We start from the raw sequence: 72,089 nt of genomic DNA on the forward strand, positions 1-72,089 counted from the left end.
GATGAGCGGGTTCGGTTCCTCGGAATCCGAACCCCCCCGAACTTCAGCCTTTTTACACGGGTCCGAGGCAGACTCGGATCTTCCCGCCTTGCTCGGCTAACCCGAGCGCGCCCGAACGTCATCATCCCGCTGTCGGATTCTCGCGAGGCTCGTATTCTATCGCGAGACTCGGATTCTATATAAGGAGCCGCGCGTCGCCGCCATTTTCACACGTGCATTGAGATTGATAGGGAGAGGACGTGGCTGGCGTCCTCTCCGTTAGAATAGATAGAGACACTTGAGTTGATTACTTAGTAATTTTGGGGAGCATTAGGAGTACTCAGAGTGCAGAGTTTTGCTGATAGTTAGTTACTAGTGACTGACCACTTTATTATTTAATATAATCCGTTCTCTGCCTGAAAAAAAACGATACACAGTCACATACCATATCTGTGCTCAGCCTCAGTGTGCTGCATGATAATATCATCTATGTATATCTGACTGTGCTGAGTGCTCACTGCTCACACAGCTGAATTGTGGGGGAGACTGGGGTGCAGTTATAGCAGGAGTACAGTGCACACTTTTGCTGCCAGTGTGACTGACCAGTGACCACCAGTATATTGTCTGCCTGAAAAAGTTAAACACTCATGTGGTGTTTTTTTTTTTTTATTCTATAAACGCATTCTGCTGACAGTGTCCAGCAGGTCCGTCATTCATTATATTATATAAATATTTACCTGCAGTAGTGTTATATTTTTTTTGTTCATCTCTATCATCTTTATCATCTCTATATTAGCAGACGCAGTACGGTAGTCCACGGCTGTGGCTACCTCTGTGTCGTCAGTGCTCGTCCATAATTGTATACCTACCTGTGGTGGGGTTTTTTTCTTCTATCTTCTTCATACTAGTAGTTTAGGAGTCTGCTGACAGTGTCCAGCAGGTCCGTCATTATATTATATATACCTGCAGTAGTGATATATATATATTTTTTATATCATTATCATCTCTATACTAGCAGACGCAGTACGGTAGTCCACGGCTGTAGCTACCTCTGTGTCGTCAGTGCTCGTCCATAATTGTATACCTACCTGTGGTGGGGTTTTTTTTTCTATCTTCTTCATACTAGTAGTTTAGGAGTCTGCTGACAGTGTCCAGCAGGTCCGTCATTATATTATATATACCTGCAGTAGTGATATATATATATATTTTATATCATTATCATCTCTATATTAGCAGACGCAGTACGGTAGTCCACGGCAGTGGCTACCTCTGTGTCGTCAGTGCTCGTCCATAATTGTATACCTACCTGTGGTGGGTTTTTTTTTTCTATCTTCTTCATACTAGTAGTTTAGGAGTCTGCTGACAGTGTCCAGCAGGTCCGTCATTATATTATATATACCTGCAGTAGTGATATATATATATTTTTTATATCATTATCATCTCTATACTAGCAGACGCAGTACGGTAGTCCACGGCTGTAGCTACCTCTGTGTCGTCAGTGCTCGTCCATAATTGTATACCTACCTGTGGTGGGTTTTTTTTTTTCTATCTTCTTCATACTAGTAGTTTAGGAGTCTGCTGACAGTGTCCAGCAGGTCCGTCATTATATTATATATACCTGCAGTAGTGATATATATATATTTTTTATATCATTATCATCTCTATATTAGCAGACGCAGTACGGTAGTCCACGGCTGTGGCTACCTCTGTGTCGTCAGTGCTCATCCATAATTGTATACCTACCTGTGGTGGGGTTTTTTTTTCTATCTTCTTCATACTAGTAGTTTAGGAGTCTGCTGACAGTGTCCAGCAGGTCCGTCATTATATTATATATACCTGCAGTAGTGATATATATATATATATATATATTTTATATCATTATCATCTCTATACTAGCAGACGCAGTACGGTAGTCCACGGCTGTGGCTACCTCTGTGTCGTCAGTGCTCATCCATAATTGTATACCTACCTGTGGTGGGTTTTTTTTTCTATCTTCTTCATAACTAGTAGTTTAGGAGTCTGCTGACAGTGTCCAGCAGGTCCGTCATTATATTATATATACCTGCAGTAGTGATATATATATATTTTTTATATCATTATCATCTCTATATTAGCAGACGCAGTACGGTAGTCCACGGCTGTGGCTACCTCTGTGTCGTCGGTGCTCGTCCATAATTGTATACCTACCTGTGGTGGGTTTTTTGTTCTATCTTCTTCATACTAGTAGTTTAGGAGTCTGCTGACAGTGTCCAGCAGGTCCGTCATTATATTATATATACCTGCAGTAGTGATATATATATATTTTTTATATCATTATCATCTCTATACTAGCAGACGCAGTACGGTAGTCCACGGCTGTAGCTACCTCTGTGTCGTCAGTCACTCGTCATCCATAAGTATACTAGTATCCATCCATCTCCATTGTTTACCTGAGGTGCCTTTTAGTTGTGCCTATTAAAATATGGAGAACAAAAATGTTGAGGTTCCAAAAATAGGGAAAGATCAAGATCCACTTCCACCTCGTGCTGAAGCTGCTGCCACTAGTCATGGCCGAGACGATGAAATTCCATCAACGTCGTCTGCCAAGGCCGATGCCCAATGTCATAGTACAGAGCATGTAAAATCCAAAACACAAAATATCAGTAAAAAAAGGACTCAAAAATCTAAAATAAAATCGTCGGAGGAGAAGCGTAAACTTGCCAATATGCCATTTACCACACGGAGTGGCAAAGAACGGCTGAGGCCCTGGCCTATGTTCATGGCTAGTGGTTCAGCTTCACATGAGGATGGAAGCACTCAGCCTCTCGCTAGAAAAATGAAAAGACTTAAGCTGGCAAAAGCACAGCAAAGAACTGTGCGTTCTTCGAAATTACAAATCCACAAGGAGAGTCCAATTGTGTCGGTTGCGATGCCTGACCTTCCCAACACTGGACGTGAAGAGCATGCGCCTTCCACCATTTGCACACCCCCTGCAAGTGCTGGAAGGAGCACCCGCAGTCCAGTTCCTGATAGTCAGATTGAAGATGTCAGTGTTGAAGTACACCAGGATGTGGAGGATATGGGTGTTGCTGGCGCTGGGGAGGAAATTGACAAGGAGGATTCTGATGGTGAGGTGGTTTGTTTAAGTCAGGCACCCGGGGAGACACCTGTTGTCCGTGGGAGGAATATGGCCATTGACATGCCTGGTGAAAATACCAAAAAAATCAGCTCTTCGGTGTGGAAGTATTTCAATAGAAATGCGGACAACAGGTGTCAAGCCGTGTGTTGCCTTTGTCAAGCTGTAATAAGTAGGGGTAAGGAAGTTAACCACCTTGGAACATCCTCCCTTATACGTCACCTGCAGCGCATTCATCATAAGTCAGTGACAAGTTCAAAAACTTTGGGCGACAGCGGAAGCAGTCCACTGACCAGTAAATCCCTTCCTCTTGTAACCAAGCTCACGCAAACCACCCCACCAACTCCCTCAGTGTCAATTTCCTCCTTCCCCATGAATGCCAATAGTCCTGCAGGCCATGTCACTGGCAATTCTGACGAGTCCTCTCCTGCCTGGGATTCCTCCGATGCATCCTTGAGTGTAACGCCTACTGCTGCTGGCGCTGCTGTTGTTGCTGCTGGGAGTCGATGGTCATCCCAGAGGGGAAGTCGTAAGACCACTTTTACTACTTCCACCAAGCAATTGACTGTCCAACAGTCCTTTGCGAGGAAGATGAAATATCACAGCAGTCATCCTGCTGCAAAGCGGATAACTGAGGCCTTGGCATCCTGGGCGGTGAGAAACGTGGTTCCGGTATCCATCATTACTGCAGAGCCAACTATAGACTTGATTGAGGTACTGTGTCCCCGGTACCAAATACCATCTAGGTTCCATTTCTCTAGGCAGGCGATACCGAAAATGTACACAGACCTCAGAAAAAGACTCACCAGTGTCCTAAAAAATGCAGTTGTACCCAATGTCCACTTAACCACGGACATGTGGACAAGTGGAGCAGGGCAGACTCAGGACTATATGACTGTGACAGCCCACTGGGTAGATGTATTGACTCCCGCCGCAAGAACAGCAGCGGCGGCACCAGTAGCAGCATCTCGCAAACGCCAACTCTTTCCTAGGCAGGCTACGCTTTGTATCACCGCTTTCCAGAATACGCACACAGCTAAAAACCTCTTACGGCAACTGAGGAAGATCATCGCAGAATGGCTTACCCCAATTGGACTCTCCTGTGGATTTGTGGCATCGGACAACGCCAGCAATATTGTGTGTGCATTAAATATGGGCAAATTCCAGCACGTCCCATGTTTTGCACATACCTTGAATTTGGTGGTGCAGAATTATTTAAAAAACGAGAGGGGCGTGCAAGAGATGCTGTCGGTGGCCAGAAGAATTGCGGGACACTTTCGGCGTACAGGCACCACGTACAGAAGACTGGAGCACCACCAAAAACGCCTGAACCTGCCCTGCCATCATCTGAAGCAAGAAGTGGTAACGAGGTGGAATTCAACCCTCTATATGCTTCAGAGGTTGGAGGAGCAGCAAAAGGCCATTCAAGCCTATACAACTGACCACGATATAGGAGGTGGAATGCACCTGTCTCAAGCGCAGTGGAGAATGATTTCAACGTTGTGCAAGGTTCTGCAACCTTTTGAACTTGCCACACGTGAAGTCAGTTCAGAGACTGCCAGCCTGAGTCAGGTCATTCCCCTCATCAGGCTTTTGCAGAAGAAGCTGGAGACATTGAAGGAGGAGCTAACACTGAGCGATTCCGCTAGGCATGTGGGACTTGTGGATGGAGCCCTTAATTCGCTTAACAAGGATTCACGGGTGGTCAATCTGTTGAAATCAGAGCACTACATTTTGGCCACCGTGCTCGATCCTAGATTTAAAACCTACGTTGTATCTCTCTTTCCGGCAGACACAAGTCTGCAGGGGTTCAAAGAACTGCTGGTGAGAAAATTGTCAAGTCAAGCGGAACGCGACCTGTCAACATCTCCTCCTTCACATTCTCCCGCAACTGGGGGTGCGAGGAAAAGGCTCAGAATTCCGAGCCCACCCGCTGGCGGTGATGCAGGGCAGTCTGGAGCGACTGCTGATGCTGACATCTGGTCCGGACTGAAGGACCTGACAATGATTACGGACATGTCGTCTACTGTCACTGCATATGATTCTCTCACCATTGAAAGAATGGTGGAGGATTATATGAGTGACCACATCCAAGTAGGCACGTCAGACAGTCCGTACGTATACTGGCAGGAAAAAGAGGCAATTTGGAGGCCCTTGCACAAACTGGCTTTATTCTACCTAAGTTGCCCTCCCACAAGTGTGTACTCCGAAAGAGTGTTTAGTGCCGCCGCTCACCTTGTCAGCAATCGGCGTACGAGGTTACTTCCAGAAAATGTGGAGAAGATGATGTTCATTAAAATGAATTATAATCAATTCCTCCATGGAGACATTCACCAGCAGCAATTGCCTCCACAAAGTACACAGGGAGCTGTGATGGTGGATTCCAGTGGGGACGAATTGATAATCTGTGAGGAGGGGGATGTACACGGTGATGAATCGGAGGATGATGATGAGGTGGACATCTTGCCTCTGTAGAGCCAGTTTGTGCAAGGAGAGATTAATTGCTTCTTTTTTGGTGGGGGTCCAAACCAACCCGTCATTTCAGTCACAGTCGTGTGGCAGACCCTGTCACTGAAATGATGGGTTGGTTAAAGTGTGCATGTCCTGTTTATACAACATAAGGGTGGGTGGGAGGGCCCAAGGACAAATCCATCTTGCACCTCTTTTTTCTTTCATTTTTCTTTGCGTCATGTGCTGTTTGGGGAGTGTTTTTTGGAAGGGCCATCCTGCGTGACACTGCAGTGCCACTCCTAGATGGGCCAGGTGTTTGTGTCGGCCACTAGGGTTCGCTTATCTTAGTCACACAGCTACCTCATTGCGCCTCTTTTTTTTCTTCTTTGCGTCATGTGCTGTTTGGGGAGTATTTTTTGGAAGGGCCATCCTGCGTGACACTGCAGTGCCACTCCTAGATGGGCCAGGTGTTTGTGTCGGCCACTAGGGTCACTTATCTTAGTCACACAGCTACCTCATTGCGCCTCTTTTTTTTCTTCTTTGCGTCATGTGCTATTTGGGGAGTATTTTTTGGAAGGGCCATCCGGCCTGACACTGCAGTGCCACTCCTAGATGGGCCAGGTGTTTGTGTCGGCCACTAGGGTCGCTTAGCTTAGTCACACAGCTACCTCATTGCGCCTCTTTTTTTCTTTGCGTCATGTGCTGTTTGGGGAGTGTTTTTTGGAAGGGCCATCCTGCGTGACACTGCAGTGCCACTCCTATATGGGCCAGGTGTTTGTGTCGGCCACTTGGGTCGCTGAGCTTAGTCATCCAGCGACCTCGGTGCAAATTTTAGGACTAAAAATAATATTGTGAGGTGTTCAGAATAGACTGAAAATGAGTGGAAATTATGGTTATTGAGGTTAATAATACTTTGGGATCAAAATGACCCCCAAATTCTATGATTTAAGCTGTTTTTTAGGGTTTTTTGAAAAAAACACCCGAATCCAAAACACACCCGAATCCGACAAAAAAAATTCGGTGAGGTTTTGCCAAAACGCGTTCGAACCCAAAACACGGCCACGGAACCGAACCCAAAACCAAAACACAAAACCCGAAAAATTTCCGGTGCACATCTCTAGTTTATATGTCATCCTTAGGTTCAGTTACGTGGTGAGGGACAGGATTTGTTTCTGTTTGCCCACATATTTTTATGATTGTCAGCCACAAGCACTGGTTTTTCCTATTACATCGACCATAATCAATTTGAATTGGTCCTGGACCACCAACCCAGGGCACCCCTGCAAGTGTCCCAAGGCACCCCAGGGTGCCACGGCACACAGTTTGAGTACCTCTGTACTAATACAAAGGAGGGCACACAGGAAACTGCTGCTGAGTCTGATATATATATATATATATATATATATATATATATCCCACCCTCGGGCCTCAGTGTCCCACAGTTTGGGGGGGGAGGCAGTTGGGAGGCTCCTGTCAGACACTGCTCTGAGGTAAATAGGCACTGTGCTCATGCGCACTGCATCTATGCACGGGAGACAGAGGGACTGGGGGCATGCCAGCAGCTCACAGCGCGATTGCCATGCCCCCACAGTGACGGAAAACGGGGGCATGGCTCGGGATCGCAGAACTCCTGTGAAGCCCCGCCCTTTTCTATAGGCCATGCCCCCTTCGGGGAGTCCCTTTTTACCATCTCCCTAGTTTTCCCATTGCAAATGCCTTCTGCTGAGAATTGCTAGAAGTTGAAATAAGCAATTGAGGTTGGTAATTTTGATGTGGAAAGCAGCAAATAAAATGAAAAGCTAAAATGAAAAGCTTAGCAGACTTTTTCTATCCATCATAAAATAGAGCAGGATGCATGTTTTTATGAAAAACTTAGCCATGATTGTTTTTCGAAACAGAACTTAAGTATACAACAGGTTCAGTACATATTTTAAAACATAATTATTTTCAGTTGTTACATTTACACAGTGTTATGGACTATTGAGTTACTTCAGGCTTACAGTATATCTTAATTCTTAGCTTATTCACATGTGTTTTAAATAACATGATTTATATTTTCTGAGAACATTTTCTTCCTTATTGGGTGTGAAAACATGGCAAATGATTTTCATAGTGATTATCCCTACTGTGCACTGTGTAATTCCTTCCAATTTATATTAAATATTAACATATTTTGATGCTAACCAGATTTAGGCATTATTTTTAAAGCCATGAGTTTAGCTCATGTTACAACTGCATATTTCATTAAAAATCAAATGTTTGTTTTACAGGTTCACAGCCAGGATATAATTTAGCCTTTTGATGTTGAGTAAGATAATGATTTTCTTTAACTACTGCTTCATTGCAGGAGTTCAGCTCCTATCTTTTTCAAACAGAGAGTCTAGATATCCCATTACATGTCCTAGTCACAGTCCCTACAAATGTTCTACTGCTTTTTAAGCTGCAAAGCCATTCAATATTTAAACAAGTATAATCAATCAAACTTAATTGATCTGCAACTGCTAAAGATCTTAAGCTAGGTACGCACTGACAGATTTTTTTTGGTCTGCCTGACAATCAGACCATTTTTCAGGAAATTGTGGGCATCAATAGCTGAGCTACACGCTTAAGGACCCTACAGACACAGCGATCCGCCGCCGAGCTGCCCGACTGCCGATACGGCAGACGGGTGACCCGGCGGCAGAGGGGCAGTGACGGGGGGAGTGAAGTTTCTTCACTCCCCCCGTCACCCAGCTCCATACAAGTGCAGGCAAATATGGACGATATCGTCCATATTGCCCTGCATGCACAGCCGACGGGGCACCAGCGATGAACGAGCGCGGGGCTCGCAACGTTCATCGCTGGTGACTCCACACTCGAAGATATGAACGTTATCTCGTTCAATAATGAACGAGATTGTTCATATCTTTGAAGATTGCCGGCCAGTGTGTAGGGCCTATTAAAGATTTTTTTTTCAGTTACCAATTTTCTGCCACATCACACTGCATTTGCATATGTCCGCTCACAAGGAGGATGATGTAGTGAGAGGAAAACACAGGAAATATTGGCAGATTATTGAAAACGCACACGAACTGCTCAGTATCTGGAGATTGTGGCAGATATTTTTGGGCTGGGCCGATTGATCGGAAAATCGATCGTTTGGGTGTGTGCAAGATTTTTCCGAATTATCGGCGAAACACCAACACGATTGTTCGTACACGCTATACAATAAATCAGGCCGATGTCCCAATTATTGACATATCGGCCCAATAATTGTATAGTGTGAACCTAGCTTTAGGGCCTAATTCAGACCTGATCGCAAGAGCAAATTAGTTAACTAATAAGCAAAACCATGTGCACTGTAGGGAGGGGGCAGATATAACATGTGCAGAGAGAGTGAGATTTGGGTGGGTTATATTGCTTCTGTGCAGGTTAAATACTGGCTGCTTTATTTTTACACTGCAATTAAGATTTCAGTTTGAACACACCCCACCCAAATCTAACTCTCTCTGCACATGTTATATCTACCTCACCTGCAATGCACATGGTTTTGCTTATTAGCTAACAATACAGGGTGGAGGGGAAAGAAAAAAAGAGAAAAGGATCTGTCTTCGGTGCACTAGAATATAAAATGTAACTTTTAATTATTATATATAAAATAGATGATACATTATACTTTAACGTGTCCTGCTAATAAAGTAGTATGCAAAATATAATACTCACAAATAACATATTTATTAGGTAACAACTTTGCTGCTGCGATCAGGTCTGAATTAGGCCCTTAATCCCAAGAAAATGTACTGAAAAATTAGACATTAGGCATGTACTGAATTAATTTGAACATATGGGAGTGAGTTAGAATTTGGAGAGGCTGATAACATTTTTGTATACCTGTCTTTCAAGAATCTTGATCAGATTAATTATCACATTAAGGGCCTAATGCAGCAGCAGTTTACGCAGCAGCTTACGCAGACTGAAGCCCAGTGAAGTGTGCGCACATGCAGCAGTCGCACTGCACGTGCGCGCATAGTAAGATGCAACGGCATCTCACTTGTGCAATCACCTCTGCCTGATTGACAGGCAGCGGCGGTCGTGGGGCGATGTGGGGCTGCGGTGGCATTTGGTGGGGGAGCAGTCAGGACAATGCAGGTGTGTCCGGACCGTTTGTGGGGCAGGCTGCGGTGGCTGCATAATGTCACATGCAGCCGATGCAACCGTAAACATGGCGGGTAGCTCTCTGCCTTCACAGCTAGGCTGTGTAGGCAGAGAGCTACTCGTCAGGTGCAATGCTTTTGCATGTCTGTGGGCGGGGCTGAATCCGGAATGTGGGGCAGACTTGCCTGTGCTGGGTGTCCTCCCGCATTCCAAAGATTTTGATCGTAGATGTGTGTTTTTTCGCACAGCTACAATCAGGTCTGAATTAGGCCCTAAATAAGCGATGAAAAGTATAAAGTGGAGAGAGATAAAGTACCAGCTAATCAGCTCCTAATTGTCATATTACAGACTGTGGCCCAGATTTATCAAGCATTGGAGAGTGATAAATTGCACGGTGATAAAGTACCAACCAATAAGCCCCTAACTATCATTTTTCAAACCCTGTCTATAACATGGCAGTTAGGATCTGATTGGCTGGTACTTTATCACTCTGCAATTTATCAATCTCCAAGACTTAGGGCAGCATTTCCCAACCCCGGTCCTCAAGGCACACTAACAGTACAAGTTTTTGAGATATCGAGGCTTCAGCACAGGTGAATTAATTAGTGCCTCAGTTATTTTGATTTAACCATCTGTGCTGAAGCCTGGATATCACTAAAACCTGCACTGCTGGTGTGGCTTGAGGACCGTGGTTGGGAATGCCTGGCTTAGGGGGATATTTAATAAACATAATTGTCTAAAAAAATGAGGAAAATTTGATATTTATGTTTTCTGGAGATGGAGATAAGTTTGTCTTTTCTCCAGTGGCAGTTGACACGCAGTCCAAAATTCGAATAGAGGAGCCACACCAACTGTCAACTCAAAAAAGCTGCCAAACATTACTGGCCAGGACTCACTGGCAGTTGGCATGGCTCCCCTATTTGAATTTTGGACTGCGCGCCAACTGCCTCTGGAGAAGAGACAAGCTTATCTTCATCTCCAAAAAACATACAGTGCATCCAGAAAGTATTCACAGTGCTTCACTTTTTCCACATTTTGTTATGTTACAGCCTTATTCCAAAATGGAATAAATTCATTTTTCCCTCAAAATTCTACACTCTCCCATAATAACAACGTGAAAAAAGTTTTTTTGAGATTTTTGCAAATATATATATATATATAAAATAAAAAACTAAGAAATCACATGTACATAAGTATTCACAGCTTTTCCCTTGAAGCTCAAAATTGAGCTCAGGTGCATCCTGTTTCCACTGACCATCCTTGAGATGTTCCTACAGCTTAATTGGAGTCCACCTGTGGTAAATTCAGTTGATTGGACATGATTTGGAAAGGCACACACCTATCTATATAAGGTCCCACACTTGACAGTGCATGTCTGAGCACAAACCAAGCATGAAGTCTATAAGCTTGCGAGCTGGGCCTTCCTACCTCTATGACTATTTATTACCGAGTATTGTTTTATCATTATGTCCAATTGTAAAGCACAATGGAATTTGCTGTGCTATGTAAGAAACTGTTAATAAATAAATAATTATAAATGAAGTCAAAAGGAATTGTCTGTGGACTTCCGAGACAGGATTGTCTCGAGGCACAAATCTGGGGAAGTGTACAGAAAAATATCTGCTGCTTTGAAGGTCCCAATGAACACAGTGGCCTCCATCATCCATAAATGGAAGAAGTTTGTAACCACCAGGGCTCTTCCTCGAGCTGGCTGGCCGTCTAAACTGAGCGATCGGGGAGAAGGGCCCTAGTCAGGGAGGTGACAAAGTACCCGATGGTCAATCTGTCAAAGCTGCAACATTCCTCTGTGAAGAGAGGAGAGCCTTCCAGAAGGAAAACCATATCTGCAGGAATCTGCCAATCAGGCCTCTATGGTAGAGTGGCCAGACAAAAGCCACCCCTTAGTAACAAGCATGTGGCAGCCCACCTGCAGTTTGCCAAAATGTGCCTGAAGGACTCTCAGACCATGAGAAACAAAATTCTATGGTCTGATGAGACAAAGAGAACTCTTTGGCGTGAATGCCAAGCGTCATGTTTGGAGGAAACCAGGCACCGCTCACAACCCGGCCAATTCCATCCCTACAGTGAAGCATGGTGGTAGCAGTATCATGCTGTGGGGATGTTTTTCAGTGGCAGGAACTGGGAGACTACTCAGGATAGAGGGAAAGATGAATGCAGCAATGTACAGAGACATCCTGGAAGAAAACCTGCTCCAGATCGCTCTTAATGTCAGACTGGGGCGACAGTTCATCTTTCAGCAGGACAACGACCCTAAGTATACAGCCAAGATATCAAAGGTGTGGCTTCAGGACAACTCTGTGAATGTCCTTGAGTAGCCAAGCCAGAGCCCAGACTTGAATCTGATTGAACATCTCTGGAGAGATCTGAAAATGTCTGTGCACCTACGCTTCCCATACAACCTGATAGAGCTTGAGAGGTGCTGCAAAGAGGAATGGGTGACACTGGCTAAAGATAGGTGTGCCAAGCTTGTGGCATCATATTCAAAAAGAGTTGTAATTGCTGACAAAGGTGCATCAACAAAGTATTGAGCAAAGGCTGTGAATACTTATGTACATGTGATTTTTTTTATTTTTAATAAATTTGCAAAAATAAAATAAAATGTCATGTTGTAATTATGGGGAATTGTGAGGGTAATTCCAAGTTGATCGCAGCAGGAATTTTGTTAGCAGTTGGGCAAAACCATGTGCACTGCAGGGGAGGCAGATTTAACATGTGCAGAGAGAGTTAGAGTTGGGTGTGGTGTGTTCAATCTGCAATCTAATTTGCAGTGTAAAAATAAAGCAGCCAGTATTTACACTGCACAGAAACAAAATAACCCACCGAAATCTAACTCTTTCTGCACATGTTATATCTGCCTCCCCTGCAGTGCACATGGTTTTGCCACACTGCTAACAAAACTCCTGCTGCGATCAACTTGGAATTACCCCCTGTGTGTAGAATTTTGAGGGAACAATTAATTTATTCCAGTTTGGAATAAGGCTGTAACATAACAAAATGTGGAAAAAGTGAAGCACTATGAATACGTTCCGGATGCACTGTATTTATTAAACTTTTTTTTCTATAAATTAGGGGGGTAGCGAATTAGTGCCAATCCATTTTCAGCGGGTGAAAATTGCCGGATGGTCATGATTGTGGTATCCTATTACAGGCCCTTTTCATCGGCCGAAAACGGTCCCACGATCACGTAAAATCACATTATTGCGGCTCCGGGCTGCCCAATTATCACCATAGGCGTGCGCAGACACTGACAGGCGGGTGCCGCTTGTGATACAATTATCCATGGTCTTTGACCAGGGCCGGTGCTAGGGTGTTCAGCGCCCCCCTGCAAACTATAAATTTGTGAACTCCCATACTTTACAGAGGGGCGGCACGCAACGAAAAAGGGTGTGTGGTCTGACAAGGATGTGACAATAGTAGTGCCACCTATACACATAATCCACCCCCCAACCAACACACACACACACACACACACACACACACACACACACACACACACACACACTTTCTCTCACTCTCTCTTTCCCTCCATTTACCTAAATCTGTCTAGCCGGAGAAGGAGCAGCATCCTCAGAGCCGGCCCTAACCAATATGATGCCCTAGGCAAGATTTTGGCTGGTGCTCCCTAGCACCACTGCTGGTTCCGCCTCTGACCTTGCACCTCTTTCCCTGCACCACCATCCCTCATCCATAACAGTCCTTATTTTGGTGTTTGTATCCCCTATATTTTAAATAGGAACAGTTCGCACATTTGGCACACAGCCCAAAAAGGGGTGTGTTTTTGCTGGCAAGGGGCATGGCCACACAATAGTAACCCCAATTCCAATTACGCCACACTGTACTGCAACTTTATTCACATTTGATCATGCGATAGTGTCCATAATTCATATTTCATCCCACAGTACTATCACTTTACCTTATAAACATTACTCCTCACAGTAGAGCCCCTTATTCACATTACATCACACTGAATTGATCCTTATTCACATTACAGTACACCCTATTGCTCTTTATTCACATTAGACGACACAGTAGTGCCCTTTCTATACGCAATGCAACATAGTAGAGCACCTTATACACATAATGCCACACAGTAATGCCCCTTACACATATGAGACACATTATTAATGTCCTTATAAACATAATGTGCCTTACACATTATGACAACCTTTATTAATGCCCTTTTACACATAATGTCCTTTACACATATGCTGCACATTATTAATGCCCTTATACACATAATGACACACATACAGTAGTACCCTGTTACACATATGCCGCACATTATTAATGCCCTTATACACATAATGACACACATAGTGCCCCTTACACATATGTTGCACATTATTAATGCATTTTTACATGACACACATAATGCTCCTTACATATTCCGAACACTACTGCACAACCAACCCACTCACATGCACACAGCACTCACACTGCCACTAACATTGCGACCTCTTCCTCTGCTTGGATACAGATGTGTCCTCATAAATCTTGCCTCAATGCTAACGTCGGGCACATTTTTTTTAATGAAAATTCATCTTATTTGCTTTGCTATGTGGCTAGGATGCAAAAGCAGCTTATGCTGATTAAAATGATATGCAGCACGCCTATGTACTGTGTGAGACTGTGGCTGTATCTGCATATGAATTGCTACACACAGAATATAGGCATGCCGCATATAATTTTAATCAGCAGAAGCTGCTGATGCCCCTAGGCATATCAAATGCCCTAGGCAATTGCCTAGTTTGTCTATGCCTATGGCTGGCTCTGAGCATCCTGTCCCTCTTCAACATAGCAGCCTGGTCCCTGTAGCTCCGCCTCTCGAACCCATGTAACTCCGCCCCTCCATCCATATTAGCCCCACCCCTTTTATCATCCACAAGAACACTGATTGCTCTGCTGCTTTGACAGGGAGAGGGGGGACAGACCTGTGTCTGTAGTAGTGTGACAAGAGCAGCGGCAGCCGGCAGCAGCAGCAGGGGAACTCAGCACAGGGATGCAGAGTAGGAAGAGCGCCTCTACACCTTGGCGCTTACCTGCACTGCATCCCTTTGCTGAGCGGACAGCGCCGGGCCTGTCTTTGACCACGGATAATTGAATACCCCCATAGGGCTTTGGATTTAATAGAGTAATATAAATACAGTACATGCAAAAGAGGCCTCAGGTTGCATGTAAAGTGGCTGCTCTTTTAAATCCAGCACTCAAACCAGTTTATTATTAGACAAAGACTAATCATTAGAGCAGGGATGGGGAACCTTTGGCCCTCCAGCTGTTACTGTACTACACACATCAGCATGCCTTGCTACAGTTTTGCTATTTGGCCATGCTAAAACTTTTGCAGGGCATACTGAGATGTGTTGTTCAACAACAGCTGGAGGGACGAAGGTTTCTTATCCCTGCATTAGAGTATGCAGGGCGATCTGGTATCTAGGTTAACACTAGAGATGTGCGGTGGGCACTCTTCGTGTTTTGTGTTTTGGTTTTGGTTCTAATTCCCCGCTAGTATTTTGGATTGGTTTTGCCAAAACCACCCTTTCGAGTTTTGGTTTTGGTTTTGGATCTGGATGATTTGTGAAAAAAACATAAAAACAGCTAAAATCACAGAATTAGAGGGTAATTTTAATTCTACGGTATTATTAACCTCAATAACATTCATTTCCACTCATTTCCAGTCTATTGTGAACACCTCACACCTGACAATAATGTTTTTAGGCCAAAAGGTTGCACCGAGGTAGATGGATAACTAAGCTAAGCGACACAAGTGGGTGGCACAAACACCTGGCCCATCTAGGAGTGGTACTGCAGTGGCAGAAAGGATGGCACTTAAAAAAACTAGTCCCCAAACAGCACATGCTGCAAAGAAGAAAAAGAGGTGCAAGATGGAATTGTCTTTGGGCCCTCCCATCCACCCTTATGTTGTATAAACAGGACATGCACACTTTAACAAACCAATCACTTCAGAGTCTACCACATGACCGTGGCTGAAATGACTGGTTTGTTTGGGCCTCCACCAAAAAAGAAGCAACCAATCTTTCCTTGCACAAACTGGCTCTACAGAGGCAAGATGTCGACCTCATCCTCATCCTTCGATTACTCACCCCTTTCACTGTGTACATCCTCCTCCTCACAGAGTATTAATTCATCCCCACTGGAATACACCATAACAGGTACCTGTGTATTTTCTGGAGGCAATTGCTGGTCAATGTCTTCCCGGAGGAATTTATAATTCATTTTGATGAACATCATCTTCTCCACATTTTGTGGAAGTAACCTCCTACACCGATCGCTGACAAGGTTACCGGCTGCACTAAACACTATTTTCAAGTACACACTGGAAGGGGGCAACTTAGGTAAAATAAAGCCAGTTTGTGCAAGAGCATCCAAATTGCCTCCTTTTCCTTCCAGTATTCGTACGACGTCTGACATGCTTACTTGGATTCTGTCACTCATATAATCGTCCACCATTCTTTCAACGGTGACAGAATCATATGCAGTGACAGACATGTCAGTAATCATTCAGCATGGACCAGATGTCAGCACTCGCTCCTGACTGCCCTGCATCACCTCCAGCAGGTGAGCTAGGAAATCTTATCCTATTCCACGTAGCCCCAGTTGCAGGAGAAAATGAAGGAGGAGCTGTTGACGGGTCACATTCCGCTTGAGTTGACAATTTTCTTACCAGCAGGTCTTTGAACCTCTGAAAACTTATGTTTGCTGGAAAAAGATATACAACGTAGGCTTTAAACCTAGGATCGACCACAGTAGCCAAAATGTAGTGCTCTGGTTTCAACAGATTAACCACCCTTGAATCCTGGCAAAGTGAATGAAGGGATCCATCCACAAGTCCCACATACTTTGCGGAATCGCTCTGTCTTAGCTCCTCCTTTATTTTCTCCAGCTGCTTCTGCAAAAGCCTGATGAGGGGAATGACCTGACTCAAGCTAGCAGTGTCTGAACTGACTTCACATGTGGCAAGTTCGAAGGGTTGGAGAACGTCGCACAAGACGGAAATCATTCTCCACTGCGCTTGAGTCAGGTGTATTCCCCCTCCTTTGCCTATATCGAAGGTAGATGTATAGGCTTGAATGGCCTTTTGCTGCTCCTCCATCCTCTGAAGCATATAGAGTGTTGAATTCCACCTCATTACCACTTCTTGCTTCAGGTGATGGCAGGGCAGGTTCAGGAGTGTTTGATTGTGCTCGAGTCTTCGGCACGCGGTGGCTGAATGCCGAAAGTAGCCCGGAATTTTTCGGGCTACCAACAGTATCTCCTGCACTCCCCTGTAATTTAAAAAAAAATTCTGCACCACCAAATTAATTGTATGTGCAAAACATGGGACTTGCTGGAATTTGCCCAGATGTAATGCATGCACAATATTGGCATTGTCCGATATCACAAATCCCTAGGAGAGTCTAATTGGGGTAAGCCATTGTGCAATGATGTCCCTCAGTTTTCGTAAGAGGTTGTCAGCAGTGTGCCTCTGGAAAGCGGTGATACATAGCAAAGCCTGCCTAGGAACGAGTTGGCATTTGCGAGATGCTGCTACTAGTGTCGCTGCTGTTTTTGTTGCAGGAGGCCATACATCTACCCAGTGGGCTGTCACAGTCATATAGTCCTTAGTGTGCCCTGTTCCACTTGTCCACATGTCCGTGGTTAAGTGGACAGTGGGTTCATTTGCATTTCTTAGGACACTGAGGACACTATTTCTGACGTCTCTGAACATTCTCGGTATCGCCTGCCTAGTGAAGTGGAACCTAGATGGGATTTGATACCGGGGACACAGTACCTCAAACAATTCTCTTAAGTCTCACTGAACTAATGGTGGATACCAACATAGCTGTCAAGGCCTCAGTTATCCGCTTTGCAGCAGGATGACTGCTGTAATATTTCATCTTCCACACAAAGGACTGTTGGATAGCCAATTGCTTAGTTGAAGTAGTACAAGTGGTCTTCCGTCTTCCCCTCTGGGATGAAAATCAACTCCCAGCAGCAACAACAGCAGCGGCAGTAACAGCAGGTGTACCACTCAAGGATCCTCCAGAGGAATCCCGATTAGGAGAGGACCCCTCAGTCTTGCCGGTGACCTGGCCTGCAGGACTACTGGTGTTCCTGACTGAGGAGGAAATTCGGTACAAGAGGAAGAAGGGATTTAGGTGTCAGTGGACTTCTTACGCTCTTACCCAAAGTTTCACAACTTGACACTGACTTCTGATGAATGCGCAGCAGGTGACCTATAAGGGAGGATGTTCCTAGGTGGTTAACATCCTTACCCCTACTTATTACAGATTGACAGAGACAACACACGGCTTGACACCTGTTGTCCGGATTTGTGGAGAAATAATTCCACACTAAAGAGGTGGCTTTTTTTGGTATTTTGCCAATGCATCACAATGGGTTTCTTCATCCCATGGACAATAGGTGTCTCCCCTGGTGCCTGATTAAAACAAACCACATCACCTTCAGAATCTTCATCGTAGACTTCCTCCTCAATGCCAGCAACACCCATATCCTCACCCTGGTATACTTCAACAGTGACATCTTCAATTTGAATATCAGAAACTGGACTGTGAGTGCTCTATCCAGCACTTGCAGGGGGCGTGCAAATGGTGGTAGGTGCCACCTCTTCCCATCCAGTGTTGGGAAGTTCAGGCATCGCAACCGCCAACATACTTGGACTCTCCTTGGGGATTTGTTGTCAAGTCTGTAATTGTGTCTGTTCCCGGAATAGGCACTAATGGGTCAGTGGTGGCATGGTGGAGGAAACGAGGAGGCTGTAGAAGATTCCTGCATATGTGCGCAATTATATTTATTCAGCACACAGGGATATGAACAGTCACTGAAGCACAATACAATAGTGATGGTATGAGCAAAGAAGCTGATGGAGATATAACATCAGTCACAAGTGATTATCTGTAAACCAGTGAAATTAATAACCATGATGACCGGCCTGGAAGCCAATAGCAACAGTATCAAATATGCAGATGGTAGTAATGCAACTGATGACAGTGAACACAGGCAAAAGTAACTCCGGAGATTGGTCTGGAAACCAACAGCATTAGATTCACACAGTCTGTATATATGCACAAATCCACAAAGCCAAGCAAGGCCAAAGCAGGATACAGATTGTAATTGCAAGCTGGTTGTTTTAAGTGCCAGATGGAATAGCACAGTGCTGAATGCAGATAACAACACACAGGTGAGAATGGTAAGTAGCACCTGGAGAGAGTCTCTTACTGCATGCAGTGGTGGAAGCTGACTGTGGAAGGAGTTGTAGCAAAACTGGATGGCTAGAGCCTGTAGTTCTACACTGGAGCAAGGAAATCACTGGAGACAGAAAACTTGAGCCCGGAGATGCTGTACACTGGATGTGATGCGTTGTTCAAGGCAATGAGACTGAGCCAATGTTCTGGATTTATATCCCCTGGTCAGCAGGCATTTGATGCTTGAATCATGTGTGCAGAAACAGCGCAGCATTGGGTGTTACAGGTCAGTTGACTGCAAGTGTCATGGCAGCGCCCATGCTGCACAGATGGTGGTACGCACTACATGGACTTTAGGGGTACACATTGACAATGGGCACTGCACCTGCCGACAGAGCATTTATGCAGCCGCAGACTGGGGCCGTGACCTTAGGAGGCCTGCACACCAGCGCGCTGGTGAGATGCCACTGAACGCTGATTCCTGACATTTGTGATAACATCTTAGAACGCACAGTTCTTTGCTGTGCTTTTTCTAACTTAACTCTTATCATTTTTCTAGCAGGAGGATGAGGGCTTTTATCGTCATGTGAAGCTGAACCACTAGTTATGAACATAGGCCATGGCCATAGCCGCTCCTTGCCACTCTGTGCTGTAAATGGCATATTGGCAAGTTTACGTTTCTCCTCAGACCATTTAAATTTTTTGGGAGGGTCTTTTTACTGAACTTTGGCTTTTTGGATTTTACATGACCTCTACTATCACATTGGGCATCGGCCTTGGCAGACGACGTTGATGGGATTTCATCATCTATGTAATGACTAGTGCCAGCAGCTTCATCACTAGGAGGAAGTGGTTCTTGATCTTTCCCTATTTTATCCTCCAAATTTTTGTTCTCCACTATTTTTCTACAGTTTTATAACAATATGCAGCACAGGAGAGCGTACCTCTACACCACACAGGGCAAACCCTGTGACAATTATTTGGATTAAATATTATTAACCCCTTTATTTGGTGTAAATTACATACAGCACAGGACAGCACCACTGAACTTATATGGCAGCACCACTGGACTGTATTTATACGGAATTATAAGAATTTATATGGCAGGATCACTGAAATTATGTGGCAGGATCACTGGAATTATAAGGCAGGATCACTGGATTTATATGGCAGGATCACTGGATTTATACGGCAGTACCGCTGGACTTATAAGGCAGTATCAATGGACATATATGGCAGGATCACTGGACTTATGCAGCAGAATCACTGGATTTATACGGCAGTACCCCTGGAATTATACAGCAGGATCGCTGGATTTATGCGGCAGTACCGATGGACATATATGGCAGTACCGCTGGACATATACGGCAGTATAAATGGACATATACAGCAGTATCACTGGACATATATGGCAGGTTCACTGGACTGGACTTAGACACCAGTACCACTGTAATTAAACGGCAGGATCACTGGATTTATACACCATTACCACTGGAATTATACGGTAGGATCACTGGACTTCTACGCTAGTACCACTGGAATTATACGGCAGGATCACTGGAATTAAATGGCAGGATCACTGGAGTTATACGGCAAGATCACTGCAATTATACGGCAGGATCACTGAAATTATATGGCAGGATCACTGGACTTATACACAAGTACCACTGGAATTATTTGGTAGGATCAAAGGATTTATACGCCAGTACCACTGGAATTATACGGCAGTATTACTGGAATTATACGGCAGGATCACTGGATTTATACGCCAGTACCACTGGAATTATACAGCAGGATCACCGAATTTATATGGCAGGATCACTGGATTTAAACAGCAGTACCACTGGACATATACGGAAGTATCACTTGACATATACGGCAGGATCACTGTACTTATACGGCAGGATCACTGGATTTATACGGCAGTACCGCTGTACATATACGGCAGTATCAATGAACATCTAAGGCAGGATCACTGGATTTATACAGCAGTACTGCTGTACATATACAGCAGTACCGCTTGATATATACGGCAGTATCAAGAGACATATACAGCAGTATCACTGGACATATTCAGCAGTATCACTGGACTGGACTTATACGCCAGTACCACTGTAATTATATGGCAGGATCACTGGATTTATACATTAGTAACACTGGAATTATATGGCAAGATCACTAAAATGATACAGCAGGATAACTGGAATTATATAGCAGGATCACTAGAATTATACGACAGGATCACCGGAATTATGCGGAAGGATCCCTGTACTTATACGCCAGTACCACTGGAATTATACGGCAGTATCACTGGAATTATACGGCAGGATCACTGGACTTATACAACAGTACCACTGGAATTATACGGCAGGATCACTGGATTTATACAGCAGTACTGCTGTACAAATACGGCAGTACCGCTGGATATATACGGCAGTATCAAGAGACATATACAGCAGTATCACTGGACATATTCAGCAGTATCACTGGACTGGACTTATACGCCAGTACCAGACTTATACGTCAGTAACACTGGAATTATATGGCAAGATCACTAAAATGATACAGCAGGATAACTGGAATTATATGGCAGGATCACTGGAATTATACGGCAGGATCACTGGAATTATGCGGAAGGATCCCTGTACTTATACGCCAGTACCACTGGAATTATACGGCAGTATTACTGGAATTATACGGCAGGATCACTGGATTTATACAACAGTACCACTGGAATTATACGGCAGGATCACTGGATTTATACAGCAGTACTGCTGTACAAATACGGCAGTACCGCTGGATATATACGGCAGTATCAAGAGACATATACAGCAGTATCACTGGACATATTCGGCAGTATCAATGGATTGGATTTATACGCCAGTACCACTGTAATTATATGGCAGGATCACTGGACTTATACGTCAGTAACACTGAAATTATAAGGCAAGATCACTAAAATGATTAAGCAGGATCACTGGAATTATATGGCAGGATCACTGGAATTACACGGCAGGATCACTGGAATTATACGGCAGGATCACTGTACTTATACGCCAGTACCACTGTATTTATAAGCCAGTATCACTGGAATTATATGGCAGGATCACTGGAATTATACGGCAGGATCACTGGACTTCTACGGCAGGATCACTGCAATTATACAGCAGGTTCACTGTACTTTTTTTGTAAATTCTGTTTATTAGATTTTCAATAAAGAAAAAGTACATACAATCCAGAAAAAGATATCAATATCACAAATGACTAGAGGTAATACCTCAGAAGGTCCCACACAATGAGATAGGTCAATCAGGCTTTCAACTGTTACATACATTGGGCCATCAGTGTGGTCATTAGAAATGTATACCTTTACATAAGTGATATCTAAAATACTTCTTGAACACATAAACAGGGAGGTGGGGGGAAACCAAAACACAGACACAGGTAAGATAGGGAGGGAAGAAATAGGAAGGTACGAGAGAGAGGGCAAGCATCACTGATTGTCAACAAACATAAGTGGTAAAGCAACCGCTGGGGGGTGGTTTACGTGGAGGTGAGGGAGATATTTTTATGGAGAGAGTACTCGGTACGGTCAAATAGTGTAAATATGGAGTTTTGGGTTTCTGGGTCAAGAGAGAGTATGAATAAGACCCATTTCTTGTGGAATGTGACCGCTCCAGTGATGACATTAGACAAAGCAGATCTCCTGTCGAAATACATGAGTTGCAACATCTTTTGTTGTACTTTGGAGAGCGATGGGGAGGTGCGTTTTAACCAATGCGTTAGAATTATTTTCTTTGCAACTGTAACTATAACTGTCAGTAACGGGGTAAAGGCATATCTATTCAGGCCAAGATTCCAGCTTGTAAAGTCCGCCAGTAAGCAGGCTAGGGGGTCGAGAATTTGAAAATGCGCTTAATATAATTAAGAAGTTTGTACCAGAAGCGGCGTATATGCAGGCAATCCCACATACAGTGAAGAAAGGAAGCGGTGGCACAATGGCATTTAATACATTCAGCAGAATTAGTCTGGTTAAAATGAGCATATTGTGCTGGTGAGATGTAAGCCCTGTGGAGTGTTCTAATATGAACCTCCTGTAAATAAGATGATTGGAGCGTCTTCAAGGCCTGAATAAAGTGATTAGTCATTTGATCTGGTTGCATGGAATAATTCAGATCTATATCCCAAGACCTTCTGACACCTTCCCATCGCTTCTCCGAGCTATTTGTAGTAAGGAGAGAGTACAATAAACTAATGCGGTACCCTTTCTGTGCGCTGGGCACCATCACCGGCCTCAATGGATCAGTGAGCGGAGAGGAGGTTCGTGAGGAGGTAGACCAGCTAAGAGAAGAAAGGTAATGTCTCATTTGGAGGTACATAAAGAAATGGGTGTGTGGAAGCTCATAGGAGGCTACGAGGTCAGCAAACTGAACAAAATTACCGCCCGGGTAAAAGATCTTGGTAGAGTCGGACAGTCTCCTATCCCTCCAGAGCCGGAACAGGGCATTAGAAATAGAAGGTGGGAAAGTTGGGTTACCCCATAATGGAATAGAAGCGGCATATAACGGGTTCCTATTCAACCGTTTGTTGACCCCTCGCCATGACAGAAATATGTCCTTAAATAAAATATGTGTCTTTACCTGAGGGGGAATATGCCGCTTAATCAAAATCACCACCCCCCGGGCTCTGGAGGAATAAGGGCTGGAGGCCACCACTGACCAACCCAACATAGCTAGCTTGGTCACTTCCGAGGGGATCAGATGAGTTTCCTGTAAGAAAGCAATGTCTACATTCTGCTTATTAAGATAAAGAAGTACCTTTCTCCTCTTAGCCAGTGAATTGAATCCTCCCACGTTCCACGTCCCTATTTTTACGTCAGACATAGTGCAGCGGGTGAAACAGAAATGCCACTCATCTCTCTAGGAGTACTCGATGTGACGGAAACAAAAAGGGGGAGGGGGGGGGGGAAGGAGACAAACGCACATAAAACATAAAAACAGACGTGAGACACCACAGATATATAGGGGCTATTAGGAATCGTTCTAGTAACATATATCATGTGAGCAATATGCAGAAGACATAATAGACCCTGTGCTTCCGGGATAAAGTGAACAATAACCTAAGGGAGAGGTAAGTATTAGCGATACTATGCAGGCGCATGGGAGAGGGAGGGGCCTCTCTGACCCCACGAACTAGAGAACAATTAACGTAAGGTGAGTACTACCACCAGCTCGTTAATGCCGAGATATAGTGGGTGCAACAGCTGCCGGAGCAGTAATCATGGTGACAGAAAAACATAAATTGAGCAGTTCAGCAATGAGTTCCATACGGACAATACATTATGGTAACATGCAGTGAGAACCAACCAGGATATCATATATGTTAATATGGCAAAGCAACATAGACAACAAAATATAACACGGAATAACTGTATGAAACTAAGTGAAGCCATAAACTCTTTACGGGAGTGACTAGAAAACACTCATCTGTGCTAAGGGCAATAGAGAGGTTTATGGGAAATAATCAGATGGGTAGGGACACAGGGTCACTGATGTCAGTTGCATTATCCTGAAGGAGTTCACGGAGATAGTCCTCAGCATCTCTAGGCGCCATCGTAAATCCGTAAACGGGCTGGGTAAAGCAAGCTGAATTTGCGGCCCTCAGTGACTAGTTTCGAACATATCAGAGAGAAAGCCTTACGAGCCCTAGTCAGTTCCACGGAGTAGTCCTGGAATATGTACAATTTATTTCCCTCCCACTGTAGGTCTTTGACACGTCGGGATGCTGACCAAAACGCCATTTTGTGTAGGTAGTTTAGACATCTAAATAGCATGACATGCGGCCTCGGTTTCGAAGGAGTCGGGGCAGGACCCACTCTGTGTGCCCGTTAAATCACTAAGTCCCGGCATTCTTGAGTAATTCCTAACAATTCAGGTAGCGTGTTTCTGACAAAGTGAGCAATCGCCGGCCCTTTAATGGATTCAGGTAAACCGACCAGCGGATATTATTACGTCTCGAACGATTTTCGATATCGTCTAACTTGTTCCATATCTGGTAGTTATCAGATGTTAATTCTTTAACACTGTGACGCATATCAGCAACTTCATGCAAAGTAGCCCCCAGTTGATTCTCGGCCTGGGTCACTCTGTGTGTAAGAGCTTTCAATTGGGAAGAAATATCTGTGACTGCCTGAGAGAGGAGCGGTGCCATGGTGGACCGTATTGCTTCCACCACATCCCCATAGGTAACAGGAGAATCAGGAGAACGGCATACCTTATGTGGGGGTCTGACAGTTCAGCGGCCGTCTTTTTGGAAGCAGGGGCTGCAGCGTCCGAGCCTCGCTCCGGCGCCATATTCCCCTCAGAGCAGCGTTTCTCCTGATGCAGTGCGGGCTGTCCCGGCTGAGCGGCAGAGGTCACATAGCGATCCATCATAAAGCACACGGATCGCAGTGCTGTGCTGGCGGTGTTGGAGGCTGTGAACAGCCGTTAAAAGGTGTCGTTCGCGGGTGGGAAGCGGAGCTCCGGTGTTAGCCTGCTAACCCATGCGAACCCGGAACCGGAAGTCAGGTTCACTGTACTTATACGCTAGTACCACTGGAATTATATGGAAGGCTCACTGGATTTACATGGCAGTAAAGCTGGACATATACAGCAGTACCGCTGGACATATACGGCAGTACCACTGGACTGGATTTATATGCCAGTACCACTGTAATTATATGGCATGATCACTGGATTTATACATCAGTAACACTAGAATTATACAGCAAGATCACTAAAATGATACAGCAAGATCATTGGAATTATATGGCAGGATCACTGGAAATATACGGCAGGATCACTGGAATTATGCGGAAGGATCCCTGTACTTATACGCCAGTACCACTGGAATTATACGACAGTATCACTGGAATTATACGTCAGGATCACTGGACTTATACACCAGTACCACTGGAATTATATGGCAGTACTGCGGCACATATACGGCAGTACCGCTGGATATATAAGGCAGTATCAAGAGACATATACAGCAGTATCACTGGACATATTCGGCAGTATCACTGGACTAGACTTATATGCCAGTACCACTGTAATTATATGGCAGGATCACTGGAGTTATACGTCATTACCACTGGAATTATATGGCAAGATCACTAAAATGATAAAGCAGGATCACTGGAATTATATGGCAGGATCAATGGAATTATACGGCAGGATCACTGGAATTATACGGCAGGATCACTGCAATTATACAGCAGGATCACTGTACTTATACGCTAGTACCACTGGAATTATACGGCAGGATCACTGGATTTACACGGCAGTAAAGCTGGACATATACAGCAGTACCGCTCGACATATACGACAGTATCAGTCAACATATACAGCAGTATCACTGGACATATTCGGCAGTATCACTAGACTGAATTTATATGCCAGTACCACTGTAATTATATGGCAGGATCACTGGACTTATACGTCAGTAACACTGGAATTATATGGCAAGATCACTAAAATGATAAAGCAGGATCACTGGAATTATATGGCAGGATCACTGGAATTACACGGCAGGATCACTGGAATTATACGGCAGGATCACTGTACTTATATGCCAGTACCACTGGAATTATACGGCAGGATCACTGGAATTACATGGCAGGATCACTGCAATTATACAGCAGGATCACTGTACTTATATGCTAGTACCACTGGAATTATACGGCAGGATCACTGCATTTACACGGCAGTAAAGCTGGACATATAAGGCAGTATCAATCAACATATACAGCAGTATCACTGGACATATACAGTATGGCAGTATCACTGGACTGGACTTATACACCAGTACCACTGTAATTATACGGCAGGATCACTGGAATTATACAGCAGGATCAGTGGAATTATACGGCAGAATCACTGGAATTATACGGCAGGCTCACTGGAATTATACAGCAGGATCACTGGATTTATACAGCAGGATCACTGGATTTTTAAGGCAGGATCACTACAATTATACGGCAGGATCACTGGAATTATACGGCAGTACCGCTGGACATATACGGTAGTACCGCTGGACATATACGGCAGTATCAATGGACATGATTTATATGCCAGTACCACTGTAATCATACGGCAGAATCACTGGAATTATACGGCAGGATCACTGGATTTATATGGCAGGATCACTGCAATTATACATCAGGATCACTGGAATTATACAGCTGGATCACTGGATTTATACGCCAGTATCACTGGATTTATACTGCAATATAACTGGATTTATATGGCATGATCATTAGAATTATACGGCAGATCACTGTAAATATATGGCAGGATCACTGGAATTATACGGCAGGATCACTGGATTTATACGTCAGTACCACTGGAATTATACAGCAGGATCACTGGAATTTTATGGCAGTATCACTGGAATTATACGGCAGGATCACTGGATTTATACGGCAGTATCACTGGATTTATACGCCAGTACCACTGGAATTATACGGCAGGATCACTGGATTTATAAGGGAGTACCGCTGGACATATATGGCAGTGTCGCTGAATATATACGGCAGTAACAATGGACACATACGGCAGTATAACTGGACATATACAGCAGTATCACTGGACTGGACTTATACGCCAGTACCACTGTAATTATACGGCAGGATCACTGATATTATACACCAGTACCACTGGAATTATATGGCAGGATCACTGGATTTATACGGCAGGATCACTAGAATTCTACGGCAGGATCACTGGATTTATACGCCAGTACCACTGGAATTATACGGCAGGATCACATGGAATTATATGGCAGGATTACTGTAATTATACGTCAGGATCACTGGAATTAAACGGCAGGATCGCTGGAATTATACGGCAGGATCACTAGATTTATACGACAGGATCAATGGATTTATACACCAGTACCACTGGAATTATACAGCAGGATCACTGTATTTATACGCCAGTACCACTAAATTTATACGGCAAGATGACTGGATTTATATGGCAGGGTCACTAGAATTATACGGCAGATCACTGTAATTATATGGCAGGATCACTGGATTTATACATCAGTACCACTGGAATTATACGGCAGGATCACTGGAATTACATGGCAGGATCACTTGATTTATATGGAAGGATCACTGGAATTATACGGCAGTATCACTGGATTTATACACCAGTACCACTGGAATTATACGGCAGGATTACTGGATTTATAAGGCAGTACCGCTGGACATATACTGCAGGATCACTGCAATTATATGGCAGTCTCACTGTAATTATATGGCAGGATCACTGGACTTATACGGCAGGATCACTGGATTTATACGGCAGGATCACTGGAATTATACCGCAGGATCACTGGAATTATACGGTGGGTTTACTGGAATTATACTACAGGATCACTGGATTTATACGGCAGGATCACTGGATTTCTACGGCAGTACCACTTGACATATACTGTAGTAACAATGGGCATATACGCCAAGATCAGTGGACATATACCGCTGTACCACTGGACATATAGGGCAGCACATGGACACCACCACTGGAATGATGCAGGACAACAGAGCACCACTGCAATGGACTGGACTTATACAGCAGCACTGGACATATGGCAGCAGAAAACACGACCACTGTGACTGGACTGATGCAGCACAACACAGCACCAGTGGACTGGACTTATACAGCAGCACTGGACACATGGCAGCAGAGGACACAACCACTGTGACTGGACAGATGCAGCACAAGACACGGACACTGAGGACGGAGACATGTCCTATCTCTACACTCTCCAATGCCGGAGTGAAAGTGGCGGTGACCCGCAGCTCCTTATATGGAATCCAAAACCCCACGAGAATCCGACAGCGAGATGATGATGTTTTGCCTCGTTCTGGTTTCCGAATCAGGCAGGAAAACTAGAGCCTGACTCGGATCCGGGCTCGGTTGGTGAAGTTTTTTGGGGGGGCGGGCGAGGCGTGCATTCGCACGGGGCACCCGCCGCGGCTCTTGCTGGCTCAGTTTGTGCTCCCCTTCCTCCCCGTTATTACTACTTCACTCGGGGGGTGGAGTTTCATGCAATGACACATTTGCATTGTGATGTCACGATGCAGATGTGTCATTAACTGAAAGTCCTCCCTGTGTGGAGTACTGATGATGGGGAGGAGGGGGAGCCAGGACATGGCGGGCAAGCCAGGAGGAGGGAGGGGCAGGCAGGCTCAGTCCGAAGTATAACATACTCTTTCTCTTTTCTCTCTCTAGCTCTCTTTCTTTGTAGAAGGGGACTCTGCCTGCTATAATGTGTAAAATGGGGACTCTTGCCCACCGTAATGTGTAAAATGGGGACTCTTGCCTGCAGTAATGTGCAAAATGGGGACTCTTGCCTGCCGTAATGTGTAAAATGGGGACTCTTGCCTGCAGTAATGTGTAAAATGGGGACTCTTGTCTGCCGTAATGTGTAAAATGGGGACTCTTGCCTGTCGTAATGTGTAAAATGGGGATTTAATGTATCAAGGGCATTGCAGTGTGTGGCATAATATGGTGCAGAGGGCATTACTGTATTGGGTTTAATATGGTAGAATTTCTTTTTTTTCCTGTGGTGGCCGTGATCTGTTGGTGCAGGGTCAAAAACTGGGGTGTACGGTAGTCTTTTCAGACGAGGCCACACCCATCCTAACAAGGCACTTGCTCCAGACTGCCCTGCATCACCGCCAGCGGGTGGGCTCAGAATTCTTAGCCTTTTCCTCGCAGCCCCAGTTGCGGGAGAATGTGAAGGAGGAGCTGTTGACGGGTCACGTTCCACTTGACTTAACAAGTGTCTCACCAGCAGGTCTTTGAACATGTGCAGACTTGTGTCTGCCAGAAAGAGAGATACAACGTAGGCTTTAAACCTAGGATTGAGCACGGTGGCCAAAATGTAGTGCTCTGATTACAACAGATTGACCACCCGTAAATCCTGGTTAAGCGAATTAAGGGCTCCATCCACAAGTCCCACATGTCTAGCGGAATCGCTCTGTTTTAGCTCCTCCTTCAATCTCTCCAGCTGCTACTGCAAAAGCCTGATGAGGGGAATGACCTGACTCAGGCTGGCAGTGTCTGAACTGACTTCACGTGTGGCAAGTTCAAAGGGTTGCAGAACCTTGCACAACGTTGAAATCATTCTCCACTGCGCTTGAGTCAGGTGCATTCCCCCTCCTTTGCCTATATCATAGGCAGATGTATAGGTTTGAATGGCCTTTTGCTGCTCCTCCATCCTCTGAAGCATATAGATGGTTGAATCCCACCTCGTTACCACCTCTTGCTTCAGATGATGGCAGGGCAGGTTCAGGAGTGTTTGCTGATGCTACAGTCTTTGGCACGCAGTGGCTGAATGCCAAAAGTGGCCCCAATTCTTCGGGCCACCGACAGCAGCTCTTGCATGCCCTTGTCGTTTTTAAAAAAAATTCTGCACCACCAAATTCAATGTATGTGCAAAACATGGGACATGCTGGAATTTGCCCACATGTAATGCACGCACAATATTTGTGGCATTGTCTGATGTCACAAATCACCAGGAGAGTCCAATTGGGGTAAGCCATTCTGCGATGATGTTCCTCAGTTTCCGTAAGAGGTTGTCAGCCGTGTGCCTCTTATGGAAAGCGGTGATACAAAGCGTAGCCTGCCTAGGAACGAGTTGGCATTTGCGATATGCTGCTACTGGTGCCACCGCTGCTGTTCTTGCTGCGGGAGGCAATACATTTACCCAGTGGGCTGTCTCAGTCATATAGTCCTGAGTCGGCCCTGCTCCACTTGTCCACATGTCCGTGGTTAAGTGGACATTTTTGTACAACTGCATTTTTTAGGACACTGGTGACACTTTTTCTGACGTCTGTGTACATTCTCTGTATCGCCTGCCTAGAGAAGTGGAACCTAGATGGTATTTGGTACCGGGGACACAGTACCTCAAGCAATTCTCCAATTCCCTGTGAATTATTGGTGGATACCGGACACACGTTTAACACCAACACAGCTGCAAAGTCCTGAGTAATCCGCTTTGCAGCAGGATGACTGCTGTGATATTTCATCTTCCTCGAAAAGGACTGTTGGACAGTCAATTGCAAACTGGAAGTAGTACAAGTGGTGATCGACTCCCAGCAGCAACAACAGCAGTGCCAGCAGCAGTAGGCGTTACACTTAAGGATCCATCGGAGGAATTCCAGTTAGGAGAGGACTCTTCAGACTTGCCAGTGACATGGCCTGCAGGACTATTGGCGTTCCTGTCTAAGGAGGAAATTGACACTGAGGGAGTTGGTGGTGTGGTTTGCAGGAGCTTGGTTACAAGAGGAAGGGATTTAGTTGTCAGTGGACTGCTTCCGCTGTCACCCAAAGTTTTTGAACTTGTCAATGACTTCTGATGATTGCGCTCCAGGTGACGTATAAGGGAGGATGTTCCTAGGTGGTTAACGTCCTTACCCCTACCTATTACAGCTTGACAAAGGCAACACACAGCTGTTGTCCGCTTTTCTGTTAAAATAATTCCACACCGAAGAGGTGATTTTTTTTGTAATTTGACCAGGCATGTCAATGGCCATATTCATCCCACAGACAACAGGTGTCTCCCCTGGTGCCTGACTTAAACAAACCACCTCACCATCAGAATCCTCCTTGTCAATTTCCTCCTCAGCGCCTGCAACACCCATATCCTCATCCTGGTGTACTTCAACAGTTACATCTTCAATTTGACTATCAGGAACTGGACCGTGGGTGCTCCTTACAGCACTTGCAGGGGGTGTGCAAATGGTGGAAGGTGCCACCTCTTCCCATCCAGTGTTGGGAAGGTCAGGCATCGCAACCAACACAACTGGACTCTCCTTAAGGATTTGTGATTTAGAAGAACGCATAGTTCTTTGCTGTGCTTTTGCCATCTTAACTCTTTTCAGTTTTCTAGCGGGAAGATGAGTTCTTCCATCCTCATGTGAAGCTGAACCACTAGCCATGAACATAGGCCAGTGCCTCAGCCGTTCCTTGCCACTCTGTGTCGTAAATGGCATATTGGCAAGTTTACGCTTCTCCTCAGACGCTTTTAATTTAGATTTTTGGGTCATTTTACTGAACTTTAGTTTTTTGGATTTTACATGCTCTCTACTATGACATTGGGCATCGGCCTTGGCAGACAACGTTAATGGCATTTCATCGTCTCGGCCATGACTAGTGGCAGCAGCTTCAGCACAAGGTGAAAGTGGATCTTGATCTGTCCCTATTTTACCCTCCACATTTTTGTTCTCCATTATTTAATGTGTGCCAGTAATATATCAATAGCAATGGCCTACTGTACTGTACTATATATATTATGTATACTGTTGGTCACCAAAATTCTGCACTGTAATACTATATATCCTGCTCACAAAAATGCAGCACAGATATGGAATGGATACTTGCAGTGACACAGAACTGCAAGATACAGCAATGGCCTACTGTACACAACTATCTACTGTTGGGTCACCAAAATGCTGCACTGTAATACTATATGTACTGCTCACAAAAATGCAGCACAGATATGGAATGGATACTTGCAGTGACACAGAGCTGCAAGATACAGCAATGGCCTATTGTACACAACTATGGCCCTCATTCCGAGTTGTTCGCTCGCAAGCTGCTTTTAGCAGCTTTACACACGCTAAGCCGCCGCCTACTGGGAGTGAATCTTAGCTTCTTAAAATTGCGAACGAAAGATTATCAAAATTGCGATTACACACCTCTTAGCAGTTTCTGAGTAGCTTCAAACTTACTCGGCATCTGCGATCAGTTCAGTGCTTGTCGTTCCTGGTTTGACGTCACAAACACACCCAGCGTTCGCCCAGACACTCCCCCGTTTCTCCAGCCACTCCCGCGTTTTTCCCAGAAACGGCAGCGTTTTTTCACACACTCCCATAAAACGGCCAGTTTCCGCCCAGAAACACCCACTTCCTGTCAATCACACTACGATCACCAGAACGAAGAAAAAACCGTGAGTAAAATTCCTAACTGCATAGTAAATTTACTTGGCGCAGTCGCAGTGCGGACATTGCGCATGCGCACTTAGCGGAAAATCGCTGCGATGCGAAAAAAATTACCGAGCGAACAACTCGGAATGACCCCCTATATACTGTTAGTCACCAAAATGCTGCACTGTAATACTATATATACTGCTCGCAAAAATGCAGCACAGATATGGAATGGATACTTGCAGTGACACAGAGCTGCAAGATACAGCAATGGCCTACTGTACTGTACTACTATAAGTATAATTATATACTGGTGGTCCCCAGTCCCCACAATAAAGCACACTGAGCACAGATATTTGCAGCACACTGAGCACAGATATGGAGCGTTTTCAGGCAGAGAACGTAGATATTTTCAGCACACTGAGCACAGATATTTGCAGCACACTGAGCACAGATTACGGATCTTTTCTGGGAGAGAACGCAGCCACGTCCTCTCCGTTCAATCTCCAATGCACGAGTGAAAATGGCAGCGACGCGTGGCTCTTTATATAGAATACGAATCTCGCGAGAATCCGACAGCGGGATGATGACGTTCAGGTGCGTTCGGGTTAACCGAACAAGGCGGGAAGATCCGCGGCTGCCTCGGGACCGTGTAAAATGGGTGAAGTTCGAGGGGTTCGGATCTCGGAGAACCGAACCCGCTCATCTCTAATATAAAATAATTAAAGTATTGTAAGCTATGGCTAGGCATACAGACGATCAAAATAGCAACAATAGAAGCAGTGAACCGCAGAAGACTCAGCAGTAACCAAGATTGAGGATCAGGAGGTCACATGCATTCATCAGTTAAGGAGACAGATTTCTCATTTCTCTTTTTTATAGCAATACTTTTTATTTCCATTTTTTAGGATAGCTTGCTAATAATTGAATAGCATATAAATTAGGGATGTGTGCCGGCCCAAATCTCAGATTTTGGGTACAGATGAGCGGATTCGGTTTTAATCGGATATACTCGGTTCTCAAAACGGCATCTTATTGGCTCGCGGATGTCACGTGTTTTGGATAGCCAATAAGAAAAATCTTGATTAAACCGAACTGGCATTAATTCTGTTGTTACATCCGAATCCGCTCATCTCTAGTTTTGGGTTATTGTTTTGGATTTGTATCTCCTTGTGTTTTGGATCTGTATTTGTTTTTTTCAAAACCTCCTTTGCGAGTTTTGGATCTGTATTTGTTTTGAATCTGTATTTTTTTTAAAAAATCATAAAAACAGCTAAAATTTTGTTCCTACAGTATTGTTAACCTCAATAACATTGATATCCACTCATTTCCAGTCAATTTTTACCACCTCACAGCTCACAATATTTTTCATCTACTTTAGGCCAAAAGGTTTCACCGAGGTAGCTGGATGACTAAGCTAAGTGACAGCAGTGGGCGGCACAAACATGTGGCACTTAAACTTTCAACATAGCACATCTAGTAAACAGAATGGCACTTCAGTGGCAGGCAGGGTGGCAGTTTAATTAACTATACAAATGGTTGTTGTCTACACAAGTAGACAGTCAGCAATGCTCCAAACAGCAAATAATGCAAACAAAAGAGGTGCAAGATGCAATTGTCCTTGGGTCCTCCCACTCACTAGGAAAAGTAATTAAACACTGCGGTTTAATTTCACCAACAGTATCGCACAATACGTGTATGAGTAGGAAAAAAAATATACTTCTGTGGTCACACATTCACCCACAGTGTCACGCAATATGTGTGTGCATCAGAAATAGTGATCAAACACTGCGGATGACCTTTACCAACACCAACAAATGCACTTCACCTTCAATGCGGCAGTACACCTTAACTTTATGGCTCATCTCTGTCTGTGCATGTGTCATGACAAGTCACCTGCAGGCAGCACAACACAATGGACAACAGGAGAGGAGACTGAGTTGCACACCACAGCTGTCTATTAGCTGGCAGAGAAGGAGTCGGGCGCACCTCTACTATTATACAGTGCTGCAGTTGGCAGTGGTGGAGGTGCATACATAGGAAGGTGGATGTGGACAGTGTGCCCACAGGGCAAATGTGCTCTGTGCTGAGCACCATCCGCATCACCCTAGTTAGACACACCCTCCTTTTATAAAATGCATGTTATTACAGCCCCCTCCCTCCCCCAAATGGCCACTGCATGTCAATCATGCTGCGGGTTATGGGCCGTTGTGTCTGTCATCGCAGACCATGACTTCACATGCGCAGTGCTGTACCTGCGCATGCACAGATCAAAAACCATTAGAGATATACAGTAATCAGACTCTATTTGCAATGAACCTCTAGAACCAGTCTCACCTTAGTCTTCACCTATAGAACCCCCTTTTATTGAGAGTTGATTACTGGTGTTCGCTGTATTTGATTGCCTTCAAGACTTAAGAAGTACGGATATGACCCTGGTGCTTTATACTGTATATATATAGTTGTGCCTTAGTATAACTTAGTATTATATGATACATGCCTTAGATTATCTCCTCTCATCAGATACCCATCCTCACATGTGGTCTGCAGTGCTGTACACATGTCTTTAGCTGGCACTTCCCATGCATGATAGAATAATTGTGTTGCTCAACACTTAAGAAAATTGTTCCCCTGGCTCTTTTTACAACATCTAGGTTTGTACTGTCACCTGGGTTTATGGTAACTTTCTACAACCATTCACCCTTTAATTCCATTTCCGTTACAAATTTCCATGTGGTGTAATTCTCAACACCTTTTAGTTTAGTGAATCCAATTATGAATGTAGCTCTTGTATGTACTTTGTGTACTCACATACTGTAGTTATGCAGCTTCACTGCTTTATCTCTCTGGTTAACACTCTGTACTGATACACTGTGTTGAAAACACTCTGTTATGACACATGCCTATGGCGTCAGTTGGCTGCTGGGAGTTTTAGGTGCTTGGGGCCTATGTATCTGTGTGTGCCTGGGTTCATAATCTGTTGAATATGTGTGTACTATTTGATGATGGTGTAAGCAGAGTAAATAGTATACACCAGAAGATCCACCAAAGTCACCAAACAGCCCAGGCCTTAACCAGTAGTATGTTTTATTGAACAGTAGTGTGTTTGTACAGCATTCCTTAACGTTGTGTCCTTCCTCATCCTTGCCATGATGGGTTTGCACATGTGCATGCATTGTGGCAGTCACTATTCGAACCTGTCCGTAAACAGTCACAGATGCATATGCACCAATGCATTCCTAATAGAAGTGGGTGCTTACACACATGTCCATGCACAGCCGCAGGCAATATTATCGCAATTGTATGGTATTGGTGGCAAGAATGAGGAAGAACACATCTGTACATGCATTTAGTATCTGGATGGAGCGAAGCTTGAGCAGAATATACAGAGCATCGGCTGGTGATGTGTGTGGGTAGCGGTGCTTATACAAATGATAGTGGCGTACTTGGAAGCACGTATCTCTGTATATATCTCAGGGTGTCTGGGAGCTTAGTGGAACATGCCTACGTTACACTGTTGTGCTAAAACACAGTGACAAGATGGCACTGTGCATGCACAGAAGACCAAAATGGTGGCCAGCTTGGTAACGAATTGATGACTCCCTAAAGAAGCGCATTCTACAATTCTACAATTCAATGAGCCAAGGGTCTGTTACAGATGCAGACCAGTACAGAGACGCATGTACTGTAGGTTTGTCAAAGCCACATTATTACACATAGAAACATAGAATTTGATGGCAGATAAGAACCACTTGGCCCATCTAGTCTGCCCTTTTTTTTTTTTAAACCATATTTTTATCTCAAAACTTATTTGATCTTTATTTCTTTGTAAGGATATCCTTATGTCTATCCCATGTATGTTTAAATTGCTCTACTGTCTTAGCCCCTACCACCTCTGATGGGAGGCTATTCCACTTGTCCGCTACCCATTCTATGAAGTAATTTTTCCTCATATTTCTCCTGAACATCCCCCCTGCAGTCTCAGTGCAAGGCACTGTAGCCAGTGTGCAAGGCAAAGTACAGTTCATATGCATACTGATAATATGCATACTGATGATGTGATGTCACCAGCACTGAACTGGTTCTGACTGGCTGATTGCAAATACATCTCTGAAGCTTTTATGCACTTTGTATTTAGCAAAAAAATTGGTAAAATTGTGACTGTAGTTCTGAGTATCGTATGCCTTATATAATCTGGCACATTCAGTATGCTTTTGGTGCAGACCTGCACACATCTTGCAATGCATATGCTTCAGCATATGGAGATAAACACTATGGGCTTGATGTAGAGTTTTACAAAAATTGGGTGTATGTAATCATAGTGCATGCATGGAAGAAATGAGATATCCCAAATACTCTAAGCAGATTTGTACACATCTTGCGGTGTGCATGAACCCTATCTGTACAGTTGTTCTGCTACTCATCAACATTATCATTACATAGACACCAAGAAATAGGTTAATATTGCCTCTGTTCCACTCTGTATAACCCTCAGTTAACTCAACACACCCTCACAGTCTATGTGAGAAGCATCAGCTCCACAATACTTGTATTCAGCTTTATTGAGAGTAAATTACATACAATCTGCATCAGGCCCAGCATATGCAACGTCAGGACTGTTCTCTTCATGCCATTTCTGTTTTAGGATTTTATATCAGGAAGGACTGTTAAGATCCATGGAAGGATGAGCCATTTTGAGCATGGTTAAATTTTTTCTACATACAGTATTTTGAATTTGCTTTTAAAGCATGCACCTGTGTAGGTTTCAATAACTAGGATTGACAGCTATACTTTTTGGCTCCCTGCAAACAATGTTTTATCCAAGATGCTTACCAAATTATAATTATTATTATTATTATTATTATTATTTCTTACATGTGTTACATATGTACAATGATGCACAAAGAACACACATATTTTTTAGTACTGTCTATTTTCCATTTTGATTTTTTTTATTTCTACTTTGGGGCATTTTTGTAGCTTCAAAGTGCATTGCATGTTACATTAGCACTTTCTTCATTCCAGTAACTAAATCAAAAAGACAACTTAAAAAGGAAAGCCTTGATGCCAATAATTTTTAAATAGATAGCACAGCTTGTTTAAAAATATTAATTAGAATTGACATCTGGGTTTTATTTGGCCCTTGTCATTCACCACCAAAACAATGGGAAGAAATCTCTGTGGCTTAAACTTGACTTTCTTTGGTGTTGTGTATACCATGACATTACAATGAAACTTATTTGAAAAAAAAAATGAGGATGGTTATGATGATCTCTGCATCAGAATTTACACAGCAAACAGTGGTATTATTTCGCAAATGATACTTGTTCTAGATAATTACCTACTTCTTGGTGTCTATGCAATGATAATGTTGACGAGTAGCAGAACAACTGTACTCTTTGTTTAATATTTTTAATTATTATTATTATTATTATTATTATTATTATTATATGGAAAACAAGTATACGTATAAAAAAACTATGAATTTTTTGTAGGTACTCCTTTACAATAATTAATTGTTATCAGGAATTTTTATTTATTTGTTTTCAAGGTATAATATGGAGACTGTAAAAAGTTTTAAATGTCATTTTTAATTCCTTTGTTAAAATTGGTGATATGATGTAGCGCAAGATACTAAAACGTTAGTGGATGTCCCCTCTATCTCTGTCTGATGTCACTCTCACTTTACGGTACAGGTCACTCCCTTTTGGTTTGTTTCTCTCATTACTATATGTCCCCCTTGTTCTTCCCCTACTGTTTTTCTGATATACCCTTCTCCTGGAAAGACAGTATACTCCTCTCACACCCGGAGCATCTTCAACTGACAATGAAGTTGACAATATTGTCAATCAATTTAAATATATAAGCCATTTAAAGTAAGAAGGCAGAATAATAATTGTGTCACTATAACTTTGTATTTGGTAAAGCAAATCCCTTACTCAACAAAACTTGAGAGCTCGGTATGATTCAGAAACGTCCAAAAAATAATCAATAAATAGGCATAGATATTATTTAATAAATGGCTGAAATACAGTTAAAACCTTTAAGGTTATATCAAATATAATATATATAAAATAGCCGATAATTGTTGGCTCATGTCAGTGTTATCAGTCCCTTATGAGTGAATCCTAGCCAGCATTGTGGAACTTTTCATATTCCCTAAACAGGCATACTGTGGCATATTTTATATGAATATATTGTGATTTTAAATATACATATATATTAAATGTGTTGATATTTTTAACAAGCCTATCAGATTTTCATTTATTTCTTATAATTCATGATCAATCAGCACTGGCAAAATCCACTTCCTTTTTTTGTCCAATATCCATAGGGGAATTTACCACCCCCTTGCCGGCAGCTATTGACAGCGCACCTTAATATTTCTCTCTGCATTTTTGGTTTTGGTTTCTAAGGCACAGGTTCTAAAAGTCGGTCCTCAGGACCCCACACAGTGCATGTTTTGCAGGTCTCCTCACAGAATCACAAGTGAAATAATTAGTTCCACCTGCGGACCTTTTAAAATGTGTCTGTGAGTAATTAATACACCTGTGCACTTGCTGGGTTACCGAGTTTGAGAACCCCTGTTTTAAGGTGCTGCAGTCATGAGCTGTTTCATGAATTTTTATGAACGTATGAATAGAAGAGAGTCCTATTGGTCCCATATAGATAATTCTACAATGGAGAGCCTTCTCCTTTGCCTGAGTTTGGAATCCACTATCACTGCTGGCGTTATTGGTCACTCTGATGCAACACCAGGACATTTCCACTGCAATATCCACATCACCTGGTCCTACTTCATCAATATCTAGGACAAGCTTTCCAGCCCTTAACAAGGTGGACATTATCTGCAATTGAATCACTGGTATAAGCCTCATATTGCAAAACAATCGGAAACAAAACAAAACAATACAAAAACAAAACAGTATTTTTAACAAGCCTATCGGATTTTAATTCATTTCTTATAATTCATGATCAGTCAGCGCTGGCAAAATCCACTTCCTTTTTTTGTCCAATATCAATAGGGGAATTTACCACTCCCTTGCCGGCGGCTATTGACAGCGCACCTTAATATTTCTCTCTGCATTATAGAAAATATTTGTATGTAAGAAAAGTTTAAAATATAAAATATTATCACTATTAAAGAGAATGAAATTACACAATTTGGATAAAATAACAGTATGTTAAAAATATCTTTAAAAAATCATTACAAAAAAAATCACAGTATAACATGACATAAAAGATAATAAATATTCCATAAAAATAAACAGTTAAATACAAAAAGTCTCACTAAAGGTCTGCAATGTATATCACAGCACCTTGCGACTACCTGTTGAGAGTAGAGATGAGCGGGTTCAGTTCTCTGGGAACCTAACTCCCCCCCCCCATCAAACTTTGTGATCCGAGCCGGGATCTGAGCCTAACTCGGGTTTTCCCGCCCGCCTCGACTATGTCATCGAGGCAAAACGTCATCATCCCGCTGTCGGATTCTCGCAGGATTTGGATTCTATATAAGTCCCCTTGCATCTGCACCATCTTCGCTACGGCATTGAAGAGTGTACTGGCTGGACGTGTCTCTCTCAGTACTGCATGATGTGGCATGGTGTGCAGCGGGTAGGGGTGCCCTGTGTGCTGTATCTGAAAAACGGGTGCGCTCTGTCTCCTGTTTCTTAAAAACTAGTGCTCTCTCTGTCAGCTGTATCTGAAAAAGGAGTGCTCTGTCTGCCGTATCTGAAACGGGTGATCTCTATGTCTGCTGTATCTGAAAGGGGTGCTCTCTGTGTCTGCTGTATCTGAAAGGGGTGCTCTCTCTGTCTGCTGCATCGGAAAGGGGTGCTCTCTCTCTCTGTCAGCTGTATCTCAAAAAGGGGTGTTCAGTCTGCTGTATCTGAAAGGGGTGCTCTGTCTGCTGTATCTGAAAGGGGTGATTTCTCTGTCTACTGTATCTGAGAGGAGTGCTCTCTCTGTCAGCTGTATCTCAAAAAAGGGGTGTTCTGTCTGCTGTATCTGAAAGGGGTGCTTTGTCTGCTGTATCTGATAGGGGTGATCTCTCTCTCTTTGCTGTATCTGAAAGGGGTGCTCTCTCTCTCTCTGGGCCTAATTCAGACTAGATCGTTTTTAGCAGATGGGCAAAACCATGTGCACTGCAGGGGGTGGGCAGATATAACATGTACAGAGAGAGTTAGATTTTGGTGGGGTGTGTTCAAACTGAAATCTAAATTACAGTGTAAAAATAAAGCAGCCAGTATTTACTAGAGATGTGCACCGGACATTTTTCGGGTTTTGTGTTTTGGTTTTGGATTCGGTTCCACGGCCGTGTTTTGGATTCGGACGCGTTTTGGCAAAACCTCCCTGAAAATGTTTTGTCGGATTCGGGTGTGTTTTGGATTCGGGTGTTTTTTTAAAAAACCCCATCAAAAACAACTTAAATCATATAATTTGGGGGTAATTTTGATCCTATAGCATTATTAACCTTAGTAACCACAATTTCCACTCATTTCTAGTCTATTATGAACACCTCACACCTCACAATACTATTTTTAGTCCTAAAATTTGCACCGAGGTTGCTGGATGACTAAGCAAAGCGACCCAAGAGGGTGGCACAAACACCTGGCCCATCTAGGAGTGGCACTGCAGTGTCAGACAGGATGGCACTTAAAAAAAATTGGCCCCAAACAGCACATGATGCAAAGAAAAGAGAAAAAGAGGTGCACTGTGGTCGCTGGACGGCTAAGCTAAGCTACACAAACACCTCAATATCACAGGGAAATATTCGTTCTTCTAATCAATGGTATTATTGGTCCAAATCACTGGAAGAAAATGACAAAATCACAGGAATTATTTGTTCTAATCAATGGTATTATTGGTCCAAATCACTGGAAGAAAATGACAAAATCACAGGAATTATTCATTCTAATCAATGGTATTATTGGTCCAAATCACTGGAAGAAGACTGGCGTTTTTGGGATTATGGAGACATAATGTTTTTGAATATAAATCCTAAAGCAGGTGGTGTATTAGAGCAAAAGAGTTCAAGAGACCAGCCATGCAGTTTCTGAAATATTATGACAAAATGTTACTGTATTTCATAAGCACTCATTCCTAACTCTGCTAAGTACTGTTTGGTATACTGTATCTGGCTTCCATGAGGTAGTTGTCCATTATTTCAGCTTCCATTGACCTTTTTGAAAGCGGTAGAAGTTATCGATTTTTCCCCCCCTATTTTTAATTTTCTCCTGCATAGCCCAGTAAAATGTTGCAATGTTAAGTATTGACTTGTGCCTTCTGGGGGTCCAATTCTTCACCAAACCCAGCCAAATCTCATCCTGATTCCTAACCCTCTGTTCCACGTTCTCTATGTACCCCATCTGTGTCACCCATGTCTGTCTACCCCTCCCCTTTAGATTGTAAGCTCTCAGGAGCAGGGCCCTCTTCCCTCATGTGCTTATATACTGTTTGTCACCAAAATGCTGCACTGTAATACTATATATACTGCTCACAAAAATGCTGCACATATATGGAATGGATACTTGCAGTGACACAGAGCTGCAAGATACAGCAATGGCCTACTGTACAACTATATACTGTTAGTCACCTAAATGCTGCACTGTAATACTATATATATTGCTCACAAAAATACGGCACAGATATGGAATGGATACTTATAGTGACACAGAGCTGCAAGGTACAGCAATGGCCTACTGTACAACTATATACTGTTAGTCACCTAAATGCAGCACTGTAATACTATATATACTGCTCACAAAAATGCCGCACAGATATGGAATGGATACTTGCAGTGACACAGAGCTGCAAGATACAGCAATGGCCTACTGTACAACTATATACTGTTAGTCACCTAAATGCTGCACTGTAATACTATATATACTGCTCACAAAAATGCTGCACAGATATGGAATGGATACTTGCAGTGACACAGAGCTGCAAGATACAGCAATGGCCTACTGTACAACTATATACTGTTAGTCACCTAAATGCTGCACTGTAATACTATATATACTGCTCACAAAAATGCTGCACAGATATGGAATGGATACTTGCAGTGACACAGAGCTGCAAGATACAGCAGTGGCCTACTGTACTGTACTACTATAATTATTATATACTGGTGGTCCCCAGTACCCACAATGCAGCACACTGATCAGATATTTGGAGCACACTAGCACAGATATGGAGCGTTTTAAGGCAGAGAACGTAGATATTTTCAGCACACTGAGCACAGATTATTTGCAGCACACTGAGCACAGATATTTGCAGCACACTGAGCACAGATTACGGAGCTTTTCAGGGAGAGAACGCTGCCACGTCCTCTCCATTCAATCTCCAATGCACAAGTGAAAATGGCGGCGATGCGCGGCTCCTTATATAGAATACGAATCTTGCGAGAATCCGACAGTGGGATGATGACGTTCGGGTGTGTTCTGATTAACCAAGCAAGGCGGGAAGATCCAAGGCTGCCTCGGGACCGTGTAAAATAGGTGAAGTTCAGGGGGGTTCGGATCCTGAGGAACCGAACCCGCTCATCTCTAGTATTTACCCTGCACAGAAACAAAATAACCCACCCAAATCTACTGTAACTCTCTCTGCATATGTTATATCTGCTCCCCCTTGCAGTGCACATGGTTTTGCCCATCTGCTAACAAATTTGCTGCTACGATCGACTCTGAATTACCCCCTCTGTCAGCTGTATGTCAAAAAGGGGTGCTGTGTCTGCTGTATCTGAAAGGGGTGCTCTGTCTGTTATATCTGAAAGGGGTGATCTCTCAGTCAGCTGTATCTGAAAAAGGGGTGCTCTGTCAGCTGTATCTGAAAGGAGTGATCTGTCCATCCATCCATCCATCCATCCATCCATCCATCCATCCATCCATCCATCCATCTTATCCAAGGGCTCTGCCCCAGTGTAAAATTAAAATAATAAAAGCTAAAAACAAAAAGCCTAAAATTATTTAAAACATTTTTTTGTTTTGTTTGTGCTATACCCCAGTGTATACAATTTGTATTTTATTTTCATAAGTACTGTGACACTGCCAGTCAGACCACAGTATATTATTTCCTACTCATACACGTATTGTGGGGGTACTTCCGAGTTGATCGCAGCATCAAATTTGTTAACAGTTGGGTAAAACCATGTGCACTGCAGGGGGGGCAGATATAACATTTGCAGAGAGAGTTAGATTTGGGTGGGTTATTCTGTTTCTGTGCAGGGTAAATACTGGCTGCTTTATTTTTAACTGCAATTTAGATTTCAGTTTGAACACACCCCACCCAAATCTAACTCTCTCTGCAAATGTTATATCTGTGTTAGGGTCTTCTGCTCTGTGCTGCCACGTCGTCATGGCAACCGGGAGACAAGTGCTAGCGGAGTAACCTGAGCGTAGCTGATACTCCGGTTCGGGTCTTTTGCTGTGCAGTGGTTACAGGCTCTGTGCACGGCAGGGGATCCGGTGCTGGTTTTTGTGCTCACAGTCTGTGAGGTCTGAGTGGGGCGTGGACAGCACCTGCTATATAAACCCTCTTCTCAGGTTAGGCAGATGCTGCTGAATCTTTGTTGGTTAGTCAGTTCCTGAAAGCTAGCTAGTACTGTGTAAACTTTGTATTTGTTTGTTGCTTACTGCAAATAGGCCTAGGGATTTGGTATTACACTCTGCCAATCCAGACCTAGCAGTAAGACTGGAGTCAGTCGTTTAACCTGCTGGGGTTCTTTTGCTACTCTGTGAACCTAGCAAGTTTGCGGCTGTATTCTCAGACTTGCCTGCCAAAATCCTTTCTCACTGTGCAAGGTGTTCAGGTGTCAGTTTAGTGGCAGTAAGATGAACCAGTGCACTGCAAGTGAGGACTAGGATTGTGGAGACTCTCCTTGTGTCTATTATTCCATCTCTGACCAAGGAGTTTACTGCCACACCCGTTGGTAACCCTTTAGGGTTTTGCTGTTGCCCTTAGCAACAGCATTTCGGGTTCTCTACGTATTAAATCACTACATCTCGCTTCTTTCCATCTGAGCATTCCTAATACTAGGGAGACACCCAGTTTCTTAGCCTTTGGGCTTCTCTGTTCACTTTGTGTTTATTTTGTTACCCTATCACCTTCTGTGTATGTAATGTCATATTCCCCAGTCTGTCTGTGAGTTAATTTGCTTTTGCATCCCTCACCGTTCAGACACCAGTACATTCCTGCTGGCACTGGTGTGCATAACATATTCAGCAGCCCAATACTCCTGTTGAAATTTTGTGGGAATATGGAGCATACCCCTCAAAATACTTTGCAACAGGTGGTCGATCAGGTGCAGGTCCTGACTCGACAATTTAATGATTTGTCCATTAAAATGCACACCTCACAGGCCGCTGGCGGAGCTCCCGCAGCAGCAGTACCTTCAGGGGTTAAAGAGCCGAAAGTAAATCTCCCGGATCGTTTTTCTGGAGATCGCTCGCAGTTCTTTTGTTTCAAGGAGAGCTGCAAGCTATATTTCCAGCTTAGGCCTCAGTCTTCTGGGTCGGAGATTCACCGGGTGGGCATAGTGATTTCCTTGCTACAAGGAGACCCACAGGTCTGGGCATATGGGTTGCAGCCTGACTGTCCGTCGCTTAAAAGTGTTGATGCTTTTTTTACGGCACTGGGCATGTTGTATGATGACCCTGACAAGACGGCCTCAGTCGAGGCTCAGATTTCGATCCTTAAGCAAGGGCGAAGGCCAGTTGAGGTTTATTGTACGGAGTTTCGGAGGTTGGCCCATGATACCCAGTGGAATGACCCAGCCCTGAGACACCAGTACCGAAGAGATCTTTCTAACCAGTTAACAGACCAACTGGTACAATATCCCTTGCCTGATAGCTTGGATCAGCTCATGCAGTTATCCATTCGGGTGGATAGACGGCTGAGAGAGCGCAGGCTTGAAAGGGAGACCGAGGTTTCCTTCTTTCCCAAGGGAACCTCAGACTCTGAGGAATTTTCCGAGGAGCCTATGCAGATTGGGGCTACCCGCCTCTCCTCGCGTGAGAAGACGCGGAGGAGACAGCAGGGGTTATGTTTGTACTGTGGGAATAAAGTCATGTGGTAGTATCATGCCCAGAAAAGCCGGAAAACTTCAGGGCCTGAGGGTGATGGGAAATATCCTGTCAGGCCAGAAGTCAGAATTTCCCAAGAAGACTTTTATCATTCCGGTGACCTTGAAGATCCTCGGTCAAACTGTCAAGACTGAGGCCTTTGTGGACAGTGGAGCCGACGGGGTTTTTATGGACCGCCAATTCGCCCTGAAACACTCTGTTCCCTTAGTACCCTTTTCATCAGAGATTGAGATCTGTGGGTTAAACGGGGAACCATTAACCCAAGGTAAAATTACCTTTTGCACTAGCCAGATTTCCTTGTTTATTGGAGCCACACACTCTGAAAAATTGTCCTTTTATGTGACTGTCTGTACTTTTGCCCCATTGGTGTTGGGGTTACCCTGGTTAAGGGCCCACAATCCTCAATTTGACTGGGTCTCTGGGGAGATTCTTAGTTGGGGTACTGATTGTTTCAGGAGTTGCTTGAGCCTTCCAGTCAGGCTTTCGCAGCTAATTTTGCCAGGATTGCCAGGATGTTATGCAGATTTTGCGGACGTGTTCTCCAAAAGAGTTGCAGAGGTACTACCTCCCCATCGCCCCTATGACTGTGCCATTGATTTGTTGCCGAATGCTAAGCTTCCCAAGAGCAGGTTGTACTCCCTGTCACGTCCTGAGACTCAGGCTATGGCAGAGTACATTCAGGAGAACTTGGCTAAGGGATTTATCAGACCTTCACAGTCTCCAGTTGGGTCGGGGTTCTTCTTCGTGGGTAAAAAGGATGGTTCGTTGCGACCCTGCATCGACTTCAGGGAATTGAACCGTATCACGATTAAAAACTCATACCCACTGCCTCTCATTTCGGTCTTGTTTGACCAGCTTCGTACTGCCACCATTTTTTCTAAGATTGACCTACGCGGTGCGTACAATCTAATCCAAATAAGAGAGGGGGATGAATGGAAGACTGCCTTTAATACCCACTCAGGGCATTATGAATATTTGGTGATGCCTTTTGGGCTCTGTAATGCCTCTGCAGTCTTCCAGGACTTCATGAACGATGTGCTCAGGGAATATTTGGATAGATTCTTAGTTGTATACTTAGATGACATCCTAATCTTCTCCCATTCCCTGGAGGAACATCGGAAGCATGTACGCTTAGTCCTCCAGAAACTCAGAAACCACCGGCTTGGGGCGAAGCTGGAGAAGTGCGAATTTGAAGTTCAGCAAATCGCATTTCTAGGATATATTATCTCCCCAGAAGGTTTCCAAATGGAGGGTTCCAAGGTACAGGCAGTCCTGGATTGGGTGCAGCCCACTAGTTTGAAGGCGCTTCAGCGTTTTCTGGGCTTTGCAAATTTTTAGAGACGATTTATCGCTGGATTTTCGTCTATAGTGGCGCCCTTGGTGGCACTCACTAAGAAAGGGGCGGATGTTGCTCACTGGTCTTGTGAGGCCAAAGCTTTTGCCCGTCTCAAAAGGGCATTTGTCTCGGCCAAGGTGCTGCGACACCCAGATCCAGAGCGTCCTTTTGTGGTGGAGGTGGATGCCTCTGAGATGGGTATTGGGGCAGTGCTCTCTCAGATGGGGGTGTCTGATAATCGCCTTCATCCCTGTGCTTACTTTTCCCGTAAATTTTCGCCTGCTGAGATGAATTATGACGTGGGTAACCAGGAATTGTTGGCTATTAAGGATGCACTCGAGGAGTGGAGACACTGGCTTGAGGGGGCTAAGTTTGTGGTCTCAATTCTCACTGACCATAAGAATTTGGCATATTTAGAGTCAGCGAAGCGCCTCAATGCCAGGCAGGCACGATGGGCTTTGTTTTTTGCTCGCTTTAATTTTTTGATAACATATCGCCCTGGGTCAAAAAACATTAAGGCTGATGCGCTCTCGCAGAGTTTTGCTCCAATCCAGGAGACCACCGAGGAGCCATTGCCCATTGTGTCCCCATCATGTATTAAAGTGGGCATTACCCAGGACCTCTTGTCATTAGTCCTTAGAGCACAGGAGCAGGCTCCTCCAGACCTTCCGGTAGGTCTTTTGTTTGTGCCTCCTAGGTTAAGACAGCGAGTGTTCCTGGAATTCCATGCCAAGAAGTCGGCAGGTCACCCGGGTATTGCCAGAATTCGGGAGTTGCTATCTAGGGCGGTGTGGTGGCTAGGGATGTGGATCAGTGGGTTCGGGCATGTGACATCTGTGCCCGAAATAAGACTCCTAGAGGGGTTCCTGTTGGCCCATTACATCCACTCTCTATTCCATCTAAGCCATGGACCCACATTTCAATGGATTTTGTGGTGGACTTGCCCAAATCCTCGGGGATGACAGCCATCTGGGTTGTCGTTGACAGGTTTTCGAAGATGGCGCACTTCATTCCATTGGTTGGGCTGCCATCGGCCAGATGCCTGTCTGAATTATTTATGCTGCATGTTGTGCACCTCCACGGGTTGCCACTTGATGTGGTCTCTGACCGCGGATCCCAGTTTGTGGCCAAATTCTGGAGGGCATCTTGTTCCGATCTCCAGATTTCTGTCAGCTTGTCGTCAGGCTACCATCCGCAGTCTAATGGGCAGACTGAAAGGGTGAACCAGTCCTTGGAGCAGTTCCTCAGGTGTTATGTCTCCAAGTGTCAGACTGACTGGGTTGCTCATCTGTCCATGGCGGAGTTTGCCTATAACAACGCGGCTCACTCTGCTACAGGGATCTCTCCCTTCCTTTGTGTGTATGGGCATCATCCTAAGGCCAATTCTTTTGACCCCCTGGACTCCACGCCTGGTGGTTCCTCTGTGGTTTCGGTCCTTAGAGGTATTTGGAGGAAAGTGAAGAAAGCCCTTGTGTCTGTGTCATTAGTGACCAAAAGGGTTTTTGATAAGCGGAAAAGACCCTGCAGCTTCAAATTAGGAGACTTCGTCTGGTTGTCTACCAAGAATTTGAAGTTGAGATAGCCATCTCATAAGTTAGGCCCCCGGTTCATCGGTCCTTATAAGATCACTAGGGTTATCAATCCGGTGGCATTTCAGTTAGATCTACCCCGTTCTTTGGGTATCAATAAAACATTTCATTGTTCCCTTTTAAAACGGGCGATTAGTAATCCTTCTTCCAGTGGAAGACCTTCCCCTCTTCTGATACGTGGCCAGAGGGAGTTTGTTGTTGAAAGGATTCTTGACTCCAAGATGGTTCGGGGTCGGCTGTCATTTTTGGTGCACTGGAAGGGGTATGGCCCGGAGGAGCGGTCGTGGGTGCGCAGTTGTGATCTTCATGCCCCCAGACTGTTACGCTCTTTCTTCTCGCAGTTCCCCGATAAACCCGGTGGTAGGGGTTCTTTGACCCCTCGTCAGAGGGGGGGTACTGTTAGGGTCTCCTGCTCTGTGCTGCCACGTCGTCATGGCAACCGGGAGACAAGTGCTAGCGGAGTAACCTGAGCGTAGCTGATACTCCGGTTCGGGTCTTTTGCTGTGCAGTGGTTGCAGGCTCTGTGCACGGCAGGGGATCCGGTGCTGGTTTTTGTGCTCACAGTCTGTGAGGTCTGAGTGGGGCGTGGACAGCACCTGCTATATAAACCCTCTTCTCAGGTTAGGCAGATGCTGCTGAATCTTTGTTGGTTAGTCAGTTCCTGAAAGCTAGCTAGTACTGTGTAAACTTTGTATTTGTTTGTTGCTTACTGCAAATAGGCCTAGGGATTTGGTATTACACTCTGCCAATCCAGACCTAGCAGTAAGACTGGAGTCAGTCGTTTAACCTGCTGGGGTTCTTTTGCTACTCTGTGAACCTAGCAAGTTTGCGGCTGTATTCTCAGACTTGCCTGCCAAAATCCTTTCTCACTGTGCAAGGTGTTCAGGTGTCAGTTTAGTGGCAGTAAGATGAACCAGTGAACTGCAAGTGAGGACTAGGATTGTGGAGACTCTCCTTGTGTCTATTATTCCATCTCTGACCAAGGAGTTTACTGCCACACCCGTTGGTAACCCTTTAGGGTTTTGCTGTTGCCCTTAGCAACAGCATTTCGGGTTCTCTACGTATTAAATCACTACATCTCGCTTCTTTCCATCTGAGCATTCCTAATACTAGGGAGACACTCAATTTTTTTGGCCTTTGGGCTTCTCTGTTCACTTTGTGTTTATTTTGTTACCCTATCACCTTCTGTGTATGTAATGTCATATTCCCCAGTCTGTCTGTGAGTTCATTTGTTTTGCATCCCTCACCGTTCAGACACCAGTACATTCCTGCTGGCACTGGTGTGCATAACAATCTGCCACACCTGCAGTGCAAATGGTTTTGCCCAACTACTAACAAATTTGATGCTGCGATAAACTCGGAATTACCCCTTGTGTTACGCTGTCGGTGAAGTCAACAACAGTGTGCAATTATTATTGGATACTTGCAGTGACACAGACCTGCAAGATACAGCAGTGGCCTACTGTACTGTACTACTATAATTATTATATACTGGTGGTCCCCAGTACCCACAATGCAGCACACTGATCAGATATTTGGAGCACACTAGCACAGATATGGAGCGTTTTAAGGCAGAGAACGTAGATATTTTCAGCACACTGAGCACAGATTATTTGCAGCACACTGAGCACAGATATTTGCAGCACACTGAGCACAGATTACGGAGCATTTCAGGGAGAGAACGCTGCCACGTCCTCTCCATTCAATCTCCAATGCACAAGTGAAAATGGCGGCGACGCGCGGCTCCTTATATAGAATACGAATCTTGCGAGAATCCGACAGCGGGATGATGATGTTCGGGTGTGTTCTGATTAACCAAGCAATGCGGGAAGATCCAAGGCTGCCTCGGAACCGTGTAAAATAGGTGAAGTTCAGGGGGGTTCGGATCCCGAGGAACCGAACCCGCTCATCTCTAGTATTTACCCTGCACAGAAACAAAATAACCCACCCAAATCTACTGTAACTCTCTCTGCATATGTTATATCTGCTCCCCCTTGCAGTGCACATGGTTTTGCCCATCTGCTAACAAATTTGCTGCTACGATCGACTCTGAATTACCCCCTCTGTCAGCTGTATGTCAAAAAGGGGTGCTGTGTCTGCTGTATCTGAAAGGGGTGCTCTGTCTGTTATATCTGAAAGGGGTGATCTCTCAGTCAGCTGTATCTGAAAAAGGGGTGCTCTGTCAGCTGTATCTGAAAGGAGTGATCTGTCCATCCATCCATCCATCCATCCCATCCAAGGGCTCTGCCCCAGTGTAAAATTAAAATAATAAAAGCTAAAAACAAAAAGCCTAAAATTATTTAAAACATTTTTTTGTTTTGTTTGTGCTATACCCCAGTGTATACAATTTGTATTTTATTTTCATAAGTACTGTGACACTGCCAGTCAGACCACAGTATATTATTTCCTACTCATACACGTATTGTGGGGGTACTTCCGAGTTGATTGCAGCATCAAATTTGTTAACAGTTGGGTAAAACCATGTGCACTGCAGGGGGGGCAGATATAACATTTGCAGAGAGAGTTAGATTTGGGTGGGTTATTTTGTTTCTGTGCAGGGTAAATACTGGCTGCTTTATTTTTAACTGCAATTTAGATTTCAGTTTGAACACACCCCGCCCAAATCTAACTCTCCCTGCAAATGTTATATCTGCCACACCCGCAGTGCAAATGGTTTTGCCCAACTACTAACAAATTTGATGCTGCGATCAACTCGGAATTACCCCTTGTGTGACGCTGTCGGTGAAGTCAACCACAGTGTGCAATTATTATTATATACATTTCTGACTCATTTGTGCGACGCTGTCGGTGAAGTCAACAGCAGTGTTTAATTATTATATCCATTTCTGACTCATTTGTGTGACACTGTCTGTGAAGTCAACCACAGTGTGTAATTAATTATAATATATATATATATACATTTCTACCTCATTTGAGCGATGCTGTCAGTGAAGGTTAACCCCACTTTGTGTTGATAGAAATGGAGGCTACTACTAGTGCTGAAGCTGCTGCCACTAGTCATGACATTGACAATGCAAGTCGGTCAACGTCATCTCCTAAAGCAGATGCCCAGGGCCATAAAGGGCTTAAGTCAGGGTATGTAAAATCATTTCATTTTAGAGTGGTAAAGAAAAAAAATGCAAAAGGAAAGTTAGCTGCAGAGGCAGTAAGACAAACTGCGCATTCAGATTCAGAACCATCAGACATTTTTGAAGAATGTTTAAAGGTGTCCACATCAGCTGACATTTCTCACACTGTCCTCATAGAGAAGCCTCTCTCACCTCCTTCCACCATTTCTGAAATATCTGCACATGTGGGGAGCAGTACAAGTAAAAATAGGGATGCATTTGATGAGGAAGGTGATGAAACTGATGAGGAGGACATAATACAAATTGAGAATTCATGTGTGGAAGTGGGACAGCATGAGGGGGATATGTGTGTACTATCTGACAGTGAGGATGTTGATGTCGTTTGTCTAAATCAGCCACTGGTGGCAGCAGTTGTTTTGACCATGATAAAGAGAAAGCCATTGCGATGCCTGGGCATAAAACCAAAAATGCCACCTCTTGGGTGTGGGATTATTTTTACTCCAATCCTGACAATGTTTATGAAAGCATCTGCTCCATTTGTGTGGCCAAATTTAGTAGAGGTAGCAACGTTAGCATTCTAGGCACCTCCTCCATGTTACGTCGTTTGCGGTGAAGACATGAAATTTATCGTACAAGATTATAATGTAATTAACACATCAACATCCTTAGAATAATTACTTAATGGAGGAAGTCCTTCTAAAAAATAGTTTGTGGGGGCCCAAACAAACCAATCATTTCAGCCACAAGTGAAGGTCCCTGTTGCTGAAATGATTGGTTTGTTAAACTGTGCATGTCCTGTTTAATATATACATCATAAGGGTGGGCGGGGGGGACAATTCAATCTTACACCTTATTACTTTGTGTTATGTGCTCTTTGGAGCATTTTTTGGGCATACTTTATAAAACTGCCATACTGTCTGCCACTGCAGTGCCACGACGTCAGGGACGTGCGGTGAGCTAAATGGCTCAGGAGGCACTGGCTAGCACCAGAGCCAGATTTACACACAATATATGAGCATTAAGGGTACATGTGGGCATAATACACAGGTGCAGCAGTATAAACTCCTGGAAATTTGGTGAGTTTTGATCAGAGATGTGCGGAAAAGATAGGCAGGTGAGGCACTGCCTCACCTTCCATAGACTTTATACTCCAGAGTTTTGGCTATAGGAACGATTAGAACAATGCAAAGATGATATTTCAAGCAAATTCTTTTTATTTTTCATATACTTTATACAGTCAAAACTCTGGCACAAACGTTAGTATGACAGAAAAGGCTCTGCCTCACCTGCCTCACCCCACCGCACATCACTACTCCTAGATGTGCCAGATGTTTGTGCCGCCCACTTCTGTCGCTTAGCTTAGTCATCCAGCTCCCTCTGTGCAACCATTTGGCCTAAAAAGATAAAAACAATATTGTGGCCTGTGAGTTGCTCAAATTTTACTGGAAATGAGTGGAAATGAATGTTATTGAGGTTAATAATATTGTTGGAACAAAAACACCCCCAAATTATGTGATTCTAGCTGTTTTTTTTTTTTATTAGAACCAAAAGACACAAGGGCGGTTTTGGCAAAACCAATTCAAACCAAAACATGGAGATAAAAAAAAACCTGAAAATTGCCAGGCGCACATCTCTTGTTGAGAATCACTGAAGGCAACCTAGTATTCTCTAGGAATACATTTACTAGCTTATAATTGAAAATTAAACTGACGGAGGTAGGTGATCACAGATAACATTAAGAAATACATAAAATAAAAAGATAGAACAAAAAAATAAACCATAGTTCAAACTGTAAATATTTGATGCAACAGTAATAAGGATTGCGAGTTAGAGAAATTGGGGAAAAAATAAATTATTGAAAAAGAGTGCATAACTGAAAAGATAAAGAGTGGTTTTAGAGAAGAGGACTGGTTGTGTGGATGGCACACCTGTGGAGGAATGATGCACAACTCTGAACTTGTGTGAAGTGTTTGTACTGTATCTCCAAAGCAATGTGTGTAGGTAAGAAATGACGAGTGATGACATGGGATATAGGAAGAGGTAATTCTGACAAGTGCCAAACTTTCTATAAACTGTTGGACATACAATAGTATGGCATAAGCCAGTAGGTTGGCTAGTGTTCATAACCATAGAGATAAAGGCAGGGTCAGTGGAGTAATGGATGGGATTCTATGTTAAGAAAGTGAAAGTGAGTGAATTAGAATGGACAATTTGAAAGGTGATGGCGTAATAATGAAGTATAATGTAAACTGGTGTTGAATATTGACTGGATATGTGTGGTGAATATTGTGGTAGAAGTGTCTGGTATGAAATCCTGGTGGTTTTGCAGCAGTTTATCCACACATTTGCATCCCGAAGATTTACTAATCTGAAACCTGCTGATAATACACACTTTAAAATTTAATAGAACATCATATGTTGTGTGCACAATGGGGATATATTGGCTGTTCAAGTGAACTGATGATATATCACTAGCAGGTTAGCAAGTGTGTACACCTAATATACAACATCATTCATAGACATATTGCATCGGCTGTGCAGGGCTAATGTCACAGCTGGCAGGGCAAATTCAAATGCACACCCAGCTGGATAACAGGACCGACATATCGAGCGACCAATTGGTAAGTGTACATTCTTACCTGAATCATCCGCAGGTCCCTCCATGAAGTTGGCACAGTGTGTACCCAGCTATAGAATATTGATTCTTCAAAACTGTCCTTTTGGAATTCTGCAGATCCAAGTTGGATTATGGGCCTGATTCATAGTTTTATGTAAACCCATTGGTTTATGCACAACCCCAATATTTCCCGATCAGAGCATGTACAGAATCTGTGCTGTGCATTTGATAATCTTGTACTGCAAAATTACTTGCAGTGCCCCCTAAGCCACAGCATATTTGATATACAGTGGTCATTTGGGGATGGTGATGGGGGATCGTTTTACAAAATGGTGATGTGATGCCCCTGTTATATAGGCATGCCGAGTTCAGTGTCTGTGTCTTCTGTTGCCGATTTCCTGGCCTCAGCAGAGAAGTTTTGGTGGTCATCCTGAGTAAGCTTACTCAAATGGTTGATGTCTGTGACCATCACGACACAGCACTCAGATATGTGTTACCATCACCTCCTGCAGTATTAGCATATTTTCACAAATAGCATTCACCATTGAATCAGGCTCTATGGCAAGTAGAGGATAAAATGTAGTTGTTAAAAACAACCCATTTAAAATAGGTTCTTGTATTGATGGATCTATGTTTGGTATATATCTCTAAAACCAAGAAGACCATAATCTCTTTGCTGAAGTCTAAATCAAATGTGAAATTAAGATTATTGTTATTAAGGTGCATAATTTAAATTTATGATTATCCATTGAGTATTGTTTGGACATGCTGATTCTTAGCTCACATGATTGATGGGATCTGATCCAACACAAGCAAAGTGTCACAACTATTATTATGCCTTGGTACATTAAAATGTTTATATAGTACATTAGTATCCCATCAGTTTTGGATAAACATTTGTGATGTAGTTTCGGTTTCTATGGGTTTGGTTGGTAGACCCCTTCTTTCAGGTCACAAGTTACGTTTATGTAACCCTTAGAGCTGTCCTCATTATTACTCCAATTATACAAGCATCTTAATAGCCCCAATTCCAGCCCCAGCTATCTGCAGCCTGCAAGAATTTTTTAAATAAGGACATCTCCTCAGTGGAGATCATGCCTGCAATTAACAACTGTCAGGAATCGGCGTTCAGTGGCATCTCACTTACCAGCACGCTGGTGTGCAGGCCTCCAGAGGTCATGGCCCCAGTCTGCAGCTGCATGAATGCTCTGTCCACGGGCATGGTGCCCATTGTCAATTTGTACCCCTGAAGTCCATCTAGTGTGTACCCACCATCTGTGCAGCATGGGCGCCGCCATGACACTTGCGGTCAGCTGACCTGCAAACACCCAATTCTGCGCTGTGTCTGCACACATGATTCAAGCATCCAATGCCTGCTGACCAGGGGGTATAAATCCAGAACATCGGCTCAGTCTCATCGCCTTGAACAACGCATCACATCCAGTACACAGCGTCTCCTGGCTCCAGTCTCCTGTCTCCAGTGATTTCCTAGCTCCAGTGTCTCCGTGGAACTACAGGCTCCAGCCATCCAGCTCTGCTACAACTCCTTCCACAGTCAGCTTCCACTTCTACATGCAGTAAGAGACTCTCTCCAGGTGCTGCATTCTCACCTGTGTATTGTTAATCTGCATTCAGCACTGTGCTACTGCATCCAGCACTTAAAACATCCAGCTTGTATATTACCAACAGTCTCCTGCTATAGCCTTGCTTGGCTCTGTAGACTTTGTGTATATCCACTGACTGGACCTATTGCTGTCAGTTTCCAGACCGATTACTGGAGTTACTTATTGCCTGTATTTACCATCATTGGTTGCATTACTTACCTACTGCACATTGACTCTGTTTACCATTGGCTTCCAGGCCGACCATCGATGTTCACCATCGACTTCCATGTCAACCATCATTGTTTGTTAAACCATACTGGTTTCCAGACCAGCCCATTACCTGTGACTGTTATCTATACCTCTGTCAGCTTCCTCACTGAAAACCATCTATATTGCCATATGCTCCAGTTACTGTTCATATCTCTGTGTGCTAAATAAAACATAATTTGTGCACATGCGCAGGAACTTACTGCAGCCTGCTTGTTTCCTCCACCGCACCACCACTGACCCACTAGTGCCCCCTTCGGGAACAGACACAATTACAGACCTGACAACAACAATATCTGGAGTCACTTTACCATAAATTTCTTTTTGAACCCCTGCTCACTATGCTTCCTAGTCTATTTAATTCACTGCTTAAGGGTAATAAGCTTGAAAGAGCCATCACCAATCTTTAATCCTAAATGGATTCGTATAAATCTGGCCTAAAGGCTAAACTCACTCTTAAATGTAGGCCTGAAACTTTTTGGTAATATTCTGATCATGAAACTGTGATTAACCATGGTGTCATTAGTACACCAGGACAAGGCTGTCTTCATACTTAATAAGCAAACTGCTAAAAATCCCAGAAGGCTAATTTATCTTACATAAATTGTTCAGGCAAGAGTATTTCTGATATTGGTGGTGACCCTTAATGATGAGGTTTTTATTGAGTTGCATGACCAATTATACATTTGACTCTTAAAAACATGGGCTTCAGATGTGCTTCCTGGAGGGGTTACACTGCTCAGTACAACCAACTGTATACTTCCTAGTAAATGGCTACTCATCTAGATCTTTCAGTGTTAATAATGGAATATATTTTTGGGGGGTCATTGTTGATGGTCTGTTTTGCATAGACAAACATTTTTATTGGTTATTGCACTAATACATTATTCATTTGCAACACATATTTAAACAGAAAAAATGTGATGACACACACACACACACACACACACACACACACACACACACACACACACACACACACAAATTATAGAGAATATTTAGTATTAGTCAGTAATATGCACTAGAGAAATTATTCACAACAGTAAACTAAAATGCTTGCTAACAGTCAAGGAGATCATGGATAAGCTGAAAATCTCTCTACTTGTGGGCTAGATTTAGGATAAAAAAACATGGTATTATCCCTCATACTCAGACTCTCTAGTGCACCTCATGAATGTACACCCATTTTGAAATGAAGGGGGGGTGGGCAGTGTGGCCAGCAGGTCAGGCTCCTAATATTTTTAGTGTGTAACACACTGTATGCTGATTTGGAGATTGCAGGTCTGCATTTCAACTATTCATTTTATTGGCTTCTCTTCCAACTTTTGGCAGGAATCCTTGGCTATTAACATTACATTTTTTATGGCCTTTTCTCTTGACTTGGTCTGTTTTGGTCTGCAAAACAGACCAAGTCAAGTTTAATTTTCTAAATGAATCAATTTGAATCAATCCATTAATCAATTTTAATCAATTAATGAATCAATTAATCAATCAATCAATCAATCAATCAATCAATAAACCTTCCTGCCACTACATACTACATCTCCATCACCCTGTACTGCCCTGGGGCCTCTTCTTCATAAATTAAAACATTCTTTCTAATGGGTTGTATAATTTAATAAACTGCCATTCTGTCACTGCTGTGCTGCAATGTTACTTCTTTTAAAGTAACTGACATGTGTTTGTGCTGCTGCTCTTATCACTTTGTTTAGTCAGACAGCCATTGTCCAATATTGTTGAACAATATTGTGAGCTGTGAGGTGGTCAAAATTGACTGGAAATACTGGAAATTAATGTTATTGAGTTAATAATACTGTAGTAACAAACAGGTCTAAATTACATGATTTTAGCTGTTTTTATAAATATACAAGAATTGTATATAATTTAATGCATTCTAATAAATTCATTCTAATTGATAAAATTAAACGTAACTTAATTCATTCTAACTGATAATAGTCTTAAAATGCATCAAGTTACATTGAAAAATATAGGTACATGATTAAAATTGACAACAAATATTATAAAAATCCTTTTTTCCAAAAACAATTTCTACAGCTTTTATAACTAATATCAACCTAAACTTTTACAGCGGTACCAGGAATTACCAAATATTGACAGGACATTTTTTTTATTCAATTTTGATACAGTTTGACACACATATATTATTATTATTATTATTATTATTATTATTACTATAATGATAATAATAATAATAATAATAATAATAATAATAATAATAATGTGTCAAACTGAATAAAAATGTAATAATAGTATATAATAATAATAATAATAATAATAATAATAATAAACTAGGACCAAGGAATCAAGTATAACAAAATATATAGAAGAAGTAGTTCTCTACTTGTGCCAACCAAAGACTGCAGCCAGGTTTTGTTTCAGAGCTCACCTAGCCCACATACAATCAGATAAAAACAACAAAGAAAGAAAACCACAGCGCCGTCAGCATAAATTGTTGTTCCTCTTGTTTGTAGCGACTATCCAAACTCAATTCAGGAACGTTGATTTTAGGATCACACAACCCTAAGGTATCTTCACTCCACCATTAGAGAAATTGTACCCAAGAGAGGAAATATGGGGTAAGTGAGGGACAATCCTTCCCACCAATATATGATGAGATGTAGGCACCCTTTCAGGCACTGACCTTGAAATAGTGCCCTATGTGCACCAAAAGGTTTCTTTATAGGTTTAAGTATAACAAAATATTTGTCCAATTACTTTAATACAGTATGTCTATTTCTAGTTTAATTTACTGATACAGAATTTAACACTGTGAACTTTACTTGATCCTAAATTATCCATTTGGCATAATATAGACAAGCTGTATCTACCTTAAGGAGTCGGGATTCTAAACACATTCCCAGTAATGTTTACTTGAAATGAATGAATATTATTGTGAAAAGTGTCTATGAACACTATGAATATTTGTTCCTGGAAAATATACAGTACCTTCCACAATACTGTATGTTCTAAAAAAATAATTTAAACAATGCAAGATACTTCCTATATACTCCTAGTGGCAGGTATATTTAAGAAGATAAATCATGTATTTCATATTACAATTTAAAAATGATTCAATCTGATTCATTTCTCGATTTAAAATTACATTTAAGAAGATAAATTAGGTACTGTATGTCATATTATAATTTATACATTATCTAATCTGATTAATTTCTCAAGGACTTATATGTCAATATCCTGATGGAAACATAGTAACTAATGATACTCAGCGAAAGATCAAACTTGTATTAAATTTTAGTCTTAACTTATTGCCAGTGATTAACCGTAGGCTGTCCCGTATTTGATACCCCGAATTATATTTCGGAAATGGCAAGGACCTAAGAAATTAATTAAATTATCAGATCTTTTGAAAATGATAGAAAGCTTGTTATTAATACTTAATTTGTGTCTAAGATCTATTAGTTAGAAATGAAATGCAGGTAATTATCTACAGTTAGAGTGCTTCCTTGAAACTAAAAGTCCTCTTCAGTTTTTTAGAACATGTTTTAAAGATTTCCTTTCATGAAGCCTTCACCAAGTTCTGAAGCATATTTTTTAAATTTTTTAATTTCTGTGTAATTCCTTGTGAATCTACAAAGTTAACCACATTGATATTTATTATCCTGGGTCTTTGAGGAATGCTAGTAAAATAAATGTAGTTATATCAATCAACTTCCATTAGACATGTTTTTGTGACTATAGCATCATATTTAATAGATTGAATGATAGATATCAACAAAATGTGAGGTAGGTGTATAATGCTAATAGGTCAATACATGTTGCTTTTCAAATATTGCATTGTACGAATTGACATACCTTGGGTCAAACCTCATGCTCATGGTCATTTCACAAATCTGAAGAAAAAGTACCTAATAAAAAGTAATAAATTAATGTGATTAATTAAAAGTGCTAGATTTCAAATAATATATCAACAGCTAAAAAACCTTTCTTAGAAGTAATTTAAAGTACAATATTTGCTCATCACAGCTGACAAGAAAAAAAATGTATCAGCCACAGCATGCCAGTGTCCGGTGCTCACTTACCAGATTGAGCAGTGCTAGTCTACTACTGTGGGCAGGTGCCTGCCAACATCCATTGCAGGAAGGTACACAGAGCTGGTGGACCTCCTCCTGGCTGCTGGCCCCTCTTCTCTACTGCTGTGCAGCTCTAATTGCAGGCGGGCAAGGCTCTATAGGGGTGCGCACTCCTCTCCATTTTAAATTTAAATGGGAATGTGCCCCAAATGTGACAACACATTTTGTGCCAAATTTTAAATCACTTCACTATAAAAAGAAGTCTCTGAGCACTGTTCAAATGCCAGAGTATTGGGGTCCATGCCTTATCCCAGCATATGTTCCTATCGGGACTCGCAAGATTATTCCTAGTGCAAATTGTCTATTTTCTTCACCTGCTCCCATGGTACTGCTCTAGCAACTTCCTGGTTGTGATCTTGGCTATTCCTCTGACCCAATTCTGTTTCTTTTATTGGCTTTGGTCATTCCCAGACCTGATTCTGCTTGCTCTCTGGTACCGCATTACCCATCAGGTTCTGTATGAGTATTTTCCAGTTTTCCCAACAGTGACCAGTCTCAATGTCTGTTCCTTTACACAAGAGATGAGCGGGTTCGGTTTGCTGAGAACTGAACCCCCCCGAACTCCACGTGGCAAACACGGGTCCGAGCCCGGCTCAGTTATTCCCGCCTGACTCGGAAAACCCGAACGAGGCAAAATGTCATCATCCCGCTGTCGGATTTTCACGAGATTCGGATTCCATATAAAGAGCCGCACGTCGCCACCATTTTCACTCGGGCATTGTAGAGAGTACAGAGAGGACTTGGCTACGTTCTCTCAGCAGTTCTCAGTATCAGTGCTCAGTATCAGTGCTTATTGTCTTGTGCTGCATCATGCTGCTCAGTAATACTAGTACAGTGTCTCTCTTGTGCTGCCTCTTGCTGCTGTAGGGTGCTGTGGTAGTAGTGTCCTGTGACTGTGCATCGTTCATCATCATTCCAGTCACAGTGGTATCTGGGGGGGTGACAATTCCAGAGTGCTTTTGCGCTGCTCACTAATACTAGTACAGTGTCTTGTGCTGCATCGTGCTGCTCAGTGTCAGTTCTCAGTGGTATCATCAGTGCTCAGTATCAGTGCTCATTGTCTTGTGCTGCATCGTGCTGCTCAGTAATACTACATTACTAATACTAGTACAGTGTCTTGTGCTGCATCGTGCTGCTCAGTGTCAGTTCTCAGTAGTATCATCAGTGCTCAGTATCACTGCTCATTGTCTTGTGCTGCTCAGTAATACTACATTACTAATACTAGTACAGTGTCTTATGCTGCATCGTGATGCTCAGTGTCAGTTCTCAGTAGTATCATCAGTTCTCAGTATCACTGCTCATTGTCTTGTGCTGCTCAGTAATACTACATTACTAATACTAGTACAGTGTCTTGTGCTGCATCATGCTGCCCAGTGTCAGTTCTCAGTAGTATCATCAGTGCTCAGTATCACTGCTCATTGTCTTGTGCTGCTCAGTAATACTACATTACTAATACTAGTACAGTGTCTTGTGCTGCATCGTGCTGCTCAGTGTCAGTTCTCAGTAATAACATCAGTGCTCATTATCACTGCTCATTGTCTTGTGCTGCTCAGTAATACTACATTACTAATACTAGTACAGTGTCTTGTGCTAATCGTGCTGCTCAGTGTCAGTTCTCCGTAGTATCATCAGTGCTCAGTATCACTGCTCATTGTCTTTTGGTGCTCAGTAATACTACATTACTAATACTAGTACAGTGTCATGTGCTGCATCTTGCTGCTGTAGGGTGCTGTGGTAGTGTCCTGTCACTGTGCATAGGTCATCATCATTCCAGTCACAGTGGTATCTGGTATCTATCTAGTGGTATCTAATTGAAGACATTACTGCCGTCTAATTCCAGATATATTACTGGCATATAATTGCACACATTAAAAAATGGAGTACAAAAATTTGAAGGGTAAAATAGGGAAAGATCAAGATCCACTTACACCTAGTGCTGAAGCTGCTGCCACTAGTCATGGCAGAGACGATGAAATGCCATCAACGTCGTCTGCCAAGGCCGATGCCCAATGTCATAGTAGAGAGCATGTAAAATCCAAAAAGCAAACGTTCAGTAAAATGACCCAAAAATCTAAATTAAAATTGTCTGAGGAGAAGCATAAACTTGCCAATATGCCATTTACGACACGGAGTGGCAAGGAACGGCTAAGGCCCTCTCCTATGTTCCTCATGACTAGTGGTTCAGCTTCACATGACGATGGAAGCACTCATCCTCCCGCTAGAAAAATGAAAAGAATTAATCTGGAAAGCAAAGAATTGTGCGTTCTAAATCACAAATCCCCAAGGAGAGTCCAAATGTGTTGGCGGGTGCGATGCCTGACCATCCCAACACTGGACGGGAAGAGGTGGCTCCTTCCACCATTTGCACGCCCCCTGCAAGTGCTGGAAGGAGCACCCACAGTCCAGTTCCTGATATTCAAATTGAAGATGTCACTGTTGAGTACACTAGGATGAGGATATGGGTGTTGCTGGCGCTGAGGAGGAAGTTGACGATGAGGATTCTGATGGTGATGTGGTTTGTTTAAATCAGGCATCCGGGGAGACAGTTGTTGTCCGTGGGATGACTAAGGTCATTGACATGCCTGGTCAAAATACCAAAAAAATCACCTCTTCGGTGTGTAATTATTTCAACAGAAATTCAGACAACAGGTGTCAAGCCGTGTGTTGCCTTTGTCAAGGCATAATAAGTAGGGGTAGGGACGTTAACCACCTAGGAACATTCTCCCTTATACGTCACCTGGAGCGCATTCATCAGAAGTCATTGACAAGTTCAAAAACTTTGGGTAACAGTGGAAGCAGTCCACTGACAACTAAATCCCTTCCATTCTTCCTCTTGTACCCAAGCTCCTGCAAACCACACCACCAACTCCCTCAGTGTCAATTTTCTCCTTAGACAGGAATGCCAATAGTCCTGCAGGCCATGTCACTGGCAAGACTGACGAGTCTTCTCCTAACTGGGATTCCTATGATGGATCCTTGAGTGGAACGCCTTCTGCTGCTGTTGCTGCTGGCACTGATGTTGTTGCTGCTGGGAGTCGATCGTCATCCCAGAGGGGAAGTTGGAAGACCACTTGTACTAACTCCATTAAGCAATTGACTGTCCAACAGTCCTTTGCAAGGAAGATGAAATATCACAGCAGTCATCCTGTTGCAAAGCGGATAACTCAGGCCTTGACAACTATGTTGGTGTTAGATGTGCATCCGGTATCCACCGTTAGTTCACAGGGACTTAGAGAATTGCTTGAGGTAGTGTGTCCCCAGTACCAAATCCCATCTAGGTTCCACTTCTCTAGGCAGGCGATACCGAGAATGTACACAAACATCAGAAAAAGTGTCCTCAGGGTCCTAAAAATTGCAGTTGTACCCACTGTCCTCTTAACCACGGACATGTGGACAAGTGGAGCAGGGCAGACTAAGGACTATATGACTGTGACAGCCCACTGGGTAGATGTATTTCCTCCCGCAGCAACAACAGCGGCGGCACCATTGGCAGCATCTCGCAAACGCCAACTCGTTCCTAGGCAGTCTACGCTTTGTATCACCTCTTTCCATAAGAGGCACACAGGTGACAACCTCTTACGGAAACTGAGGAACATCATCGCAGAATGGCTTACCCCAATTGGACTCTCCTGGGGATTTGTGATATCGGACAATGCCACCAATATTGTGCATGCATTACATGTGGGTAAATTCCAGCACGTCCCATGTTCTGCACATACAATTAATTTGGTGGTGCAGAATTTTTTGAAAAACGACAGGGGCATGCAAGAGATGCTGTCGGTGGCCCGAAAAATTGTGGGCCACTTTCGGCATTCAGCCACCGCGTGCCGAAGACTGGAGCACCAGGAAACACTCCTGAACATGCCCTGCCATAAGCTGAAGCAAGAGGTGGCAACGAGGTGGAATTCAACCCTCTATATGCTATCTGTTGAAATCAGAGCACAACATTTTGGACACTGTGCTCAATCCTAGGTTTAAAGCCTACGTTGTATCTCTCTTTCCGGCTGACACAAGTCTGCAGATGTTCAAAGACCTGCTGGTGAGACACTTGTCAATTCAAGCGGAACGTGACCCGCCAACAGCTCCTCCTTCATTTTCTCCCGCCACTGGAGCTGCCAGGAAAAGGATAACATTTCCAAACCAACCCGCTGGCGGTGATGCAGGGCAGTCAGGAGCAAGTGCTGACATCTGGTCCGGACTGAAGGACCTGCCAACGATTACTGACATGTCGTCTACTGTCACTGCATATGATTCTGTCACCATTGAAAGAATGGTGGAGGACTGTATGAGTGACAGCATCCAAGTAGGCATGTCAGACAGTCCGTACATATACTGGCAGGAAAAAGAGGCAATTTGGAGGCCCTTGCACAAACTGGCTTTATTTTTACCTCAGTTGTGTACTCCGAAAGAGTGTTTAGTGCAGCCAGTATCCTTGTCAGCGATTGGCGCAGGAGGTTATTTCCACAAAATGTGGAGAAGATGATGTTCATCAAAATGAATTATAAATTCCTCCGTGGAGACATTTACCAGCAATTGCCTCCAGAAAGTACACAGGGACCTGTGATGGTGGATTCCAGTGGGGACGAATTAATACTCTGTGAGGAGGAGGATGTACACAGTGAAAGGGTGAGGAATCGGAGGATGAGGAGGAGGTGGACATCTTGCCTCTGTAGAGCCAGTTTGTGGTTGATTGCTTCTTTTTTGGTGGGGGCCCAAACCAACCAGTCATTTCAGCCACAATCGTGTGGCAGACCCTGTCGCTTAAATGATTGGTTTGTTAAAGTGTGCATGTCCTGTTTATAAAACATAAGGGTGGGTGGGAGGGCCCAAATCCATCTAGCACCTCTTTTTTTATTTATCTTTGCATCATGTGCTGTTTGTGGACTATTTTTTAAGTGCCATCCTGTCTGACACTGCAGTGCCACTCCTAGATGGGCCAGGTGTTTGTGCCGCCCACTTGGGTCGCTTAGCTTAGTCATCCAGCGACCTCGGTGCAAATTTTAGGACTAAAAATAATATTGTGAGATGTGAGGTGCTCAGAATAGACTGGAAATGAGTGGAAATTATGGTTATTGAGGTTAATAATACTATAGGATCAAAATTACCCCCACATTCTATGATTTTAGCTGTTTTTGAGGTTTTTATAAAAATCACCCGAATCCAAAACACATCCGAATCCAAAACCCGAAAGGGTGGTTTTGCCAAAATGCGTCCGAATCCAAAACACGACCACAGAATCGAATCCAAAACCAAAACACAAAATACAAAAAATGCCCACTGCACATCTCTACTTTATACCCTCTAGCCCATAAATTTGTACCCAGATAGAGTGCAGCAACCTGTGAATCAGAGACAGCAGGAGTCCCTGATGAAGGCATTAATGCTGTGCATGGCTCTGTTTTGGGTATATGCAAACCCCAAGTGTACAGTTAGCATCCACACCATCCATATAAATATGTCTTCGCAGAAAGGCAGAGTGAGAAAAAAACAATAAAATTAGAAAAATTAGCTGTGTGGGACTTGGTCCCTGTAGTAGAAGCATGTGCCTAAAATATCTGTAGATATACAAGAATATATGTCAGAAATATTACTAGTCTTAAATATAATAGGATAGTAATACTATAGAGTAAATTGATGATATTGTAATACTGTAATTGCTAAAGATTGTGTAAGTTTTCATGCATTTTTCTCCATATATTTTGCTGTTTGCTTAAATTGGGATGTTGTTTAGAGTTGTATGAAAGTACATTTGAGGGATGCAAATCTATTGATCAATTTGAACATTTCTTATACTTGCCATCCCTTACTCCTGGAGTGGCTAAACATAATAGGCAAGTGTACATTGAGTACAGTAAGGATGGACTTAGACTTAGAACATAAGGTACATTGGAGACATATCTTATAAAGAAAGAGTTGTGTAAAGATACACCATATACGGGAGGCATTCATTTTGCCGGCTGTCGGAATTCTGGCTGTCAGGATACCGCCACCGGAATCCCGACACCTGGCGAAATACCGGCAGTCAGAATACCGACCACCGGACAGAATCCCCACTCGGCAAGTGCAGCGAGCTAGCCGGTATTCCAGCTGTCGGGATCCTGGAGCTGGTCTCATGACCACCGGGATCCCGACAGAAGGAGTATCATACTGAATCCCTGTATACAGAGCCGGATTAAGCCAGGGGCGAGATGGGTGGCCATCCTATGGCTCCCACACATTAGGGGCCCCCACGCCCTACGTTTTGTAGGAGTCTTCCTTCAGTGGCTCAGCTGTTCAGTAACAGCGGATGCCAAGGAGCTCCTGCACAGTCATTCTCGTGGGACAGGGAAATCCTGTGAGATAGTGACTGCAAACCACCAGACAGCCTGCACTCGCTGCTGCAATGTAAGTGAAGTTGTATGTGTGCGTGCATGTGTGTTTATGTATGTGTGTGCATGTGCGTGCACGGCCCCGGGAGGGGGGGGGCAAGGACTTTGCAAGAAATCATAGGTGGGGGCCCCCACAATCTACGTTGCCCTGGGCCCTCGCCACCCTTAAACCGGCCTTACCTGTATACTGATGATGATGACACCTGCTGCACTGTTTTCATTTAATCACATTTTATATAGAAAATGTGATTTGTCTTTTTAATAACACTGTCAAGGCACTATTCACTGTTACATATAAAACTCCATTACATCATATAATGTTCAAACAGGAAAATGTAACTTTGACATTTCTAGTTAAGCCTCATCTCTATGCTATAGTTGGGTATTAGCATACAGTATGCAATTATGGTGGTCATTCCGAGTTGTTCGCTCGCTGCTATTTTTAGCAGAATTGCTAATAGGCAAAAATCCAGCAGTTCTGCGCATGCGTATGCACAGCAGGGCGCACTCGCTAAGCAATTTTACACAAAACTATGCTATTTTACTCACGGGCGAACAAAGCTTTTCAATCGCTCTGCTGATCGTAGTGTGATTGACAGGAAGTGGGGTTTTCTGGGCGGAAACTGGCCGTTTTCGGGGAGTGTGCTAAAAATCGCAGGCGTGCCAGCAGAAAACGCAGGAGTGGCTGGAGAAACGGGGAGTGGCTGACCGGACGCTGGTTGTGTTTGTGACGTCAAACCAGGAACTAAACAGACTGAGGTGATCGCAATCTAGGAGTAGGTCTGGAGCTACTCAGAAACTGCAAGGAAATACTTAATAGCAGAATTGCTAATATTTCGTTAGCAATTCTGCTATGCTAAGATACACTCCCAGAGGGCGGCGGCTTTGTGTTTGCATTTCTGCTAAAAGTAGCTAACGAGCGAACAACTTGGATTGAGGGCCTATATGTCTAACATAAAATACTACTGTGTTTTGAGATGGAAATGTTTTGATATTCATTTAACTCAAAATGTTCATGTAAGACAACAATCCATAAATAAGTAATTTTCTGTAGCTCATTTATCAATTAAAATTTTAGTTCTCAAAGCATTACATTAAAGCTTCTTTACGTTATTCGACAATTGAAAAATTATTTTCCAAATATTAATTAATTCATTTGTAAGTTACAAATCTCAAACAGTACTGTCATTTTTATAGAACACAAAGTTTTAGCCCTACTGATACACCAGGTGGCACCATGACAAAACTGTAAAGAAGATATTCTTGTGTTGTTTTGTTTGTCAAGAAAACCCGTCATAAACATGTAGTGTAGCTTATACGTAGAAATGCATCTCTCATCTTGTCTGTTTATCTGCACAATATATTTACCTAAATGTATTGTATTAACATTAAGCTCAATACAAAACATAACTTTTAGTTTGGGTAGAATTTAGTAAGTTGTGGTAAAGTAGTTATTTTCCATTGATCCGGCAGGTTCCTAGCAACACAACCTTCTGGCTCCAGTGACCCAGTGACAGTCCTCTAACTGCTCCTAAGGTGAGCTTGTTTAGCTATGTTGTAAAGAATCCTTTTACATGAACTGCATAATTATCATGTAATTAAGTTTCACAGAGAAGAAACATTGACAGCACCTGTTTGAAACAGTCAAACGGTAGTAGGAGAAATTATTCTCATTTATTTATTCTTATTTTTATTTTTATTATTTCAGTGCAGAGGGGAAAATTTGGCACATACAGTACAGTACGTGATCCCGGCAGATGGGATACCGGTGGTCAGAATACTAATGCCGACATACGTATGTTCACAATCCCAACAGGGGTGAGGTAATTATTCAACCTCTGTCCTAACCCCCTAACCCTCCATAACAGCATCTTAGCCCTAACCTCCCCCTTAGTGCCTAAACCTAGCTCCCTCCTTCCCGCAGCATAACCCTAAGAATTAGTGAACAACTAGGTGGCTGCATGCCCTGGACAGCCACTGCCTACACCCCGTTGTGCATACGATCATAAGAATGTGCCTGTTAGGGTGAGTGGGACAGCAATTTCTGCTACTGTTGCACTGCACCGCTTCAAGTGCACACAGCGCAATGGACTGTGAGGCGGGAAAATCTCCGCAGCACCCGCCGAGCTTTTGGGGGGATGCTGTAGTAGGGGCCCATGCTTAAGGGTGTTGCCAGGCTCTGCTGCCATAATGTGTAAAAAGCGGGACTCAGCCTGCCTAATGTGTAAAAAGGGGGCTCTGCTTCTGTTATGTGTAAAAAGGGGACTGCCTGCTGTAATGTGTAAAAAGGGAAACTTTGCTGCCAAAATGTGTATAAATGGGGACTCTACCTGCCGTAATGTGTAAAAGGGAGCTTTACCTGCTGTACTATGTAAACGAGGACTCTACCTGCTGTAAAGTGTAAAAGGGAGCTCTGCCTGCCGTAATGTGTCAAAGCGAGCTCTGTCTGCCTAAATGTGTAAAAGGGAGCTTTGTGGCCACTCCCCTTCCCCATGAAGCTATGCCCCTATAATTTTTCAGCGCGCCAGTGGCGCGCACTGACCCTATTTTGTTTATTTTGGGGGGGAAATGGGGGGGGGGAGGCGACGGAGCGGTTTCTTGCACACAGTGCCACAATGTCAAGTTACGGCACTGCTCTGAGCGGCTGTACAAAGAAGGAGGAAAATGCATTTTATTTTAGATTGATGAGTAAAATGGTAACAAAGTGTTTATTCAGTTACATTCTATTTGATGTTGTGGTCTCCTGAACATCGGGATTCCGACAGATGGAATTTTAACTACATACTAGCTGGAAAGTTACGTTGCAACCACACGCAAGAGTTTTGTTTTGAGGTTATGCAATTAAAATACCGCCTGTCGGGATAATGGTGTTATAACTAGAAATGGGCGGGTTCGGTTTCCTGAGAACCAAACCCTACCAGACTTCACTACTCGAGCCCGTATCCAAGCCCGGCTCGGGTTTTCCTGCCTGACTCGGAAACCAGAACTAGGCAAAACATCATCATCCCGCAGTCGGATTCTCGCAGGTTTTGAATACCTATAAGGAGCCACGCGTCGCTGCCATTTTCACTCCAGCATAGGAGAGTGTAGCGAGAGGACATGTCTCCGTCCTCAGTGTCTGTGTGAGAGGAAAAGTGAAGTGGCGATTCCAGTGCTGTCTTGTGCTGCTCATTCCAGTGTAGTGTCTTATACTGCATCAGACCAGACACAGTGGTTGTGTCCTCTGCTGCCATATGTCCAATATAGCTGTATAAATCCAGTGCCGTGGTGCTGTGTTGTCCTGCAACAGTACAGTGGTATTGTCTTGTGCTGCATCAGTGCAGTCACAGTGGTGGTGTCCTCTGCTGCCATATGTCCAGTGCTGCTGTATAAGTCCAGTCCAGTGGTGCTGTGTTGTGCTGCATCAGTCCAGTGGTGGTGTCTTGTGCTGCATCAGTCCAGTCACAGTCGTGGTGTCCTCTGCTGCCATATATCCAGTGCTGCTGTATAAGTCCAGTCGAGTGGTGCCGTGTTGTGCTGCATCAGTCCAGTGGTGGTGTCCCTGTGCTGCTGTTTGAGTTCAGTGTTACTGCCGTATATGTCCAGTGGTACTGCCATATATGTCCAGTGATACTGCTATATATGTGCAGTGATACTGCCGTATAGGTCCAGTGATACTGCCGTATAAATACAGTGGTACTGGCGTATAAATCCAATCCAGTGATACTGCTGTATAAGTCCAGTGATACTGCCGTATATGTCCAGTGGTACTGCCGTATAAATCCAGTGATACTGCCGTATATGTCCAGTGCTACTAACATATAATTCCAGTGATACTGCCATATATGTCCAGTGATACTGCCGTATAAGTCCAGTGATACTGCCGTTTATGTCCAGTGGTACTGCCGCATAAATCCAGTGGTACTGGCGTATAAATCCAGTCCAGTAATACAGCTGTATATGTCCAGTGGTACTGCCGTATATGTCCAGTGATACTGCCATATATGTCCAGTGATACTACCATATAAGTCCAGTGATACTGCCGTATAAATCCAGTGGTACTGGCGTATACATCCAATCCAGTGATACTGCTGTATAAGTCCAGTGATACTGCCATATATGTCCAGTGCTACTACCATATAATTCCAGTGAAACTGCCATATATGTCCAGTGATACTGCCGTATAAGTCCAGTGATACTGCCGTTTATGTCCAGTGGTACTGCCATATATAAATCCAGTGGTACTGGCGTATAAATCCAGTCCAGTGATACTGCCGTATATGTCCAGTGATACAGCCGTATATGTCCAGTGGTACTGCCGTATAAATCCAGTGATACTGCCATATAAATCCAGTGGTACTGCCATATAATTCCAGTGATACTGCCGTATATGTCCAGTGGTACTGCCGTATAAATCCAGTGGTACTGGCGTATAAATCCAGTGATACTGCCGTATATGTCCAGTGGTACTGCCATATATTTCCAGTGATACTGCCATATATGTCCAGTTGTACTGCTGTATAAATCCAGTGGTACTGGCGTATAAATCCAGTCCAGTGACACTGCCGTATAAGTCCAGTGATGATTCCATATATATACAGTGGTAATGCCATATAAATCCAGTGGTACTGCCGCATAAATCCAGTCCAGTGGTACTGCCATATAAGTCCAATGATACTGCCGTATATGTCCATTGGTACTGCCGTATAAATCCAGGGTTACTGGCATATAAATCCAGTCCAGTGATACTGAAGTATAACTCCAGTGATACTGCCGTATATGTCCAGTGGTACTGCTGTATAAATCCAGTGGTACTGGCGTATAAATTCAGTCCGTTGACACTGCTGTATAAGTCCAGTAATACTGCTGCATATGTCCAGTGATACTGCCGCATATGTCCAGTGGTACTGCCATATAATTCCAGTGATACTGCCATATATGTCCAGTGGTACTGCCGTATAAATCCAGTGGTAATGGCATATAAATCCAGTCCAGTGATACTGCTGTATATGTGCAGTGGTACTGCCATATAAATTCAGTGGTACTGGCATATAATCCAGTCCAGTGATACTGCCATATATGTCCAGTGGTACTGCCGTATAAATCCAGTGATACTGCCATAAATGTCCAGTGGTACTGCCATATAAATCCAATGGTACTAG

This window comes from Pseudophryne corroboree, chromosome 5 (genome assembly GCF_028390025.1).
Source record: "Pseudophryne corroboree isolate aPseCor3 chromosome 5, aPseCor3.hap2, whole genome shotgun sequence".
NCBI classification, from domain to species: domain Eukaryota; kingdom Metazoa; phylum Chordata; class Amphibia; order Anura; family Myobatrachidae; genus Pseudophryne; species Pseudophryne corroboree.